Here is a 53,321-nt window from a genome sequence, read left to right as displayed (position 1 = left end):
AAAATTTAGCTGATGAAATCCCCCACACCAACACCAAACATCTGAATTTTTCCTAAATAATAATAAGATAGTGTTGTTTTTACTCACCTGCTAGGTACTGGGCAGAACATCATTTCCACCACCATCATCATCATCATCATGGTGGTGGAAAAGAAGACTGTGCTCATTTCAGAAATGATGAGAAAAAGTCCTGGAATGATATTCCATGTTCGACTTCTCTTAAGTGGATCTGCAAAAAAGCACCAAACAACTTTTTGGTTTTTTTTAACAATGTTATAATCACAAGTTTTACAGTTTTAGCCCTAACTGTAATTTGTCTGTTTTATTCTATAATGAGTGTGTCTTTTGCTGTTACAAATTTCTATTTCTGTCATTTCTTAGTTTCACTTCCCGCATCGGTTTTCTCCTGATTTGAAGATCGTTCTTATCTGTGTAATTTCTTTCACTCGTGTCTCAATTCCCTCCTGTTTGTCATTTCCCAATCAGCCACCATTGTATAAATAGTTTTGTCACGCTGACCTCAGTAGAAAACATAATGAAGGAGAGTTTATAAGGACTAAGCAGCATTAAAAGCTGGTTTTGAATTCACCTCTGCCTCTGTTCTCTGCATTTGGGTCCACAATCAGCTCACACAGTCACGTAGATGCAGAAACAGAAAACAGCACAGCTGTCCATTAAGGCATGAACTCTCACCGAGATTGTAACATGCAATACTGGCCACTAGAGGGCACTTTTATGTTAAATTATGATCTTCAGCATTTAAAGCAGCTGTGTATTGAGAGTGAAGTGCTATTAAACATTTTAAATGACATATTCCCAGGTCATGAAGCTGTGTGTTAGCTTATGTGACCAGAACTGATGAAAGGTTTGTTCACCATAGATCTCTGATCCGTGAAGGTGTGCTTCCTAGATGGAAAATATTATGTTATTTGTCATGGTCCTGTCACATCAACACCGTGGTGAAAAAGGCCCGACAGCGTCTCTACCACCTCAGACGCTTGAGAGACTTCCGACTGCCCTCCAAGGTGCTCAGGAACTTTTATTCATGCACCATAGAGAGCATCCTGACGGGAAACATCTCAACCTGGTTCGGGAACAGCACCATGCAGGACAGACGAGCTCTACAGAGGGTTGTGCGATCAGCTGAGCACACCATCCGCTCCGAGCTCCCTGACTTGCACTCAATCTACAGCAGGCGGTGCTGGACCAAGGCCAGGAAGATCGTGAAGGACCTCAGCCATCCCAACAATGGACTGTTCTCTCTGTTGAGGTCAGGAAAGCGATTCCGCTCCCTGAAGACCAACACAGAGAGACTGAGGAGGAGCTTCTTCCTGCAGGCGATACGGTCTCTTAATCACACCACCACATAGTACTGACCCACACATATGGTTTTTACACACACACTGGACATTCTGGACTTTGTTTACACTAATTCGATTAGATGCGTGGTCATCTAATCGAATCACTTCATCACTTAAATCACTTTAAGCATATTTGCACTGCACAAGACACTTACAAATGTGGATTGCACAACACTGGACATTATATTTCTTCATTTCCATTTAATACTTGTACAGCTGCTGTTATTGTTCTATATTTCTTCATACATTCTTATATATTTCTATACTGTGTATTTGTGTATTGTGTATTTTGTTGTAGTTATTTTATTTTCAACTTTAATTTATATATTTATCTTATTCTTCCCAGTTAAATTTACCCTTCATTCTAATTTGTTGTTGTACAGTTATTTCATTTTAACTTTAATTTTTATATTTTATTTTATTCCTTCCTAGTTAAATTTACCCTTTTTAATTTTCATATTTATTTCCTATCTTATACATTGCCTTTTTTTTTTCTTTAGGTCACGAGCAGTTGTGTAAGCATTTCACTGCATATCGTACTGTGTATGACTGTGTATGTGACAAATAAAATTTGGATTTGATTTGAATTTGATTTATTTGATTTTTTAGGCCTTAACCTCCTCAGTGCGATCATTGATAAGACTAGCTTCGGATACCAACTAGCAGTTGTCAGCCACCTCCTGTACATGGATGACATCAAGTTGTATGTCAAGAGTGAACGCGACATCAATTCACTGATCCACACCACCAGGATATACAGCAATGACATCAGAATGTCGTTCGGACTGGAGAAGTGTAGTCAGATGGTAACAAAGAGAGGGAAGGTAGTCAGAACGGAGGGGATCGAACTACCAGAAGGCAACATTGCAGACATAGAGGACAGTTACAAGTACCTGGGGATCCCGCAGGCAAATGGGAACCATGAAGAGGCCGCTAGGAAAGCTGCAACCACCAAGTACCTGCAGAGAATCAGGCAAGTCCTGAGGAGTCAGCTGAACGGTAAGAACAAGATCCGGGCCATCAACACCTACGCCCTGCCCGTGATCAGGTACCCTGCTGGGGTATTAGGCTGGCCAAAGGAGGAGATAGAAGCCACTGACATAAAGACAAGAAAGCTCCTTACCATGCATGGAGTCCAGCATCCTGAGGCTGTACGCTAAGCGGAAGGAAGGAGGCCGGGGACTGGTGAGTGTCAGCACCACAGTCCAGGATGAGACAAGGAACATCCACGAATACATCACGAAGATGGCCCAAACTGACAGCGTGCTCAGTGAATACCTCAGGCAGCAGAAACCCAAGAAAGAGGAGGAAGGCGAGGAACCATCATGGGAGGACAGGCCCTTGCACGGTATGTACCACCGGCAGATAGCGGAGGTGGCTGATACCCAGAAATCCTACCAGTGGCTGGACAAAGCTGGACTAAAAGACAGCACGGAGGCACTAATCATGGCAGCACAGGAACAAGCACTGAGCACAAGATCCATAGAGGCTGGGGTCTATCACACCAGGCAAGACCCCAGGTGCAGGCTGTGTAAAGATGCTCCAGAGACAATCCAGCACATAACAGCAGGGTGCAAGATGCTAGCAGGCAAGGCATACATGGAATGCCATAACCAAGTGGCCGGCATAGTGTACAGGAACATCTGTGCCGAGTATAACCTGGAAGTCCCGAGATCAAAATGGGAGATGCCCCCAAGGGTGATGGAGAATGACCGAGCTAAGATCCTGTGGGACTTCCAGATACAAACAGACAAAATGGTGGTGGCTAACCAACCGGACATAGTGGTGGTAGACAAACAGAAGAAGACGGCCGTAGTGATCGATGTAGCGGTTCCGAATGACAGCAACATCAGGAAGAAGGAACACGAGAAGCTCGAGAAATACCAAGGGCTCAGAGAAGAGCTCGAGAAGATGTGGAGGGTGAAGGTGACGGTGGTCCCAGTGGTAATCGGAGCACTAGGTGCAGTGACTCCCAAGCTAGGCGAGTGGCTCCAGCAGATCCCGGGAACAACATCGGAGATTTCTGTCCAGAAGAGCGCAGTCCTAGGAACAGCTAAGATACTGCGCAGGACCCTCAAGCTCCCAGGCCTCTGGTAGAGGACCCGAGCTTGAAGGATTGACCGCCCACAGGGGCGAGTGGGTTTTTTTTTTTGTATTTTATGTATTTTTCATCTATTGTATTTACCAACATTTACCACACCATGACACATGTTTAAACAAGGAAAGTTCATTGATGAGAATTATTTATTAAACAAATAAACATAACAATTTTTTCACTCAAGCAACACAACGGTGGCCCAATATCAGACAGAATTGTGAACTCCGCTCTGTAGAGTGGGCAGTCATAATGAAGCAGTTCATTTTATTTTGTAGATTCAAGCTGCTCTTTATATTTTTGGCCACCAGATGTCACAGAGAGGACTCTTGCGTTGAAAAAAGGTTCATTACTCGAAGCTTTTCAACACAAGCTGCAGTTCTTCAGAAAGCTAGAAAAACTAGAAACAAACAAAAGATAAACTAGAAACTAAGATGACAAACAAGGAACTGATGACTTGGCATAAATGAAAGAACATGGAACACACAAGATGGATGATGCAACAACAAGAAGACAGAGGACTTAAATGTACAGAGGTTAGTGAAGGAATGGGAAACTGGAGGGAAACACAGCTGGAACTAATCAAACATAACACAACTGGGGGAAAGCAAAACTGAACACACTAAAAACAGGACTAGGGACTATCAAAATAAAACAGGAAACCTGAGAAGCACACAAAGACGTGGACAGACTGAATAGAGGGAACAGAGCTATATCTGTTAGTTATTCCAATCACTCAGTCCAAACTTAGCAGCACGAGTTTCAAGTTTATTTTGCTTTTGCTGGTTCTAATTTAAGTGTCCTGAAGTAGGTAGCACACCTAACTGAACACTCATACAAATGTTTTCACTTATTACTAAATCAACCAGCACACCCACAAGACTATTAGACCTCTCTATAGCTATGTCCCAATTCAGGGGCTGCATCCTTCGGAAGACCTGGCCTTTGCGGTCTACGTGGGCCGGGTTCTCCGAAGACCGGGAAGGTCGGAAGTGCGAAGCTCTGAAATGGGACACTCTAGCTTTCAGATTTACGTCACCACTGTCTTGTTGCTATCTTAAATATAACAGGACATTGGAGTAAATTCTCTACCATGTCACACTTCTGCTTAATCAGTTTTCTGTTTGACGTTTATTCAGCTGTGCGAAAACTATCATTTTAATCTCAGCCAAACCGATTTACTCAGGAACAAATAAAACACTGAAAAAAGCCAAACAATAACATTTTATCAAGTTATCTAAGTGACTTATATATCATGTTTAACCTCAGAGCGAAAGACCGTGTGGGGTCTGAAAACGATGTGCCGGGAGTCCGGTGTTGTCGCCGGCTCTAGTGAGCCTTGACCACCCGGTCAGCTATTGAGCTGGTGAGTAACGGATATCTCAAAAAACTTCGGAGCACTTTTCCAGAAAGAGTAATATTAAAACTAAGTAGCTGCTGCCATTGTCGGAAACTGGAATTGGCTGGGCCGCGCTATGATTTCTGGGATAGGTTGGGCCACGAAGGATACACCCGACCCATCCCAGAAATCTGGGGAAAAGGAGGACACATTTGTCGGACGCATTTGGAGCAGCCTTCGTTGCCTGTCTGTGATCCAATCAGCCTTTAAATACGGCCTCCGGAGGATGCAGCCCCTGAATTGGGACATAGCATATGTATATATGCTGTATAATCCTAACTTAATCTACTACATTTTAACATACTGCTGTTACCCCTATTCAACCAAGAGACTGTAACTGTAGCGGTCATGTCATGAACACAAATGGGTTTTCACAATTATCAAGATAATCTTGTGTCTTACAGATCTGTCTGTCTAATGGATAGTGGGGAAGAAGTGAGTGAGGATGAAGAAGGTGAAGAAAAATAAACATTCCCCTGAGAGTGATGGGAAAGATGACAGGATTTCTCATATTGCAGCTATTTGCATTTTTTTGGCCTTTGTGCTTTTGAACTATTACAGTGTAGACGAGGAAAACATTCACTTCTTATAAAACACATCTCTGGTGATGTCTTGTTGCCCTGCTTCTTTTTTTTTTTTTTTTTTAATTATGCAGTGCAGTAAACATATCTCAATGTAATTGTTAGAAACTAAGATTTCATTTTTTACTTTTTTTTATTACAGGTGAATCATAACTTGTCAGCTCCACTTTTAAGTTTTTTATCCAGTTTTTTTACTTCACATTTGTAGCTTGGGTGACAACCAAAGAAAACCTCAATTTGTTTTAAAAATGAATGGATGGATGGAAGTCTTACCTTTGTAATGGAAAATTTGTGTTTCACCTCATCTAACCACTGTGTACTATTGATATGTATTCGTAACTTTCCTGTACAAAGAAAGAGTGTATGAAAACAGGAACACAACTGGTCGTAAGCCACGATACACTTCATTATCAAGCTGGTGCCTGATGGTAAGAATTTCACTCCCAACCACTGAATAGACAAAGATTGTGTCCACATGATGGCTGAGCTTTTGGTTTGGTTTCAATGCTCAAATTATTTTTCTACAACTAAAAACAACAAAAACAAAATAATAACTTAAACACAGCAAATACTAAAACAAAGATGAGGTTAAATGCTCATTGAGATGACACAGTATAGCTTGTAAGGCAACCACACAGCATGTCAAAAATAGTGTTCTACCAATACAAGTGAATACATAAAACCACACTTTGGCCTACATGCAAGGCATGCAAAGCACAAAAAACCCACAGAAGCCGCTTTTTGTTGGGCTTAACTGGCTTCTTCAATTGGGAGTATGCATTTCTAACAATGCATACTAAAAATTCAATCACAATTAAAGCTGCAAGCAGCGTTGGGAGGGCCCTCGGAGCCCAGTGTCTCGAGCCATGCTGAACACCTATTTCCACTTGGTGGCAATGGAGAATGCCATCTGAGCAAATGTCACACAGATGCGCGTTGTGTGTTGAATGGCCAGTTTAGATTTCATCTAGATCAATGTTGATTATAATCTAGTGTGCATTTCCTCTTCCCACTACTCAGCGCTCTAACTATTGGCAGGTATGACTATACTATTGGCATATCAATCTGTTCGGGGCTCGGCTCTAATCATGCCTGTGAAGTTTGGGAGAGATTGGATAAAGTGTCCTAGAGTTACAGCAGTTTTGTGCTAGTTGGCGAATGACTAAAACTCTACGTGTCGCTGTGACTATGTTGTTACACAAAACTCCAAAAGCTTTGCAATTTAACTACACCAAGGCCTTTAGTTTCCACTGACCGAAGATCATGTTGATCTGATTAAAACCTTAGGAGGAGTTTGTTAAAGTACGAGGCCTGAAAACAATGAAAAATGTCCCTAAAATTACATATTAACTTCAAAGTGACCAACTTCCTGGGTTTAGCATATGGCTCTATCAGACTTTTTGTACATCTTAATATCTTACATCAGGCTGCCAAATTTCAGACTCATAGATTAAACATAGTGCAGGGGCTGCTCTTTTGAAATTTTTAGGAGGTACTGTGGATCATTCCGTCCACGCTACTGAGCCATTTTGCTCTGTCCATGTCTGAAACCATTAAAATGAGTAATTTTTCTCCAGACCTGATGCGTGTGCAAAATTTCACGAGTTTTTGAGCATGTCTAAGCCCTCAAAAAGCAAATTCATTTCAGTTCAAAGGGACACAAGATCGACAACAGAAACAAATTAAAACAGAAAACAGCAAAGCAGCAGCGCCTTGCATCATTCTCTATGGGAATGTCCTGCAGTGTTCTTATTCTGGGGCAAGGTAATAAAGATGCTGTTGACCCACTACTACATCTTATACTTGACGACTCTAGGTTTTCAATGACAACAAAAGTGCGCAAAATATGGTTGGCAGGCATAACTGCGGCAAAAAAAACTAGTGGTTCAGAGGTGGCTCCCACCACATGAACTCTTGGTGAAACACTGGCTACACACTTTGTTAGATATCCTGTACCTAGAACTATCCTCAGCTAGAGATAATTATGCAAACCCCTTAACAGTCCAAAACTGGGAAGGGAATTAGACTAAAAGACTACTCAGAAGTGTGAGTTTATACGTGTATTTTCTTTCTTTTTGTTTTAAATTACTGATCTATTGTTCCTCTTTCCTTATCTGTTACACCAAACTGTGTTGTCATTGGTATGTTGTGGTCGTGCTGTAAAGGTTATATGAGTTGGGGTAATGTTCCCGGGGAAACTCAGTATGATGTATGTTTGTGATGTGCTGTATAAGATAGTTTCCCTTTGATCGAAAAACAGATAAAAAGAGAGACATTGCATTACAATAAAAAGTGATCATAATCAGTCTTTTATGAGTGCGGACCTGGGTTGGCTGAAAATTAAAATATACTGCATCAAACTATCATGAGCTCTGGTGTCTTTTTTCACATTTTTGATATTTTTTCTGGTGAATGTTGGTGGAAGAGTTAGGAGCCTTACTCTGCCCCATTAATAAATACATTTTCACAGCACTATACAGTATTTAAAGGTTTAAGATTTAAATGTCTTAGTCAGAAATCTACACTATTCATTACTGTGTCTTTTCATATGGATATATATATACACAGCTCAAGAACAGGTCTAGTTTCAGTGGTAGCATAGCTGCACAAACCACATATTGAATGGGCTACTTCCTCTGAACTTCAAACTTTAGAATCAACTGAAACCAGTGAGATTCTCACACTTCACATGTCCTGTGCCACAGAGCTGAGCTCAGAAATAATCCACATCCTTTCATGCAATGGAGGAAATTTATGTCAATGAACCCTATGTCAAACCTGCCAACAAGCCATCTATAAAACCCCCCACAGGTAAGAAAGAAATGACAAAGATTTAAAGTTTACATTGTTCAATCTGTTATTACTATTATCACCCCCCTTCACCACAACCACTTTTTTTTTACTTTTCAGGTCCAAGGAGCTACAAGAGAAGCTTTTATTTAGTTGTTATTCTCTCGTTGGGGCTGCTGGCTGGACTTCTCACTCTTGCTTTGTACTGTGAGTTGTGTTGTGTTGCTTTGTTGTTGTTGTTTTCTTCTGTTATATATATAACATGTTTCATTACATAATGGCAAAATTCAAAAATATTTTTGCTTAGCTCAAAAATAAATCAGCAACAGTGTTCTTTTGTGTCTCAAAAACATCTTTACTTATTTATCTGTATTTCAGAAAAAACTCCTTACAAGATTCAGCTGAATATCTCTCAATGAGTAACAAACTTTCCTCAATAACCGAGGAGAGAGACCTTCTAAATGCAACTGTCTTTGTAGTGAGTAACCAACTTTCTTCTATGACTGAGGAGAGAGACCTGCTGAAGGCCAACCTCACTGAAATGACCAAAGAGCTGGAGAGACTGCAGAGTTTGTTCAACCAGAGTGAGTCCTTGTCTGAGCTGTTGTGTGTCTTTGTAAAAGATTTTACATTGAAATTCAGTGATTCCGTTTTCCAGTAATAGATGGAAATATTTTCTCAATATATCTGAACTGACAGAAATTTAAGAAAGCAAACTTTAATCTTCATGGATATGTTTCACATGAATCATTGTCATCATTGTTGCATCTCCTCTGCATTGCAGTGTCAGGATCACAAGGCATTTTATATATAGATGTTATAAAATATAGATTCCAGTTAATTAACAGAGACCAAATAAATCACTGCTGAATGTTCCATGTTGGTCTTTAATATTTCATATTTGATGTTTCTTCCAGAGAAAACCTGTCCTACAGGATGGAGCGAGTTCAGCTGTAGCTGTTATCTCCTCTCTGAAAAATCTGGTTCCTGGCATTCAGCTAGAAAACACTGCACAGACCAAGGAGCAGATTTGGTGGTGATAGACAGCCCTGAAGAACAGGTACAAAGTTCATGCATGTTGTATTGTGTTTTTTAATGAATATTGACTTTCAAACCCCATGTTGTTATGAACATGACTTTCCCCAATTTGAATAAAAATGTTTCCATAAAAATTTCATCATTTTACTAGTTTAACAAGGAACTATCAAAATAAAACAGGAAACATGAGACTCAGACTGAGACGTGGACTTGACACTTGAAGAACAGACATGAAAGCATAACATGACTAGATGTGACAAAAGGAATACAGGGACAGAAACCAAGAGACTAGAAACTAGAAATAACAATGAAGTCAACGACTATTAATAATTCAAAAACACAAAACATGGTAATTCCCCCATTACACTGAAATAGCATTGGGTATAAAGCTGATGAGAATCTGTAGCCAAAGGGACAGAAATAAAAAGAGTCTAGTGATTCATAACACAAATGTTTGTGTGCTTGTTGGACAGAACTTCATCACTTCATTCACCCAGAAAGAGACTTGGATTGGTTTAAATGACATAGAACAAGAGGGCACGTGGAAATGGGTAGATGGAACGCCTCTAAAGCTGGAGTAAGTCTTCAAGTTCAGCCAATATATTAAATATATTTGTAATAAATAAATATTTTTATAAATAATATGTATTACTAAGTAAATATTATGTTATGTGTTATATTATGTTTTAAAAATTAAGAAGTAATGTTTTTTTAATTTATATATTTCCTTGGTGAAGTTATTTCATCAAGAAAATAACTTCATTGACAAACCTAGACACCAGGAACTGAAGATCTTAGAGACTGTTTTGGCCTTTGACATGACTTGTTATTAACTAAACATTTTCTGATGAATAATGGAAGGAAAAAAAAAACAGACCCAGGAGACAACAGCCAATGCTATCATCCGTCCATCCATTTTCTTAACAACTTAACAATTTATTATTAGAGACAGAGGGTTGTGCATGTATCCATAATTCACAATGGGTTAAACATGCTATCAGTAGTCCTTTTTCCCATGTTGTTTTATATGTAATTCAAAGATATTAATATTGTTTTTTATAGACTCACCAGATACTGGGCATCTCTTCAGCCTGACAACCTGTTGTTTAGAGAGAACTGTGCTCATATCAGATATCAAGGAACTTCCTGGAATGATGAAAGATGTGAAAATTCTCTCCAATGGGTCTGTGAAAAACTACTGTAACAGCTGAATTTGTTTGAAAATTAGATTTGTACATATTTTTCAAATTAGGCTATCATTGTTATTTCATTAGCATTTTTATATATCCTTTTCTGAATAAGTATTAAGCTTTAGTGAAAAACAACTCTTGAAATATACCTACGCCTATAATAACAGTAATAATAACGAGTAACTGACCCATTTTATTTGGATAGCACTTCTAAAAACATACAGTCGCAGCACAAAGTTTTACTTTAGAGACTCAAATGCAGCCCATTATTAGGAAGAAGATAAAGACTGTAGTACCTGTCATAAAAAAAAACAAAAAACAGAAAACGACTGTGGTCTGCTTTAGTGTGTGCTCAGTGTGGTTTCAGTCAATAATTACCGTCACTGGGGAAATGGTGTCACCATGTTTTGAATAATTTTGTGGTATTTTTATTGATAATGTAGTTTTATTGCATGAGTTCTGTTTAGATTCTTTCAGTGGTTGTAACAGCGTTTTGGCATCTCAAAGATTAGACCTAAGACCTTTATCTAGGGAGGACTGTTAAAATTTTTACATTTCAGTCTGCAGCATTTGGGCATTATCGAGTAATTTGCCATACAATATTAGAGTGTTTTTATTTTGAAACATAGCTAAAATGTGCAGACATGAAACAGCACACAGTGGCTTGTACTGGTTGAAATCTGCACTGCATTTGCATTTCATATTGCAAATGTGCTCACTTGCTATTGTGACTGCTGAAAGCATTTAAACTAATGTTATCTTCACTTTATTGTTATTATTCTAGTAGAAAAACTGAGATTATTTTCTGTTGCTGTGTGTGTGTGTGTGTGTATAGGGCATTTTACTGTTTTTATGTGTTTTTCTTACTTTTTTTAATCTACTGTACAGATTACAGAAAAAAATGCTTTTACATACATAAAGCAATTATTTTGCATTCTACTTGCTAAAAATCTGAAGCAGAAAATGATAAAGTCTTGCCATTGTTATTTCAGCTTTTTTAATCATTAAAAACATACATTTTCATGATGCATTCTTATTGAAATGCAGTTTCCTCAGCATGTGTTTGACAGATATAACCAGTGTTGGGGAGTAACGGAATACATGTACCGCCGTTACGTATTTAAAATACAAAATATGAGTAACTGTATTCCGTTACAGTTACCGTTTAAAAAGGTGGTATTCAGAATACAGTTACTTTGTTGAAATAAATGGATTACACTGCGGTACTTTCCTGTTTCATTTTGTCGCGGGTCAGAACTGTTTGGGTTTTGTTTGACAGCTACGTTCTGTTGTTCCAGGCGGCAGCGTTACGGTTGCCATGGTTACAGGGCGACGCTCTCTCTCTCTCTCTGCGACTGTGTGTTTCCTGGGTGAGAGAGCGCCTTTTCGTTGTTGTTGTTGTTGTGCTAAGCTAACAGGCAGAATGCTACAAGCATAGCTCTAAAGAATGTAGCATCATGGGCAGTGTAGTCCGTGTTGCAGGGAGAATGGACTGCCATACACGTTATGGGTCTGTGAGCGCGAGGAGGGAGAAAAAGGGGAGTGGAAAGGTACGAGTTGTCATCGAGCAAAAACGGGGGCTGGAAGCATGTAAATATAATAATAACCACTGTAGCCAAGAAGAGAGCCTGACGAGCCCAGTTGTAAGTAAGCTATTAAGACTCGACTGTACACTGTGTTCGTGTTTTCCTCCGAAAACAATAAGTTCCGTTGCAGCAGTCTTTCAACGCCTCTCTCTGTCTCTCGCAAGAAAAGTTGACCCACACAACAAAGTAAAGCTATTTTTCGGCTACGAGCCGACAGGGACCCCGCCGTATTAGTCAGAGGTCCCTTTACTACAGTTCGGAGTCGCGGACCTTCAGTAATAGTAATAAATCACACAGCAATAGTACATTCACGTTGTTGTAAAAAGCATGATAATATATTAAGTATTCCAAAGTATTCAGAATACGTTACTGTCATTGAGTAACGTAACGGAATACGTTACAGAATACATTTTGGGGCATGTATTCTGTATTCTGTAATGGAATACATTTTAAAAGTAACCTTCCCAACACTGGATATAACATTGTGATTCATCTTCAGAAAAGTGGACAGAAAAAGAGTTTGACTTCTGTGTCTTTTCACATGATTATGCAAACCCATAGAACAATGATATACCCTGCCTGTGATATGTACAAGAGCAGGAACGTTAACACCACCAAGCAGCTTTCATGAAAACCAGTGGGAATGTCTTCTGTAGCCACCAGGGGGCGAAATGGTAATGGACGTTCATTCACTTCCTACACATACACTCCCGATCAAAAGTGGCTGCAGAATCACAGAGGCTGGCTGTGTGAGCTGATCACACTTTATACATGTAGAGAAAACATGTTGAATGCAATTCTAATGAAAGTAACAGCATGTAGTGTTCACGCTGTCAGTGTTTCTGTTCAATGACAGTCACCCAGCAGCAGCAGAGCTACAGAAAACATGTTGGTACTAAAAGTAATCTACTTCTCTTCTTCTGCTGCAGTCAACTGCAATATATCAAGTCTTCATATTAGTCTGGGAGGAAGTTTAGTTTAATTACAGATGGACACTGACAGAATACACAGAAATATGGATTAATGAAAAAAAAAATCAAAACAAAATCCAGAGTGTTTTCTTTTATTCATTAAAAACTTTTACCCCAAATTGCTAAAGTCATTAGTTTTGCATTGACTCATTCTTTTCAGGAAAAAAAAGTTTCACAAAGCTGTTTTTTTCATAGTTAAATTCTCTTGAATTCATCAGTGGTACTAGGGCTCCTCCTCTGCTGTATGTTATAATTGTTTAGGCACCGAGGGGTTCCAATTCAGCTGTACCGATGGCTTATTAGGCCCTGTGACAGACTGGCGACCTGTCCAGGGTGTACCTAAGATAGCTGGCATAGGCTCCAGTGCCCGCCACGACCCTGAGAAGGATAAGCGGAAATGAACGGATAGATGGATGGATGATGGCTGATTACTGTGAGTCTCTGGTTCAGTAATACACAGTAGTGTCTTCAGGGTGCACAATTTATCCAGCTACAGTCACTGCTGTCGTTTCAGGAGATGATAAATCAGTACTGGACTGACTGAGGGTAAGAGGTGCTACTACTATTGAAGTAAATCCAAGCCATCCACTGCAATCCTATTCGAGCATCGTGGCTCAGCCAAGCAGCATACATATGAATACTAAACCCTAAATATATACAGACCAGTCCGTGGGATTCTCCAGACCTTTTAATCACTATTTCAGACAGAGTCAGTGTTTGAGTATTAGTACCTACAAATAAAGAAATAAATGGCATCTGTATTTCAAGCATGTCATTTGTTATGGGGTCATAATGTTTGCAAAATGACTGCATTGTCCTTACCACTCCAGTAAACTAAGAATAAGGAAAACAACCATTAAGTCAGAATGATTTTTCATGGAGGGCATTGGTCTCCGCTATAGTCTTTTATGTATTTTTCATTCCTTGAACATGTACATATACACCAATAAAAAATTTAAAGTTAAAAAAAAAAAGAGGAACGTCTAAGCATCACTAAAATATTTTCCTGTTAAGCAGCTTTATTGTATTTTTTTAACTGTGTTGCTGAGTCACGGTTAATTCCTGTACCTATGGGGTTAAAAAAAAAACCCAGCTGAAAAGAGTGTTAATGTATTTTGATGTGCTGACATTTTGTACAACAAATCTCACTCTTGTGTGTTAAACTTATACCTGGTTGGATTCTGATCAGTGTTAAGCCATTAAACATAATTACCTTGCTGCAAAATCACATATGAATTATGATTCTGTGTTTAACCCTTAGTACACTTAACAGCATTTCTCTTATTGAGGATGTGTTGGCGACTGCCTGAGAGCAGTAGCTGCCACTACTCTCACCCCAGATAAAGGCAATCCCATCCTGTCCATCCTCCATCCTTTTCCTGTCTAATCCAAGTGTTTCGATAATATTTTTCACTAAACCTTGAGTATTTACAGGTCAGTCTGTGGGATTCTCCAGGCCTATAGACCTTACACTATATTTTGTATTTTTGTAAGTTTGTTCATTGCAGACATAAACACTTTTCTTAACTCATTCTGTCTTTTACTAGAATTTAAAACCTTCTGCTCTCAAAATCAACTTGTGAATATTAACATGGAGACAACAACATGCATGACAATAAATATCCATAGAAAAATAAATCTGGTTCTGCAGTTATTTAGTGACATGTGAAGGGGATTTATGACATTATTAATTCAATTAAATTCAATTCAATTTTACTTATACAGCGCCAAATTACAACAGTCGCCTCAAGGCACTTTATATTGTACACTAGATCGTACAATAATAGATGCAGAGAAAAACCCAACAATCATATGACCCCCTATGAGCAAGCACTTTGGCGACAGTGGGAAGGAAAAATTCCCTTTTAACAGGAAGAAACCTCCGGCAGAACCAGGCTCAGGGAGGGGCGGCCATCTGCTGCGACTGGTTGGGGTGAGAGAAGGAAAACAGGATGAAGACATGCCGGCAGCCTATGTCTATTGCAGCATAACTAAGGGAGGATTCAGGGTCACCTGGTCCAGCCCTAACTATATGCTTTAGCAAAAAGGAAAGTTTGAAGCCTAATCTTAAAAGTAGAGATAGTGTCTGTCTCTCGAATCCAAACTGGAAGCTGGTTCCACAGAAGAGGGGCCTGAAAACTGAAGGCTCTGCCTCCCATTCTACTTTTAAATACTCTGGGAACAACAAGTAAGCCTGCAGTGCGAATATCACCCTATTAGAGTGAAGTGCTCTAATAGGGTGATATGGTACTACAAGGTCATTAAGATAAGATGGGGCCTGATTATTTATGACCTTGTATGTGAGGAGAAAGATTTTGAATTTTTCTGGATTTAACAGGAAGCCAATGAAGGGAAGCCAAAACAGGAGAAATATGCTCTCTCTTTCTAGTCCCTGTTATTACTGTTGTTGCAGCATTTTGGATTAGCTGAAGGCTTTTCAGGGAGTTTTTTGGACATCCTGATAATAATGAATTACAGTAGTCTAGCCTTGAAGTAATAAATGCATGAACTTGTTTTTCAGCGTCACTCTGAGACAGGATATTTCTAATTTTAGAGATGCTGTGCAAATGGAAGAAAGCAGTCTTACATATTTGTTTAATATGTGCATTGAAGGGCATGTCTTAGTCAAAAATGACTCCAAGGTTCCTCACAGTCAATGTTCCCTCTAAGCTGCGCGTGTTGCGCAATTGCGCACTGCTGGCACAGTCTCTGCGCACAGAAAAAAAAAATCTAACCTGAATTGAAATTAAAATTAATACGTTAACAATTCTGTTTTGCAGTGTTAGTCAGTAAGTGACTGGCTGCTCCCATATGGGATTAGAACGATGCCACCTTATCCCACAGTCCAGCCAATGATGCGTTTCACATTCGTATATACGCAGCTAATCAACATCGTTGACAGGCTATGACAGCGTCCTTATGTGCCGACACCGGTGTTTTAGCTAGCAAAGCAACATGGCTGAGGTTAAGTGAAGCCACGTTAATGACAACGTGTACAACCATTGGAGATGTGAGCAGGACAGACGGAACAATTGATGGAAAAAGTGTGGACTTTATACCAGTTTTTAAATTGTGTTGATAGGCCACGTAAAACCAGAGTTATGATAAAAATATATGCAATGTTTGGTTTCCTTGCTGAATACTATCGTTGTTTATATTTACTGCGGGAAGAAACGGTAAAAACGGCGTTTTATAAGGAAAACGCTCGAAAGCACTCTCCGCCTGTGAGCAAAGATGAAACCAAAACACCCCCCACCCTTTCCCATTGGTGGAAAAATATACCATGCCGACCAATCAAAAAATGATATGGCAACATGGCATTTAGTTTTTTAGGAAGGGGGGAAGGTTTAGAAGTGACGGCGGTGTTTTGAGATGTGAGAGATTTGCAACGTTTAGCGCAAATCTTGTGTAGTTAGTGTGTAGTGTAGTCAATAGTTTTCTTGTGTGCGTCAGAACAACGAGGCGACTACTGAACGTTACAGGTGTTACAGCAGTGATACATCTCCTGTTGTCAGGCCTGCAGGTATCAGGCTGTTGTTCTCCTTTATCTCATAGTGGACAGAAATTATTTTTGGGGGTGGCATAAATAATTTATAATATATATAATATATATAATATACTGTATTTTGCAGACAGAGAGTTACAGGACTCTCTCCCAGACCACAGACTCATACTTATAATACAAGTCAGAAAAAAAAAAGAAAGTTGTGTTTTCAAAATTGGAGTTCAAGTTATTTTTACTTCCAATAGTGTTAACATACTACACAGGTCATGAACAAGATTTTTTTTTCCATCTTCATTGTAAGTGGGCTAAAGCAGTTAATTAAAAGTAGTCTAACATAAATGTAAATGCTGCAATTTGATTATTTTAATAAACCATGTAACCTGGATGGATTCGATGCTGGCGTGACCACAGTGCACACGTCTAATATTGCTCACAGTGGTCCAAGGGATCGCTCAGGGAGTTTATGTGTTCACTCAGACACATGAAAAATTAGAGGGAACACTGCTCACAGTGTTACTGGAGTCCAAGGCAATGCCATCCAGAGTACGTATCTGGTTAGATACCATATTTCTAAGATTTTCAGGGCCGAGTAAAATAACCTCATTTTATCTGAATTAAGAAGCAGAAAGTTAGCGGCCATCCAGGTCTTTATGTCTTTAAGACATTCCTGCAGTTTAACTAATTGGTGTGTGTTATCTGGCTTCATGGAGCTGGGTGTCATCTGCATAGCAGTGAAAATGTATACTATGTCTACTAATGATACTGCCTAAGGGAAGCATGTATAATGTAAACAGAATTGGTCCTAGCACTGAACCCTGTGGAACACCATAATTAACCTTAGTGTGTGAAGAGGACTCTCCATTTACATGCACAAATTGCAGTCTGCTAGATAGATATGATACAAACCACTGCAGCGCAGTACCTGTAATATCAACAGCATGTTCTAATCGCTCTAATAGGATATTATGGTCAACAGTATCGAACGCTGCACTGAGGTCTAGCAGGACAAGCACAGAGATGAGTCCACTGTCAGAGGCCATAAGAAGATCATTTGTAACCTTCACTAAAGCTGTTTCTGTGCTGTGATGGGCTCTGAAACCTGACTCTTCAAATAAGCCATTCCTCTGCAGATGATCTGTTAGCTGTTTGACAACTGCTCTTTCAAGGATTTTTGATATGAAAGGAAGGTTGGAGATTGGCCTATAATTAGCTAAGACCCCTGGGTCAAGTGATGGCTTTTTAGGCCACAGCTTGAAGGCCTGTGGTACATAGCCAGTTATTAGAGATAGGTTGATCATATTTAAGATTGAAGCATTAATTAATGGTAGAACCTTTTTGAGCTGTCTTGTAGGAATGGGGTCTAAAAGACACGTTGATGGTTTGGAGGAAGTAATTACTGAAGTTAACTCAGAAAGATCAATTGGAGAAAAAGACTCTAAATGAATATCAATGGTACTAAAAGTAGCTGTAGATAATATTACATCTGTGGGATGATTATTGGTAATTTTTCTGTAATGGTTAAAATTTTATTTGTGAAGAAGTTCATGAATTCATTACTAGTTAACATTTAAGGAATGGTTGGCTCAACAGAGCTCTGACTTGTTGTGAGCCTGGATACACTGCTGAAGAGAAACCTGGGGTTGTTCTTATTTTGTTCAATCAATGATGAATAGTAAGATGTTCTCAATTTACAGAGTGCTTTCTTACAAAGCAGCAAACTATTTCTCCAGGATAAATGATGTTCCTCTAAATTTGTGTTACACCATTTCCTCTCCAGCTTATGAGTTATCTGCTTTAAGGTGCACGTTTGAGAGTTATACCAGGGAGTTAAGTACTCTTGATTTGATTTAATGTTAATGTGGCAGTCAAAGGAGCTTGCAAAGAAAAGTGTCTGGACTTCTTTAAGTTGCTTGAAGACGTTTCACCTCTCATCCGAGAAGCTTCTTCAGTTCTAAGGTTAAATGGTGGAGAGTCCCAGATTTAAACCTAGTGGGAGTATCCCCCCACAGAGGGACAAAGGGACCCCCTGACGATCCTCTAATCGCCTGAGCCAAGGTGTGAAACTGGGTGTGGATCCCAATCAGCCAGAGTTTTGGGTGAGCTCATTGTGAAACCTGGCCCCACCTTATCATGCGAATTCCTGAGGTCAGATGGCCCAGGATGTGAGTGGGCGTTAAGGCGTCTGGGGAGGGAACTCAAAACTGGATTATAGATATAAGCCTGAAGGAAAAAAGAAGGAACACATGCATGTAAAGGAAGCACTCAAAATGTGCGGCTATCCTAAATGGGCGTTCTTAAAGTCAGCAAAGAGGCACAGAAAAGAAGATCAGACACCAGCCAGGGAGGATAAGAAGGACAGACGCAACAACATTGTCATCCCCTATGTAGCCGGTGTATCAGAAAAACTCAGGAGAGTTTTCTGCAAGCATGACATCCCGGTGCATTTCAGACCCAGCAACACGCTCAGACAAAAACTGGTTCACCCGAAAGACAAAACTCCAAAACACAGACTTAACAATGTGGTGTATCCTGCACAGTGCAGCGAGGAATGCCCAGACCTCTACATTGGAGAGACCAAACAGCCACTTCACAAGCGCATGGCACAACATAGAAGAGCCACCTCCACAGGACAAGACTCAGCAGTCCATCTGCATCTTAAGGATAAAGGACACTCTTTCGAGGATGCCAATGTTCACATTTTGGAAAGAGAGGACAGATGGTTTGAAAGAGGAGTGAAAGAAGCCATCTATGTCTACTGTGAGCGACCATCTTTGAACAGAGGCGGTGGTTTACGACACCAACTGTCTGCCATCTATAATCCAGTTTTGAGATCCCTCCCCAGACGCCTTAACGCCCATTCACATCCTGGGCCATCTGACCTCAGGAATTCACATGATAAGGTGGGGCCAGGTTTCACAATGAGCTCACCCGAAACCCTGGCTGATTGGGACCCACACCCAGTTTCACACCTTGGCTCAGGCAATTAAAGGATCATCAGGGGGTCCTTTTGTCCCTCTGTGGGGGGATACTCCCACTAGGTTTAAATCTGGGACTCTCCACCATTTGACCTTAGAACTGAAGAAGCTTCTCGGATGAGAGGTGAAACGTCTTCAAGCAACTTAAAGAAGTCCAGACGCTTTTCTTTGCAAGCTCTTTTGACTACGATGACCTGGATGACTGAGAACCTTCACAGACATGTTAATGTGGCAGCACTAGTTGGACCAGTTGGAATTACCTTTAGTGATAGATAAATAAATAAAGTGAATAAAATCTTTTAATATTATTTAATGTGCCCTCCTCTGTTATTTTGACTGCTGACAGCATTGAAAGTACAGAGGATGACGACGGGCTTAAGTGAAACATCAAGCTGATAAAACGCTGAACATGATATGATAATAATCACATGTACCAATATTTAACAGATAGCAACATAGCACATAGTTTCCTGGCAATAGCCAACCATACTTTGATAACAAGCATGCACACAGTATAAACAAAATACACAGTAAAATCACATTATGCAACAACAGCTCTGCACTACTTGAGTTACAACATACAGTCGTTACAAAAAAATTCACAGGGGTGATATGAAGTCCTGTAAAAAATTAAGTAGACACTAAAATTCATTAACTTGTTGAACCACCTTTAGAAGGAATGGTTTGAAGCAATTATTTTCTGTATGTGTATCAGTCTGTCAGAGTGTTTGATTTTGGTTTTCAAAGCACTTTCTGCCAGTTTCTCTATAAATCATTAAGATGTTCACCAGCAAATTTAAGATGGGCTTATACATGGAGAGTGACCTAGCAGGCACTGCAAGATTTCAGTCCATTACTGTGTAGCGTGTTACTAATGGTGTGCTTGCTGACTGTGGTCCCAGCTGCCTTCAGATGATTAACATTTTAATTTTGGGATTATCCACCACCTTTCGCATGATCATCATCCCCATCAGGGGTGAAGATCTTGCTCCAGACGGGGGTGATAGATCGTCATTTTATATTTGTTCTATTTCTGATTTGAACGCCAACAGTTGTCACCTTCTCACCAAGCTAGTTGCTGGTGGTCTTGTAGTCCATTTCAGCCCTGTGTACGTCGACAATCTTGTCCCCAATGCCCTTTGACAGCTCTTTGGTCTCGCCCAAAGGCTGGAGAGGTTGGAATGGAGAAAAATGAAATTGATTCTGTGTTCATTTGAGATCAGGATTGTCTACAATTGACTAAATGATTGCAATTGCAATGTGTGGCATAATACCTAGAATGTTGGCTGGGTGGTATGGGATCAAATACTGATTTCATTCAATGACACGCAAGTCAATTTATACCTTTTATGTAATGTGCTTTTTCTAGAATTTTGGTTAATATGTTATCTCTCTACTGAGCCTGAAGCTCAGTCATCTACTCAACCACTAGCTCCATTCTCACCTCAGCCATCACTTTGGTTATTAGCTCAGCTCAGTCTCCTGTTCAGTTGCTCGCAGCTCTGCCCGCAGCTCCTGCTCAGCCTTCAGTGCAGTCTTTAGCTCTGTCTCCAGTTCATTCTGCCACTCAGACTGAACTGCCACTATTCAACTGCCTATACAGCCAGGGGTCCCCACATCTTCTGGCCCTGCATCTGCTCCTGCTGGAGGCTCAGGTGAGCCAACCCAGCACTCCGCGGCTCCCACGCCGCTGTCTGCCTCATTAGCTGGGGGTTCTGGAGAGCTCGACCAGCATTTCCTCGTGTCCGCTGGGGATTCTGGAGAGGCTGGCCAGCACTTCCTCGTGTCCACTGAGTGTTCTGGAGAACCGTGCCAGCTGTCCTCTGCCTCCGCTGGAGGGTCCGAGGGGGACATTCACCTGTCTTCAGTCTCCGCTGGAGGGTGTCAGGGATCGCTTCAACTGTCTTCAGTCCCCGCTGGAGGGTCAGTGGGATCCATCCAGCCTTCAGCGCACCCACCCGCTCCATCATCTGTGGCTGCCACTCTACTGTCTGGTCCTGCCTCATCTGGTCCTGCAGCCGCCATGCCACCTCCTCGTCCATGTCTGGTTTGGCGTCAGTGGTCACCTTCCAGGCCGCTGATTGGACTTCTTCGTCAGCGCGGACAGCCTCTGGACCAGCTCAGGCTTTGTCTCAACTCTTGAAGCTATTAAAAAAATCATCTGGTTTCCATGGACTCATTTCACTTAAGCCACTCAATATAAAGTCAGTTACATTTTGGATTTCAAAATAATAACCCATTGAAATCTGTTACAGGCACTCTGACATGTCATCAGTTTCATCTTTTGTTGTTGTTTTTCCTTAATTTAGCGTGGCATTATATTGAAACTTCCTGGTTCCACAGATTGGAAAATGTTATATGATTACAGTAACACATTACTTTGTAATGCGCTAACACGGTTAACAACAGTGATGTGTTCTTTCAGTTAACATCAGTGTTGGGGAGTAACGGTATACATGTACCACCGTTAAGTATTTAAAATACAAAATATGAGTAACTGTATTCCATTACAGTTGCCATTTAAAAAGGTGGTAATTAGAATACAGTTACTTTGTTGAAATAAATGGATTACACGGCGGTATTTTCCTGTTTCATATTGTCGCTGGTCAGGACTGTTTGGGGTTTTGTTTGTTCTGTTGTTCCAGGCGGCAGCGTTACGGTTGCCATGGTTACAGGATGAGGCGCTCTCTCTGCGACTGTGTGTTTCCTGGGTGAGAGAGCATGTCACTACCCGATCCATACCGGAAACCCAATCGGTACCCCGCATGCGCGAAAGGTGTCTACTTCCGGTCGAAGCGTTTTACGATAGTTACGGGTCAGAGTATCTGTTAAGATGTTAAGAATAATAAGTATCTCTTAAAATGTTTCCAATAATGAAACATTTAATATAATGTAGACAAAAACAAAAAAATAAAAAGATAGTGACGGATCAGTATTCCCCGATCCTTACTGCACATGTGCAACGTCGGACCGTACAAATCGGGTCTACCTCATCTGTACCGCGCATGTGCAGGGGTTTTCTGCCACCTGCTGACCGAGCGAATGAACCCTATTGTAAACTGAATTAGCGTCATTACAAACGTGTGTTAAATTTGATTTAGTGATAGTCGAGTGTCTTTATGCTTGTCTGTGTGGAGAGGATTGATTGGAATAGTGATGATGATGTCCGCTATCATTGTCAATTGTCAGTAAAGACTTCATCTGGCTGCTGAATCTTCACGTGACATATTACAAAGTCTGTATTATTAACTCTGTAATTAGGCGCCATTCTTCTTATTTTACAGCGCTGTTGTTCGGGGAACGCTCTCTGTTGAGGAGAAAAGCGTGAATTTGTTTGTATGCGGATTATCCATAGTTTAAATGTCGCGGTAGTCGAAAAAGGAGGCAGAGCTGTTGAGAAATGCTAGGAGCTAACTGGGCGCTAACCGTATCATTCAAACATATTGAATGTCGCAATGCTGGCAAAGAGAGGAAGTGACGTAAGATTTCCACATGCGGGGTACCGATCGGGTTTCCGGTACAGATCAGGTAGCGACAGAGCGCCTTTTTGTTGTTGTTGTTGTGCTAAGCTAATAGGCAGAATGCTACAGTCATAGGTCGTGTCCAAATTCATGGGCTGCATCCTCCTGAGGACGCATTTGTAGACCGATTACGTCACAGCGACGCGCCGAAGGCTGTCCAAATTCGTAGACTCCTCTGAATGCAGCCGACAAATGCGTCCTCCTTTTCCCCGAATTTGAAGGATGGGTCGGGTGTGTCCTTCGTGGCCTACCATATCCCAGAATTCATAGCGCGGCCCAGCCAAACTCCAGTTTCCAACAATGGCGGCCGCTACTAAGTTTTAAAATTACTCATACTAATCTTTCTGGGTCATAAAATAAACTTTTAACATATTTTCAGGAAAGAAAGTAGCTGTGTAAACATCAAATATCTGCTCGATTTATCAAGATATCGCATATTTGCAAAAGTGCTTTGACGTTTTCGGAGACATCTGCTACCCACCAGCTCGATAGCTAGTTGGGAGCTCGAGGGTCACTGAAGCCACCGAGAATGGCACAACTCCCGGCACATCATTTTCAGATCACCGCGGAGTTTCGCTACTCAGGTTAAACGTAATATATAAGTCACTTAGACAACCTAAAAATTTTATTGTTGGGCTTTTTTCAGTGTTTTATTTGTTCGTGAGTAAATCGGTTTGGCTGAGATTAAAGGAGAGTGGAAAAGTATGAGTTGTCATCGAGCAGAAACGGGAGCTGGAAGCATGTAAATATAATAATAACCACTGCAGCCAAGAAGAGTGCCCGACGAGCCCAGTTGTAAGTAAGCTATTAAGACTCGACTGTACACCGTGTTCATGTTTTCCTCCGAAACAATAAGTTCCGTTGGAGCAGCCTTTCAATGCCTCTCTGTATCTCGCAAGCAAAGTTGACCCAGACAACAAAGTAAAGCTAGTTTTTGGCTACGAGCCCGACACAAACCCGACGTATTAGCCAGAGGTCCCTTTACTACGGTTCGGAGCCGCGGACCTTCAGTAATAGTAAGGAATCACACAGCAATTGTACATTCATGTAGTTGTAAAAAGCAAGATAATATAAGTAATCCAAAGTATTCAGAATACGTTACTCTCATTGAGTAACGTAACGGAATACGTTACAAAATACATTTTGGGGCATGTATTCTGTAATCTGTAGTGGAATATGTCAGGTTTATATTATTGGATTGTCATTTATGCTTAGAAGTATTTACTCATATATGCTTAGAGTTTTATAATCAATTGCATGTTGATAGAGGTCTGATCCTTAGCAGTCTGTAAAGACTCTGTGTGCCTTCCAGAGTGTTCTGGCATACACACTCACATCTTGGGGTCACGAGAAGAGGTCGTACCTTCTTTTATTGTTTTATGGTATAGCAAACACAAGTATATCTGTTTTAGTCTAAGTGCCTTTTGTTTAGATGAACTGCTGGACTTCCAGACCAGCAGGTTTAGGGAAGTCGTTTATGGCGTCACATCTTGACCACACACACACACACGGTACTCTTTGTTCACATGTGTACCTATGTTAATGAACCTATGCATATTCATGTAACCTCAATAAAAGAGCGGTGTTACGAGGGAGTAGACGAGAGCGACTAGGGTCAAGCGAAGGAACGGCGCCCGTCCAGTCCTCTCCCTCATGCATGAGTAACACAAAGAACTTTGGTAACTTGTGTCTTGCTTTTGCTGTGTAGTAGAATTGTCTTGAATGTTCCAGCGAATAGGTTTATGCTACGAACCTATCAGAATACATTTTAAAAGTAACCTTCCCAACACTGGTTAACATACACAGTATTACTCCTATACAACTGGACTTAACTCTGCACTGAGATAAGTCATCCTCTCAGGGTCATTAGAAATACATTAAAAGCACTTTTTGATACACTTTGCTTTTCAGCCCCAGTGATGTACATCATTGTATACTGTCTATATAATACCATACACAGAAATTGTATGAAATGCACATTGGGTGTGATGGTTTGCTTACATTAAAGTGTCCTTAAATATCTTAAATGCTTTCATAAAATATTATGTTTCTCCATGAATTTAAGAAGATCAGAACAAAATAAACACTGCTCACAGATACGGAGGATGAACATGGACTTACAGGAAACAGCAAGATGTTAGTGATAAAAGATGGTTTCCTGGCAAAAGCCAGTCATAATTTGATAACAAGGACACCCACAGTACAGGCACATTATGCAACAGCAGCTCTGTACTGGATGAGTTACAACATATAGTCATGCGAAAAAAATAATCATCCATTATTGCTATGAAGTCTGGTAAAAAAACTAAGTGGACAACATAACCCCGAACAAGTAGACACCATAATCCACAACATTCACAAACACTAATTATCATCCATCCATATTCTTCAACATATCCGGGACTGGGTCAAGAGGGCAGCAGCCTAAGCAGAGAAGCCCAGACCTCCCTCTCCCCAGCCACCTCCTCCAGCTTGTCCAGGGGGGACACCAAGGTGTTCCCACCAATCTGTCTGTCGATCTCCGGCTCCCTTCTCCCATCACTCATGAACAAGACCCCGAGATACTTAAACTCTGCCACTTGGGGCAGGAACTCATCCCTGACCCAGAGTGGGCACTTCACCCTTTTCTGGCTGAGGACCATGGCCTCAGATTTGGAGGTGCTGATTCTTATTCCCACTGCTTCACTTACGAGCTGCGGTCTAGAGCATCCTAGTGCCACGTGCACTTACACTTACACTGAATATCAGATGAATGAATATTTCATCATTGCCTTCACACTGTTGGCCTCAATAGGTTATACTTGACTAACTTTAGTTCTCGCTATGGTCCCCCCTGTCCCTTTTGTTGCCTTTTTTCCTTGTTTTTTTTTCTACCTATTTGTTCCTTTTCCCTCTCCATGTTTATGTATTTGTGCTTATGGAGGGTGTTGCCATCTACTAGCATGGTAGTGGCACTCTTGGTAGTTAAAAAAGTAGGATTCTCACAACCTGTTTATCAATAAAAGGCAAAATCAGATAAAGATCTCCTAATTGCCACTTTCAACTTGTGCTAATCTAACATTTTTAGGAGCTGACCTGTTGTTTTTGTGCTGTTTCCAAGAAATTATAATGTTTATACAAGCTTCTGGATGTTTTAAAAAGCAAGAGAGAGAGGGAGAGAAATTCTCCCCTTTTAGCACTTTCATGTGTAACATTATTATCTCATTCTTGTGTTGAGGTTATTTTTAATCACATATCACACAAATGTCTCTGCAGCAATGACAGTAAATAATCCATCTTTAAAAAGTGATTAAAAATACTATCTAGCATGTTTCTATATAGTTTCTAAATAGGAACTTAAAGGTCCTAGGCAGGAGGACTTTCTGATCATTTTCTTTATATGAATCTGAAATCTGAAACTTTAAAGTTCTTAAAAAAAACTGCGTAAAGAAATTTAACTTTTATTAGTTTTCATATGACTATCACATACAAAATTATCTTTAGAAAGGATCAGATCAACTTTTACTGGTAAATTAGTGCTGTGAAAATCATATCAACAACATCTGAAATGTGTGACATCCTCGGAAGTTCAAAAAAAGAAGAACTTGAAACTACTGATAATTTGAGGTTACAAGCGCTGAGCTACAGATCTCACCATTTAGGAAATAGTTTGCCTGCTTGTGAGCAATGGAGGAAATTTCTGCCAATGCTGAATCTGCTGAACAAGACAATCCAAAACTGTCAACACATCACACAGGTAGGAAGTGATAGATTTATTTTAACAGCTGTTGTTACTGTTGTATAATTCAGTCTTTTTTTCTTCTCTTTTCAGGTCCAAAGAGCCGTAAGGAGAATGGTTATTTAGGTGTTATTGTGTTGTGGAGTCTGCTGGGTGTTTTACTTCTAACTGGATTTGTCACTCATGGTGTCCACTGTGAGTCTGATTCTTCATAAATAATTGTTCAAACTGCCACTGAGTGCTGAATTAATATTTGACAAGCTAAGCAATGTTCAAAGTTTTTATGGTTTAAATTAAATCAGAAGCAGTCTAAGTATGAATGCACAAGATGTTTTGTGTCTCAAAAGCCTGTCCTAATTTATTTATTTCAGACTTTATTATGATTGAGGAAAGAGACAGCCTGAATGCAAATCTCTCCACTGTGAGTAAAAAACTTGCCGTCATGACTGAGGAAAGAGACCTGCTGCGTGCCAACCTCTCTGAAAATCTCAAAGAGATTGAAGTGCTTCTGAGTTCTCTGAGTGAGTCCTTTTATTTACCGTTGTCTTTACAGTGATTCAGTTCTCTAGCAAATACTGTTCTCCTTTTCTCTCACTGAGAAGAAATTTAATTAACTTAAATTAATTAGACTTAAATGCTTAAGAGACCAAATATGCATTGTCATTTGGGATTGTGGCTCTTCAAGACTTTGCACTCAATGAAATTATTCGAAATTCATAAAGTCAACCCAAGAAAGTTGCTGGATGATATTTCTTTTAATTTATTTCCATTCACCCATTCTCTTGCGCTTATCCAATTCAGGGTCACTGGAGCCTATCCCAGCTACCATAGTGCAAGAGGCAAGGTACAACCTGGACAGGTGGCCAGTCTATTGCTGGGCCAACACATAGAAACACACAAACACACAACCATTCACACTCACATTCTCACCTATGAACAATTTAGATTCACCAATTAACCTAACCCCAGTAGTAGCAACATTGCCGATGCCAACTGCATCACAAAATCTAACCAGTACAAAAATGCTGAAATTGATTCCTTTATAGAAATTGTAGTTACATTTATAAATTAATGAGTCTACAACAAATAGACCTTAATATAGGTAGTTACAGTCATTCCATCTAAAGTCAGACATTTTTTTTCTTTAGAACATTCTGCTTGACCATCACACATTTACATACAAATTTTATGGTTCAGAGTTTGAACACATCTAATGGGTTTTGTGATAATTTAGCTTCATATATTTCAAGATATATATCTATATATAGCACTTTTCTACTCTGCTTGAGCAGTCAAAGCACTTTTTTCAACATGCCTCATTCACCTAGTCCAGGGGTCGGCAACCTGCGGGGTCGGCAACCTGCGGGGTCGGCAACCTGTGGCTCTTTTGTCCTTGTACTGCGGCTCCAGGTGGTTTGGGAAAATAAATTAGAAGTATTTAGCTGAAGTGTATTTTATTTGTGTTTAGTTCTTTTTTTTAACTTGTAGTTCTAAATTGGAAGATTATTGTGATATTGAAATATAAAAATAAAATTATATTTTATTATTTTTCATCGCTCAAAATAAGCGTCACACGAAACGGCGTGCATTTATCGAGACTTTCAACCCCAGATATGGCAATTATGGATCTTTGGATCCACATTATGTCGGCAGCTGTTCTCCACCGTGAACTATGTTAAAAACAAAAACCGCTCACGCCTCACAGATGACAGCTTACAGTCCTGTGTAAAGATGAAAGTGACTTCGTACAGCCCCGATTTGCAGACGCTGTGCGCAGAGGTTCAGGAGCAGAAGTTCCATTGTAAACATACCACGGCAGACCCGACGACGTTTCCATGAACATGCTTTTCAGCATCTCTTTATTGACCACTTTTCACACACGGTTGCTGTACGTATACAGCCGGCTGTAGCTTTTCAGCTCACAGCCCGAAAACACAACAGCAGAGAGAGCACAGACTTTAAGGCGGCGAGGCGTGATTGCGGGTGCCGCTCAGGTGCGTCCGCCTCCCCTGCAGCGGCGCTGCAGACCACGCCCCGCCACACACATTAACCAGGTAAAATACATATTTAGGCAGAATTTTGCAAATATCTATTTTTTTTAGCAGCACAGTGCTTTTTTTTCCAATTACTTTTTAAAAGTCAGGTCAAGGCTCCAAAAGCCCAAAGGCGATATAAGGGTGGCGGCTCACAACAGTTTTTGTTTGCTACATGGATCATTTTAGTTCAGCTGGGTGTCTTTCCTTTTGTTATATTTCTTTAAGAGTTCAAAATGTAATTTTCTCTGTAAAACTTCATGGATTTCACACACCTTAGTTGCTCTGTGGATTCTTTTAAAAAGCAGTTAAAAACTTTTCTGTTCAAACAAGCCTTTTGTTGATCTACGTATTTTATATTCTTTACATACATTTACATTTGATCTTTTACATTGTGTATAATGTCTATTGATTGTATTGTTTATTTTAATATTTGTGTACAGCGCTTTGTGACTGCCTGTCTGTTAAAAGCGCTTAATAAATAAACTTTACTTACTTACTTACTTTAGTTGTTCACACAAAGCATAAAGGTAAAAAAAACAATATATACAGTGTTATCTTCATTTTAGATGTCAAAAAGTATTTGCGGCTCCCAGTGTTTTCTTTTGCGTGGAAACCGGGTCCAAGTGGCTCTTTGGGTGTTAAAGGTTGCTGACCCCTGACTAGGGATGGGTATTGATAAGATTTTCACGATTCCGATTCCATTTTCGATTCTGTTTAACGATTCGATTCTTTATCGATTCTTATTTTTAAAAAAGGAGAACACTAAGGTCGATTAGCTTAGAACTTTGTTTTATATCTTCTCTTTGAACAAGATAGAAATTTAGGAGTAACATGGCCTTACAGACCCAACAGTGAGATCTTAAGAGATCCACAGCCTACGGCTCTTTAATGGGGTGTCACAGAGTCCCCAGGAAAAAATTTTTTTAAATGTAAAACAATAAAATAAATATTCTTCTGTAGCAATAACAAAGTATAACATAAATTATTCTGTAGCAATTACACAAGAATATCCAGTAATGTCCCTGCCTACAATTAAACACATTCACTTACCGAAAATCGGGGGCATCTGCTGTGGCAAATGGGTGCAAGCCTTTGACCACAAACTTAGTCACTGCTCGGTGACATTCGTCTATCCTGGCCTGAAAGGAGACGATACGGGTAGACTGCAGCCAGCGAGCGCCAGCCAGAGTGTCTTTCTCTCTCATCATGGTCACCTAAATGCACAGTAATGGCAGGTTTTGTAATAAGGCAGATCGCGCTAACACAATATGCACTGTTAGTTGATTATTTACCTGCCGCATTAACGGGAGAGGATGTGTAAACGTTACCGCTGCTGCTGGGTTGAGATTCACGAGTCCGGAGCGGAATTAAAAACACGACATTCATTTAAGGTCATCGCGTGTTTTGTGAGCAAATGCTTTTGCATATTCGTAGTGTTTCCTCTGTAAATGAAATATCTACTTTTCAAGTATTGCAAGTTGCCCTGTTGTCATCCGTTCTCGTAAAGTATGACCAAACTTTTGAGCGTTTGAGCCGCTTAGGCGCCGTGTTTCCTGCCAGGTAAATGACGCTCCGCAACGTGGTGACGTCATTCGGGGCAACTGGAATCGATAAGGGAATAGTTTGCAAAAATGGCAAACAATTCCAAGGAATTGAAACAGTGGGAACCGGTTCTCAACAAGAACCGGTTTTTGATACCCATCCCTACCCCTGACCTAGTCGAACATTCATACAAGCACTTTTCTTTGCAGGACTGCTGGACTTTTTTCATATTTTAACTAGTCAAGACTTTTTTGATGTATTACAGATTCTGATTTATTTTGATGGTAATAAAGGTCTTTTATCTCTAAAATGTTTTTAGATGTTCAAACATTGCCTTAGATATCAATGTGTGAACAAAAGGCCTGAAAGTGGGTTAACAGACACATCTACCCATTGTCTTCCACTTATCCAGTTCAGGGTCTTGGAAGGTTTTGTGCCTATCCCAGCTGCTGTGGAGTGAGAGTCAGCGTACAGCCTGGTCAGGTCACCAGTCTGTCACGGTGCTAATACAACAGTTCTGAACACGATGCAGTCATAATATTTGTGGGCAGTCTCATCAGCAACATGGTCATTCCAGCCAAGACAATAATAGTTTAGTATCAGAAATGAAACTGATCACAACAAATAAAAAAGCACATCATTGATAAACTGGATCTGGGTCCAACTTCCACCAACAAAGTGGTTACACAAATTTGTCTAGAGTGTTTTCATTGTCTTATTTTTTCACACAGTCCACTCTGTTTTAATTTCCCCGCAGGAAATGTGTCCCTCTGGCTTTACTGTTCTTGTTGGTGTGATTGATAAAAGCAAAACTATTGAAGTACTAAAATTCCAATTAATTGAACAGATCAAATGAGCATTGTTATAGAGCATTGCTGAACTGGTATTTGTTGGTAATGTCTTCCAGAAAACACATGTCCTATAGGATGGAGTAAGTTCAACCATAACTGCTATCTCCTCTCTGAAAGATCTGATTCCTGGAATGCAGCCAGAATGGACTGCAGAGCCAGAGGAGGAGATCTGGTGGTTATTGACAGCCCTGAAGAACAGGTACAGTGTTTATGTATATGAAAGGCCAGGAGTGACAAAATGAATTAATTAAACACACCATTAAATAATTAATTAAATGTTTCGTTAATTAATTAAAATTGGAATTAATAAATAAATAAATATTTAAGTAATTAATTACATGCCCATTCATCTTTTTAAAACAGCGGTCCCCAACCCCCGGGCCTCGGACCGGTACCGGTCCGTGAGTCGTTTGGTACCGGGCCGCGAGAGTTGAGGCTCAGGTGTGAAATGTATGGTTTTCAGGGTTTTTATCGGTTTTAGCGTTATTTTGTTATCGTTTTTATCGTTAACTCTGTTTTCCTGGGTCTTTTCACGTGTGTTACGAATAAATCTTCTTTTTTTCGGTACCGGTACTAGTTTTATATTGTTGTGTTTATCCGTGACACCTTAAAGGCCGGTCCGTGAAAATATTGTCGGGCATAAACCGGTCCGTGGCGCAAAAAAGGTTGGGGACCGCTGATTTAAAACATTTAATAAATTATTTAATGATGTATTTTTTTAATTCATTTTGGGATTCCTGACCCTCACCCGTAATTATATATATATATATATAAGGATTTCGATTACAACTGGGACCACTGTTACCTTCACCCTCCACCATCTTCCTGAGCTATTTCTTGAGCTTCTCGTGTTCCTTCTTTCTGATGTTGCTATCATTTGGAACCGCTACATCGATCGCTACGGCTGTCTTCTTCCGTTTGTCTACCACCACTTGGTTAGCCACCACCATTTTGTCCGTCTGTATCTGGAAGTCCCACAGGATCTCAGCTCGGTCATTCTCCACCACCCTTGGGGGCGTCTCACATTTTGACCTCGGGACTTCCAGGTTGTACTCGGCACAGATGTTCCTGTACACTATGCCGGCCACTTGGTTATGGTGTTCCATGTATGCCTTGCCTGCTAGCATCTTGCACCCTGCTGTTATGTGCTGGATTGTCTCAGGGGCATCTTTACATAGCCGGCACCTGAGGCCTTGCCTGGTGTGATAGACCCCAGCCTCTGTGGATCTTGTGCTCAGAGCTTGTTCCTGTGCTGCCATGTTTAGAGCCTCCGTGCTGTCTTTCAGTCCAGCTTTGTCCAGCCAATGGCAGCATTTCTGGATATCAGCCACCTCCGCTATCTGCCAGTGGTACATGCCATGGAGGGGCCTGTCCTTCCATAATGGTTCCTCGCCTTCCTCCTCTTCCTTGGGTTTCTGTTGCCTGAGGTATTCACTGAGCACGCTGTCAGTTGGGGCCATCTTATCCTATTACTAAAAGACATTTTCTGTTTTTCTTTTCTTATTTGGTGAATAGTTTTACTATTAAAAAAAATGAACATTTTTCTTAATGTTAACACAATCAGAATAAAGTTAAAAAACCATGATGAATATGGTTATTTTACATTACATTTGCTGAATTAAAGTGTATCAGCAAAATCTCTTTAAATTTTTTATGAACTTTTTTTTATGAAGGATAAAGGTTTTTATTTAAAAAAAAAAAAAAAACAGCCTGTTGATAGTGGGGCCAATTAGGAGCTGCCAGGTCAAAGCCAACCCAAAACAGCTCACCCAAGGAGGGGCCTGCCGAGACTCTTAAAGGCACAGTACACACATATAAAAAACAATACAGACATACTGACACGCCCTGATTCTGTATATGGCCAGGGCTGTAACACCACTGAGAGAATATATTAACATATTGATCACCTTGTTTAGACAGCATCAACAAGTTTTTGGTGACAATGATTTATTGATTGTTGAAAAAGATTTACAGCATGCTGCAGGTTAACGAGAGTGATTTACTATATTTGTTGTTGTGAAATTTATCTTCAGTAAAACAGTGCTGCTTTTTCACGCCCTTGTGTTTAGCTCTTTGTGCTTGGAGAGAAATCCTGCTTGTGCAAATCAACTCATTTTTGACTGATGGGGTGCAGTAGTGCAAAGGAGAAGGGTGGTCCTAATGTGATTGGTCACCTTGATGGACACTTCAGGTTACTGCGTTAAATTCAGTTACACAGTGAAAGTGACATAGGCGCTGCTTGTGTCCGTATTTGTTTACATTTTGAAAGACAAAGCTTACCAAATTATCAACAGTTAATGTTTGATGCGTAGCAGTGGAAATGCAAACAACCATCACTGTATTTACTTTACTGCTGAACAAATCCTACAAACCAGAGTAATCTAAGTTCTGAAGTTGTGAAGCCAAGTCACAGCTGTCCCATTAATCTATTGTACAGTATTACAAAGCTTTTATGACTGAAAAAACACATAACGAGGATCAGGAAAAGAAGTGTGCATCAGAACCTCTAAGGGCCAAATTTTTACTTTGGCCAAAATACAGACATTTAAACCTTTGAACAAAAAGTTGCTCAGTCTGCATCAAACACATGTAACTGCACATACCATAACTGGACAGGAGTGCTTCAAAACGTGTCCTAGAATTATATGTTTTTCAGTATTAAAGTGAAGCCAGTGATAAATCAGTACATTCACTGGTGCACAGAACATCCCATGTAGCACAATTAGATTCATATGAATACAATACAATACAATACAATACAGTTTTATTTATATAGCACATTTAAAAACCCGAAGGCACACCAAAGTGCTTCACAGTAATATGGAGAGTCAACATAAGTCAATAACAGGGTACAAATCGGGCACTAGCACAGACAGGATAGAGGCACTAACAGACCAGGAGAATTAGATAAATACAAAATCTGCTAAGAAGACAAAAACAGCAGTAAAATTAATAATAAAATAATAAATTTAATAAAATCTAATAAAAGATTTAAAAGTTTAAAATTTAAAAGATTTAAAAGGGTATTAACTGGTCAGGAAAGCCAAGTCAAATAGATATGCTTTTAATCTTGATTTAAAGGATTGGCTAGAGTCCAAGGCTCGAATAGAAGCAGGGAGGCTATTCCAAAGGTTGGGTGCAGCTGAAGCAAAGGCACGATCGCCTCTGGTCTTCAGTCTAAACTTAGGTTGGGCCAGGAGTAATTGACCTGATGATCTTAATGCGCAACAAGGAGTGTACAGATTGAGGAGGTCAGTGAGGTAGCTGGGCGCAATGTTATTCAGGATTTTAAAAGTGAGTAGCAAGATTTTAAACTCAATGCGATATTTGATTGGTAACCAGTGTAGATCAACAAGAGCCGGAGTAATAGGGTCAAATTTTCTAGTTCCAGTAAGAAGGCTGCAGCATTCTGAACGAGTTGCAGCCTTCGAAGAGAGAAGGCTTGGAGACCACAGTAGAGAGAATTACAATAGTCTAACCTGGAGGTCACAAAAGCGTGGATAAGTTTTTCCAGGTCCTTGTGTGGTATATAATGCTTAGCTTTAGAAATCTGGCGCAGTAGAAAAAAAAAAACAGATTTAACTACAGATGATACTTGCTTATCGAGCTTAAAGGAGCTATCCAAATAGACACCCAGGTTACGCATAGAATCACAGAGAGAGTTAGCTAGGGGCCCCAGCAGGGCAACAAGCTGGTCTCGAGGAATATGGCTGTCGAACACCATAACTTCAGTTTTTTTCTCATTTAAAACGAGAGAATTTTCTGACAGCCAATCTTTAACCTCTCTCAGGCAATCGTACAGGGAGTTCAGTGATGCTGACAAATCATCAGTCAGTTGACAATAGATTTGAATGTCATCAGCGTAAAAGTGATAAGAAATATTGTATTTTTGAAATATGGAGCCCAAGGGTAGCATATACAAAGAAAATAATAAGGGGCCCAATACAGACCCCTGGGGCACACCACAGCAGAGAGGGGCAACAGAGGAATGAATCAACTAACAAATTGTGGTATGATTTAGCTACAGTGAATTAGCTTCAGTTGTGGTGTACAATTTAAAGACTAAACAATTATATAGAGTTTGAAGACTGTTTTAATGCAGAATATTTATACATTTTACTGTAATAAAAATGTATTTTTTTACTGAATAAAAAGATTGATCAAACTAAAATTTAAATAATTTAAAGAAAATTGTACAACAAATATTTGAGCAGTGACAACAGACAGCAGATAGATGTGTGCTGGTCCAAGACCCAAGACCACAGTGATGAATCTACAGTAGACATGACTAAAGTAAATCTGCTGGTTAGCTGCACAGATACAGTAAAACCACAAAGCATAAAAACTAGTGCTGTCAAAATTAACACGTTAATTGTTGAGATCAACGTGAAACATTTAACGCGTTAAAAATTTTAACGCAATTAGCGCAGTAGGGATGGATATTGGTAAGATTTTCACGATTCCGATTCCATTTTCGATTCTGTTTAACGATTCGATTCTTTATCGATTCTCTTATCGATTCTTTTTTTAAAAAGGAGAACACTAAGGTCGATTAGCTTAGAACTTTGTTTTATATCTTCTCTTTGAACAAGATAGAAATTTAGGAGTAACATGGCCTTACAGACCCAACAGTGAGATCTTAAGAGATCCACAGCCTACGGCTCTTCAATGGGGTGTCACAGGGTCCCCAGGAAAAAAAATTGTAAATGTAAAACAATAAAATAAATATTCTTCTGTAGCGATAACAAAGTATAACATAAATTATTCTGTAGCAATTACACAAGAATATCCAGTAATGTCCCTGCCTACAATTAAACACATTCACTTACCGAAAATCGGGGGCATCTGCTGTGGCAAATGGGTGCAAGCCTTTTACCTCAAACTTAGTCACTGCTCGGTGACATTTGTCTATCCTGGCCTGAAAGGAGACGATACCGGTAGACTGCAGCCAGCGAGCGCCAGCCAGAGTGTCTTTCTCTCTCATCATGGTCACCTAAATGCACAGTAATGGCAGGTTTTGTAATAAGGCAGATCGCGCTAACATAATATGCACTGTTAGTTGATTATTTACCTGTCGCATTAACGGGAGAGGACGTGCAAACGTTACCGCTGCTGCTGGGTTGAGATTCACGAGTCCGGAGCAGAATTAAAAACACGACATTCATTTAAGGTCATCGCATGTTTTGTGAGCAAATGCTTTTGCATATTCGTAGTGTTTCCTCTCTAAATGAAATATCTACTTTTCAAGTATTGCAAGTTGCCCTGTTGTCATCCGTTCTCGTAAAATATAACCAAACTTTTGAGCGTTTGAGCCGCCATGTTTCCTGCCAGGTAAATGAGGCCCCGCAACGTGGTGATGTCATTCGGGGCGACTGGAATCAATAGGGGAATCCTTTGCAAAAATGGCAAACAATTCCAAGGAATTGAAACAGTGGGAACCGGTTCTCAACAAGAACCGGGTTTCGATACCCATCCCTATAGCGCAGTTTTGGGTTTTTTTTTTTTATTTCCTGTAATCTAAGATCTTTAAACTCATGAGCAGCTCTGGAGGAGGGGGCAGCATTGTGCTATGCTGGCATTTGGCCTGACAGAAATGATTAGAAGAAAAAGAAGTGATACCATGCTACTATAGCTAACACATGCGAGCATGGACGAAGACGGACTTTTGGGTGGAAAGTTTCTCTTTAAGAAGTTTCCTGATGGCTTGTTGGACAAAATGAGAGTAAGGTGCACAGTTTGCAAAGCTAAATTCAAGTACCACAGAAGCAGTTCATCACTGGTGTATCACCTGAGAGCAAAACACCCAACTGAATCCGCCTCTACGGGACCTCGCCAATCTACGCTTCAGGAGTATGGTGCTCGTGGACGAAAAACAAAAAATGTTAGAGAAAAATTAACCAATTCCTTGGAAATTTGGATAGCTAAAAACTCCCGACCAGTTAGCATAGTAGAAGATGACGGACTGAGAGAAGTCATTCGCGCTGCATCAGGAGATGTATGTTACAATCCGCCCTTGAGAGGAACCACTGTGTCGAGACTGCATGCTTTGTATGAGGACCAGAGGGCTCAGCAGTCCAGTAAGCTTGTGCAAGTAAGGAATGTCGCTCTCACTGGAGACCACTGGACTTCGGTGGACCACAATAATTACTTGGGGCTCACAGCACATTTTATTGATTACGATTGGACTTTACAATCGTTTGCACTAACAGTGAGTAAAACTGAAGAGAGGCATTATGCTGAGGTGTGTGCTGACCATTTTCTGAGTGTTGGAAAATCAGGGACAATCAGGACTAACCACGCTTGGCACCGACAGTGCTCGTAACATGGTTGCAGCCGCCAGACTACTTCCATTTGAACACAGCCCTGCATCGCCCACATTCTGCAAAAGAATGGTCACAGTTTCTCTTAATGACAGCACATTTGAAAGGGCTCTGGCTCTCAGATTGTTGGACATTTTAAGCATAGTCCAGCAAACGCTCAGGAATCAAAGGCACAGCAAGCTGCACATGGACATCAAACAGAACCGCTTGTTCAGGACATTCCAACAAGATGGAACTTCACCCTAGAGATGATCAAGCGGATCCAGAGAAACAAATCTGTGCTGACCACCGTCCTGGCTCAGCAAAACAGCAAGGTGACCATGTTGACTGACCAGGAGCTTCACAGACTGCAAAAGCTGGAAGAACTACTTGAACCTTGCCAGCATGTGTGCTGGGTTCTTCTGATTCAGATACAGAAGAAGACGCTAATGACCGCTGTCTGAATCCGTACAAAGCAGAGCCCAAAATTGACGTAGGAGAGTGTCCACTACAGTGGTGGTTAAAGAGAGAAGGAGCACATTCCAGGCTGGCACCTATTGCACACAAGTACCTGTCAACCCCTGCAACCACAGTGCCTTGTGAGAGCTTATTCTCACTCTCAGGTCACATCATTCAAAAGAAGTGTGCTTCTTTGTCATCAGATAATGTAAACAGAATAGTCTGCCTCAGTAACTGGCTTAGTGCAAAGAAGGACTAAGCCAAATCGCTCCTTTTTAAGTGAAAATGTTCAACATTCTGGGTTTTCAGCTGTGTCTTTTTCTGTTTTAAATACTGAATTTTGTGCACCCTTTATTGTTATGGTATTCTGTTATGGTATTCACTTTAACCTTTAGGCCTGGGTTCAGTAACTGTTGATGACCTTGAAGGTTTTTTAAGTTTTCACTGTGTTAAAGATTGATGAAAACTATTAAAATTCACTTTGAATTTCAGCATATATTCTTTGTGTTTATTCTGCATTTACTTCATTGTATTGCATAAATGTCTGTTACAACCTTAAAATATAAAGCTGAAAAAATGTAATTGGAGCCAGGCTATTGATCAAGAAATTGCGATTAATCACAATTAATATTGATTAATAACAGAAAATTGTGAGATTAGTTAGTAGCTATAAGACCCTTTAGATTTACACAAAATTATAGCAACAGTGATAACAGTTTTATTAGACACTAGTTCAGATCAGACAAATGAGCTACTTACTAAAGACAGCCTGTAACATCCTCCTCTCCTGTCCACAGATTGACTGTTCAGAGAATCTTTAATATTATTTAGATGAATTACAGTGGCACCTGAACCCACAGTCAGTGAAGCTCTGCAGCCAGATGTGTACAGCTGTGTTTGACTGATCAAAGTGCACTCAAAGGCAGCATCATAGGCACAGTTTACATTCATTTACATTTTATAATAATAAGTTTATGCACTTTTTCCTTTTTTTAATGTTGTTCTTTTTTTTCCTTTTAGGAATGATGCATTCTTCTTATTACAGTGATTTTTCTAAATCACAAGAGCTATGTTGTACACCAGATTAAGGGGACAGTTTAAAAGATTTGTTCAGCAGTAAAGTAATCCAGTGATAGTTATGTGTATTTCCACTGCTACAAAGGAAATGAATAACTGTTGATAACTATTTGGCAAACAATTTTTCAAATTACAAACAAATAGCAGTGTATGCAAAGCAGACAATCTTGGTGTGCGATGGCTTCTTTATGCACATTCTAAGCGCATGGGTATCTTTAAATTTAGAAGCGATGAATTTAACTGCGCCTGTGAAATGACATCATTTGCTCGCATTATGTTTTTTCTCGCATGCGAACTATGAAATAGTTAATAATAATAATAATAAATAATAATAATAATAATAAATAATAAAAATTATTTCATAGTTTATATGTAAAATATGCAAATAAAAACTTGTGGTTTAAAACTGAAATGTTTTCTCTTCATATTAAACAGACCTTCCTCTCTATGATCACCACAAAATAAACGTTTGTGTGAACGTGTGTGTGTGTGTGTGTGTGTGTGTAAAACAGAGGTGAGCATTCTTGCTAATTATCTAATCATCTTGCACAATGACAACCATATTGATCCACAATTCTCTAACACTGCATAGACTAAAATTGTGGTTTTAAAGTAAAATAAAAAAGATTTTTCTTCATATTAAACAGAACTTCCTCTCTACGATCACCACAGAAGTTTGGATTGGTTTAAATGACAAAGAACAGGAGGGAACATGGAAATGGGTAGATGGGACTCCACTGACTCTGATGTGAGCCTTCACTTGGTTCAGTTTATTACTTTTATTAAATTTCCAAAATATTTCCAAAATTTGTTAAACCCACAGATGAATGCAGATTGTTCAGCTTGAATATTGGTTGAGCCAAACGGCTTCCCAAAGCTTAAAGATGCATGCAAATGACTTGTTTTTTGCCACACTGAGCCAAGGCAGTAGTTATTATATCAGTCAAGATGTCTGTGTTGTCTGGGCTTATGTGTTTGTCTTTATACTTTGTATAGTCCTGTCTAACAAACACCATGTACTGAAAAAAGTAAAATAAAATATATATTATTTCCATTGTTATCTGTAATTTGGTGATCTTAATGTGCAGTGTGTTTATAAAAACTCAAAGCTGCTGATAGAAAATTTGTTTGACAAAACTTCTCACACAAACACCAAAGACTCATTTTTTCCTCAATAATAATAAAATAATGTTGTTGTCACTGACCTGCTAGGTACTGGGCAACAACACAACCTGATGATGGTGGAGAAGAAGACTGTGCTTATATCAATAAATGGGGAAGGTTTTGGAATGATTATTCTTGTTCATATTCTCATCAATGGATCTGCGAAAATACACCAAACCACAGTACAGTTTCTTTAAGATCATTTATTCATAAATGTTTTGCAGTTTTATCTATGATTATAATTCTAGATTTTAATCTGTTTTATTTCATAATTATGTGTTTTGTTGTGGCTAAAAATTTGCATTTGCTTTTTCCTTTTACCTTAGTGGAGACTTCAGAAAGTGGTTAAGTTTGGGGTTTCTGACAGTTTTTTATTGTGGTGTTTATTGTTTAAATTGTTGTATTTATTAAAAGTTTTCTATTATTTTTACTATATTATAAATAATGACACGCAAGTAAATAGAGTGTTTAGATCTTTGTGGTCAAGTCTTTGGAGGATTTTAATTAATTAAACAGCATTCATTGTTATACAGTTCATAAAAGATCATTCATAAACTGAAATGTTATTTGTTTGTAATTTCTTCCAGATAAAACATGTCCTGTAGGATGGAGCTTCAACCATAGCTGCTATCTCATCTCTAAAAGCTCTGCTTCCTGGGATGCAGCCAGAATGGACTGCAGAGACAGAGGAGCAGATCTGGTGGTTATTAACAGCCCTGAAGAACAGGTATAGTGTTTATGTATGTATGTGTTATTGAGCTGTAAATAAATTCAAACTACCATTTTTAATGTAAATAGCCTTTTATTTCAGCCTTTTTTAAGTGTTAACACATTCAAAATAAAGTAAAAAAAATCATTATGTATGATGTGTATAAGCATTTTAAAACATGTTTAATGTTCTAGAGTGTATCAAAGAAATCTGTTTAGACAGAAATTGTATAGGGGGAAACAACCTGTCAATAGAAGAAGCGGAAGAAGAATAAGGAAATGTGGCAGTGTAGCAAGGATAAGGAAAACAGGATATGGTAAAGATGTCTGCAGTCCTGTTTCACTGCAGGTAACGTGTATGTGTAACATTGTAGTGACAAATAAAGGCTCATCATCATGATGCAAACAAATGCAGTGGATACAGCATACATTGCAGGAGAGAGCATTTGCAAGGCAAGGGGCAGGAGTGACAGGCAGTCCAGTAACTTACAGAATACTATTGTACTATGTTTGGTTTCCACAGTTCCAGTTCTGATATTCTATGTGTTTTAGTAAAAATTATGTTTAAGTAAAAATATGAGTCCACTGACAAAATATATTAACATTTTGACTACATTTGTTTAGACAGTATGAATAGATTTTGGTGGCAATGACATACTGATTGTTGAAAAAACATATGACAAATCAATTACAGATTTGAATGACTGCTATTGAGATTTGAGTGAGTGTTTTGCTGTGTGAGCTGTCAGGAAATGCATCTTCAGTGTTGCACAAAAATGTGTCAAAGCATTAAAGAAAATTCAAAGTTTTAATTATTGCTGGCTTTGGATTTTTAAAAGAAACTTAGATAAAATAAACTGCATGTTGGGTCTAACAATTAAACCCCGCTGACTCACAGACCAGTCACTTGTGTACAAAAGCAAGACCACAGTGCTTTCTGTCTTTAACTTGCTACAAGGGGAGAACCTCCTTATCTGATCTAAGCCAACTCCAAACTCCGGCCTTCCCTCACAGCCCTTCAGTGGCTACACAAACATCTCATTAATCATGCGACAGATAAGACACTCACATGTGAACATGTGTCGTGTGTGTCTGCAACAGTGAACATGTGATGTGTGTGTGTGTGTGTGTGTGTGTGTGGTCAAGATGTGACCCCATAAACGACTTCCCTAAACCTGCTGGTCTGGAAGTCCAGCAGTTCATCTAAACAAAAGGCATTTAGACTAAAACAGATATACTTGTGTTTGCTATACCATAAAACAATAAAAGAAGGTACGACCTCTTCTCGTGACCCCAGGATGTGAGTGTGTATGCCAGAACACTCTGGAAGGCACACAGAGTCTTTACAGACTGCTAAGGATCAGACCTCTATCAACATGCAATTGATTATAAAACTCTAAGCATATATGAGTAAATACTTCTAAGCATAAATAACAATCCAATAATATAAACCTGACATATTCCACTACAGATTACAGAATACATGCCCCAAAATGTATTTTGTAACGTATTCCGTTACGTTACTCAATGAGAGTAACGTATTCTGAATACTTTGGATTACTTATATTATCATGCTTTTTACAATTACATGAATGTACAATTGCTGTGTGATTCCTTACTATTACTGAAGGTCCGCGGCTCCGAACCGTAGTAAAGGGACCTCTGGCTAATACGTGGGGTTCGTGTCGGGCTCGTAGCCGAAAACTAGCTTTACTTTGTTGTCTGGGTCAACTTTGCTTGCGAGAGACAGAGAGAGGCGTTGAAAGGCTGCTGCAACGGAACTTATTGTTTCGGAGGAAAACACGAACAAAGCGTACAGTCGAGTCTTAATAGCTTACTTACAACTGGGCTCGTCGGGCACTCTTCTTGGCTGCAGTGGTTATTATTATATTTACATGCTTCCAGCTCCCGTTTCTGCTCGATGACAACTCGTACTTTTCCACTCTCCTTTTTCTCCCTCCTTGTGCTCACAGACACATAACGGGTATGGCAGTCCATTCTCCCTGCAGCACGGACTACACTGCCAATGAGGCTACATTCTTTAGAGCTATGACTGCAGCATTCTGCCTATTAGCTTAGCACAACAACAACAACAAAAAGGCGCTCTGTCGCTACCCGATCCGTACCGGAAACCCGATCGGTACCCCGCATGCGCAAATCTTACGTCACTTCCTCTCTTTGCCAGCATTGTGACATTCAATATATTTGAATGATACGGTTAGCGCCCAGTTAGCTCCTAGCATTTCTCAACAGCACTGCCTCCTTTTCGACTACCGGGACATTTAAACTATGGATAATCCGCATACAAACAAATTCATGCTTTTCTCCTCAACAGAGAGCGTTCCCCGATTGAACAAGAGCGCCGTAAAATAAGAAGAATGGCGCTTAATTGCAGAGTTAATAATACAGACTTTGTTATATGTCACGTGAAGATTCATCAGCCAGATGAAGTGTTTACTGACAATTGACAGTGATAGCGCACATCATCATCACTATTCCAATCAATCCTCTCCAAACAGACAAGCATAAAGACACTCGACTATCACTAAATCAAAATTAACACATGTTTGTAATGACGCTAATTCAGTTTACAATAGGGTTCATTCGCTCGGTCAGCAGGTGGCAGTATCCTCGAACACTGGGGAGTAAACTGCCTTAAACGAACAGAAGAAGAAGAAAACCCCTGCACATGCGCAGTACAGATCGGGTAGTGTGTGTGTAAAACAGAGGTGAGCATTCTTGCCAATTATCTAATCATCTTGCACAATGACAACCATATTGATCCACAATTCTCTAACACTGCATAGACCAGGGGTCAGCAACCTTTAACACCCAAAGGGCCATTTGGAGCCAGTTTCCACGCAAAAGAAAACACTGGGAGCCGCAAATACTTTTTGACATCTAAAATGAAGATAACACTGTATATATAGTTTTTTACCTTTATGCTTTGTGTGAACAACTAAGGTGTGTTGCTTATGAAATCCATGAAGTGCTACAGAGAAAATTACATTTTATTTATGTAATTAACACATTTTGAACTCTTAAAGAAATATAACAAAAGGAAAGACACCCAGCTGAACTAAAATGATCCAGCAAACAAAAACTGTTGTGAGCCGCCACCCTTATATCGCCTTTGGGATTTTGGAGCCTTGACCTGACTTTTAAAAAATAACTGGAAAAAAGCACTATGCTGCTAAAAGATGAAAAAAGTTATTTGCAAAATTCTGCCTAAATATGTATTTTAGCTGGTTAATATGTGTGGTGGAGCGTGGTCTGCAGGGGAGGCGAACAGACATGAGCGGGACCCGCAATCACGCCTCGCCGCCTTTACGTCTGTCACAGGCGGAGCCAGACATTTGAAACACCCGGGGCTTAGCCCTAAAGGGTAGTATGCATGTGGGATTTTTTTTTTTTTTTTTTTGGGGGGGGGGGGTTAGAAATGACTGAAAGATTAATTGGCTCTGTTTTGAGTTTTGTTCAAAAAAGAATGACTTCATATAGGGAAAAATATATATCACATATGCAGGACACCTTAAACTAGTTTTTTAATTAAGCAGCAAGGCAGAACAAAGTCAGGGCTGTATCAAGACACGAGGACTAAACCCCAATTCAACCAGACCCAGAACTGATCCGGAATTAAAACAGAACTACAGTTCAAAATCAGGACTACTGAGGACTTAACCAAGACAGAACCAGAATCAGAACTAGATGATAGTAGCACTAAAAATCATCATAGACCTGCACTACACTTATTTTTTTAATTCTACCAAAGTCCACTATTTATATTGAGAAAAGTTTATATAATTATTTAGCCTTGTTGTGCAAACAAGCCTGCATAACTTAATAAATGTAGAATTTGAAAAATAGTAAACCTAAAAAGAAACACTAGGTACGAGATACATGAGTACCTATGATACTTTTGGTAAACAACCATTTGACTAACATGTGTGTCTCACCTGCTCTTGTTCCATCTCTGTTCTGTCCTCATTCTCCCTCTCCCTCTCTGTTCCTCTCTCTCCCTCTCTGTTCCTCTCTCTCCCTCTTTGTGCTGACAATCATCAAATATACAGTTGAAACCAGATATTTACACACTCTTCAGATAAAAACACAAACACTTTTTTAATTGTAACATCAAATTAGACTAAATGTTTATTTTTTTAGATTGATAAATATAAAAAACACATTTGTTAACTTTAAGAGTAAAGAGAGAAACTGTCTGTATTTCTTAATTGTAAATGGCACCAAATTGTATTCAAAATTGAGCCACACTTATGGAGCTCCACAATTCTTTTTCTGGTGTTTTGGTTGATATCTCTTGATTTTCCCATTTCAAAGAAACAGGCTCTGTGTTTTGCCTTATATGCATCCACAGGTGTGCCACCAATTTACTCACATGGACTCTACTAACTTCTTCTTCTTCAGCTCAGAATGGAATCGTCTGGAGTTTTCTTATTAATTAAGAATAAACTTAGTGTACATGTACTCCTACATTTGATGAAAGTGATACAAAATAGACAGCTCTGTCTCTCTTTATTCTGACATTTAACTAATTCAAAAGATATTTCAATATTTATTTATCCAAAACAAAACAAGTTTACTCTAAATTGATGTTGTACAGTAAAAAAATGTTCTTGTGTTTTCCATAAAGTGTATGTAAATATCTGGTTTCAACTGTGAATATACTGCTGTGTATTGAAGTTCCTCTTGTTTTGCATAGAAATATACTGAACAACATACAAAGCATAATATATAAAATACTACCAGAGTTTTTTCTTTGAAAGAAGCCCCTTATGTCCATTCTTGTATATCAGTGCATTACTGAAACCGATTTATTTAGCCGTGGAGGGTAACAACTGAAAATATGAAATAAACACACATGTAAGCTAAGACTCTCTAAAGAAACAGCATTGTTGTTGTTCGGCTTTTCATTTCGCCATTTGTTGATTCACTTGAAGAGCAAGTAACGTAATATGGGTCAAGTGATCAGTTTGATATCAATCTTTAGTGATGCACCGTCATATTTACATTATTTGTACAGTACGAATGATTTGCTTTGGTACCTGGTCAAACTTCAGTTGTCCTCTGTCTGCCTAGCTCCGTTTCTCCAACAGCGCACTGGTAGGCAGCAGCTGCCCCGCCCCGCTTAGTGTCTGAGCTCGGATCATACCAATATTAGGGGGGATTTACGCACAGTCGTAAATTCCCACAGAATTGTGCTTCGAATATTGTGTGTAGTTTTTGTTTCATACAGTTGTCAGCCAGGCATCTAACTATGAAAAAATTACACTCCAAAAGACCCCGGGCTTCTGAAAAAACAACCCGGGCTTAAGCCCAGTAAGCCACCCCCCGCTCCGCCACTGACGTCTGCTATGCTTATGTCTACAGCAACCTTGTGTAAAAAGTGGTCAATAAAGAGATGCTGAAAAGCGTGTTCATACAAACATCGTCGGGTCTGCCGTGGTATGTTTACAATGGGACTTCTGCTCCCGAACCTCTGCGCACAGCGTCTGCAGATCAGGGCTGTACGAAGTCACTTTCATCTTTAAGCAGGTCTGTAAACTGTCATCTGTGAGGCGTGAGCGGTGTTTGTTTATACATAGTTCACGGTGGAGAATAGCTGCTGACATAATGTGGATCCGAAGATCCATAATTGGCCTACCTGGGGTTGAAAGTCTCGATAAATGCACAGCGTTTCGGCGGGTATACCGGCTTCCGCCAGTGTGACGCTTATTTTGAGCGATGAAAAAATAATAGAATATAATTTTATAGTTATATTTCAATATCACAGTAATTTCCAATTTAGAACTACAAGTTAAAAAAGAACTAACATAAATAAAATACACTTCAGCTAAATACTTCTAATTTATTTTTCCAAACCACGCGGAGCCGCACTATAAGGACTAAAGAGCCGCATGCAGGTTGCCGACCCCTGGGATAGGCTAAAAATGTGGTTTTAAAGTAAAATAAAAAGATTTTTCTTCATATTAAACAGAACTTCCTCTCTACGGTCACCACAGCAGAAGTTTGGATTGGTTTAAATGACAAAGAGCAGGAGGGATCATGGAAATGGGTAGATGGGACTCCACAGATTCTGACGTAAGTCTTCACTTTGGTTCAGTTTATTTCTTTACATAGGAAATTTGCTAAACCCACAGATGTATGCAGATATAAACACAAAGGCTTACATGTCGGTGGTTGCCTGCGTAAAGATGTGTGCTAATGACTTGTTTTGGCCAAGTGGGAGCAAAAGAAGTTATTATATCAGTCAAAACAACAACAATTCTTGTGTTCAGAGCTGGTGTGTTTTGCCATCTGCACACTTTATGCAAGCCTGTTTAAAAACCACCTGAAAAGAAAAATGTTATTGTTATTTGAAATTTGGTGATCTTAATGTACAGTGTATAATATATATACACTGTATAATTCTTAATAATAATAAGATGCTGTTGCTGACCTGGTAGGTACTGGGCAAGAGATGAGCCTAATAATGGTGGACATGAGGACTGTGTTTCTGTCGAAATTGAAAAAAACACTTGGTTTGATCGTCCATGTTCATCTTCTCATCTATGGATCTGTGAAAAAGTTCCGGAAAACAACTGATTCAGAAAGATGATCTATTCATCAATGTTTTGCAGTTTTTTCTTTGATTACAATAATTGTACTTCTGTATTTCAGTTTTATCCTAAAAGGCCTATATACAATTTTTTGATTTTTTGTCCATATATAAGTGGTTAAGTTTTGGGTTTCTGTTTGATTTTTATTCTACTGTTTGAATTTTTGTTTTTGTTCTTTTTTCTTGTGATATTGTTTTTATTATCATTATTATTATTTTTATTGAGTGTTTCTGTTTTGACTTTATGGTTGTTCTGGTGGTAACTGTCAGTTTGTGATCCTTATATTTGTTTCAAGACTCAAGTCTAGTTTTACTTCCTGCAGGGTTTCTCAGTTCCTCCCTGATTCATATTTCTTTGTAGTTGAGTGTTTATAGTCATGTCTGTGTTCATTATTTTCCTTATTTACTGTTTTACTTTGAAACAAATGTCTGTTTCTGACCTGCATGAGTTTTAATTCCTGCATCTGTTTTCCCCTGATTTGAACATTGTTTTCATCTGTGTTGTTACTGCAGGTGTCTCGTTTCTCCCCTGTTTGTCACTCCCTGTTTGTCACTAAAGAGGCCCTCCAATGAGATGACAGTGGCTGTGTCCCAATTAAGAGACCGCACGCTTGAAGTATGCATTTTGAGTGCGATTACGTCACCGCCACGCGACGACGGCTGTCCCAATTCGAAGTGTACTTCAAATGCGTACTCCTAGGGGGGCCGAGCAAGATGGCGGCGTGAAGAGGAGTATTTTTTCGAGCTCTCAGCACTAGAAAGATATAAAGCAGTTTTATAGCACCTATTTGACGTCTTTCTAGCTTCCAAGACTTTTTTGAAGATCAGCACACTAAACCTGCTAAATCTGAATCCAAATTTAATAACAACAACATGTCGAAATCTGCTCAGAAAAGGCTGAGTAACTCGGGCAAACCACATGCAACTAGCATGCTAGCTAGCAACCACAGCTACATGAAAGAAATGGAGTGTGAGCAGATGGTTGAAGAAGAATTTCCACCACTACCAGTTACGCCTTCCAAACCTCCAGTGGCTAAAAAACCAACATTGTCTACAAGTCACTCTGATGGCGACTCCCTGAAAGCTGATGCGGTCAACACTTTGATCAATCTGATCAACACCAGAAGTGATGCCATTGAAGAAATGGTAGGAACAGTTCGTACGGAATTAAAGGACATAAGTGATAAGATTATGGTCATTGAGAAGAGGGTTGAGAAAAACGAAAGGCTTACACAGAAATGTGATGAACGCATCTCTGAAGTTGAACGCTATAACCGCCGTTGGAACCTGAGACTGTATGGGGTACCGGAGTTGGAGAAAGAAGATTGAGATATGCCAAACGGTTCTGCCAGCAGAAAAGGAAAAGCTTCCAGAGGTCTTAGACATCGCTCATCGAGTGGGGAAACCAAAACAAAATGACCCGAGACCCAGAGGGATCATCATCCGGTTTATCTCAAGGAGAATTCGTGATGCGGTGTGGAAAGCTGCCAAGAAAAATACTTTCCTTCAAAATAATCATCTGCTGTTCACTGAAGACCTGACGAGAGATGACAAAGAAAATAAACTGAAGCTGTGGCCCATTATAAAGAAAGCACGTGAAGAAGGGAAATCTGCTTACTTTGTTGGAGGTCGAGGCTTCGTAAATGGTGCTGAAATTCACACATAAACTCTTTGATATTCCCTGACCCTCAGTTCTCAGGTTTGTTTACAAGGTGTTCTTTATATTGATGTGCCTGATATCTGTAGATGTCACGTTTGGCTGTCTAAATTGCTCTTTGATGTTAGCAAAAAACAAACTTATGGTTAAATAGATAAAACACATTTTTTTGTTACGGTTTTATTAGGCGTCTAAAGTTTATTTATATATATACACTGTATACTGTGAATATTTTCATATTCTAGTGCTGATCTCAGTGTTAGGTTAAAAAGTTTAACTTCGATTTACATTTCAATACATATATTATCTTTTCTTTGTCATTTTGTGTTCTTTGTTTCTATTAATGGTAGGGGTCTTCGTAACAACTTAAAACCCACTTTAAAAGCCACTTTTCTTTATGCAAAGCAACTTAAATCTGACTTAAATCTATTTTTACAAGAATCTCACTCTACTATCAATGATGTTAGTTTTTGGCAATCTCAATGGGGAAATTCTATATGGTTATCTCATGGAACTGAACAATCAGCAGGGGTATCAATCCTAAAAAACAGATATAATGGGGATGGTTTACATACAGAATGTGATTCTGCAGGTCATTACATATGTCAAGTCACAAAATATAATGATTTAGTTTTAATTGTAACTAATATATATGGGTTTAACACGAAACTAGAAAATGATCATTTATTTTTGACGATTGAAAAAAAAAAAATCTAGCTGGTTAAATAAATTTCCAAATGCAAAATTATTACTAGGTGGAGACTTTAACTGTATTATGGATGCTGAATTAGATAAATTTCCTCCAGGACATTCGAACAGAATTAATACTACATTGAAAGCTGTTATGGTACGCCTTAAACTCACAGACATTTGGAGATTCAAACATCCTCAGTCCAAAATGTTTACTTGGTGCAACAATTCTAACTCGAGACATTAAAGGATAGACTTTTGGTTAGTTTCGGAGAGTTTTGACAGCAATAGCATAGATATAGGTGCTTGGCCTTCTCCAGCAACAGATCATGAAGCCATATATATTAAAATAAATCTTCTGTTGTTAAATTTACATATTGGAAACTCAACAGCTCATTATTACAGAAAGACGATGTGAAAAAGGATCTTAAAGAACTGATCTCAAACCTTTGGTCTATAGCTCAAGAAGATTTAAAGTATGGAAATAACTAGGAACTAGAAAAATTTGCATTTCCTGCGAAAATGCAGTGTGGATGCTTTAAAGCTGAAGCTGTCTGCAAAAACTAGCTGAAAAAGCTGAAAAGTTGCAGAAATTGTAAAAACTTTGCAGAAGCAAAGGAACTTTGCGAAAATGGAATAACTTAGCAGAACTGCAATATCTTAGAGGAAATATAATACTTGGCAGAAATACAGTAGCATAGCAGAACTTTGCAGAAATATTGTAACTTACCAGAAACATGATAACTTCTCAAAAATACAAGAATTTAGGAGAAATAGTATAAGATAACAGAAAGAATATATTTAGCCAAAAATACTTAAACATTACGGAAACACTATGATTTAGAAAAATAGTACAACATAGCAGAAATACTGTGTTTTACCAGAGACACTGTGATGAACTATGAATATTGTCATTTTAAATTAATACTATGTTTTAGCACAAATACTATAATTTGACAGAAATACTATCATTTGGCAGAAATACTATGTTTCAGCACAAATACTCTGTTTTAGCACAAATATTATAACATAGCAGAAATACAATTATATAGCAGAAATGCTTTATTTAGAAAGAAAAATATAATATAGTAGAAATACTATGATTTAGCAGAAATACTACAATATAGCATAATAACAATGATTTAGAACAAATACTATGATTGAGCAGAATAGTAATAACTTAAGTGAAAATACTGGAAAAGTAAGATGACAAGCTGAAAAAAAAAACGGAACATGGTTAAGTTCCCTCAAAACTAATTGTTGTTCACCTGTGAAAAAAAAATAAAGAAATAAAAATAAATTTAAAAAACAAGAAGGAACAGCCAACAGATACACACAAAATCAAATATGTATACACAAATGCACAGAGAGAGAGACACACGGAGGGTCTATGCCAGTCAACCAGTCTGAATATATTATATTTTTTTTCCAACAATGAGATGCTGCCCTAGAGAGGGTCTCTCTCTCTCTCTGTCACACAAACACACACACACACACACACACACAAGATCCAATTCAGTCAACCAGTCTAAATATATTGAATTTGAATCTTACAATGAGATCATCCAATAAAAAGGCTCTCTCTCTCTCTCTCTCTCTCTCTCTCTCTCTCTCTCTCTCTCTCTCTCTGTCACACACACACACACACACACACACAAGATCCAATTCAGTCAACCAGTCTAAATATATTGAATTTGAATCTTACAATGACATCATCCCATAAAAAGGCTTTCTCTCTCTCTCTCTCTCTCTCTCTCTCTCTCTCTCTGTCACACACACACACACTCACTCACTCACTCACACACACAGAGGGAGAGAGAAGCAAGTTTCTAACTCAGTCAGGCAGCCTAGGAGCTGCTAAATTTGAATCCACCAATCAGAGAGGCTGTGCACTTTTTCCCGCCAAAACAGGTGCACGCAGCACAGAGAGACCCACAGGATTTTTGCAGTCTATTTCTCATAGTGAAGACTCCCCTCAAACAAATGACCATAATTTCCTAACCGTAGGGGCTAGAACGGTCATTCTTACACCGTTTTGTTCAGAAGAGATTGGGGAATCTTCAAGTGTTGACAATTTATCATTAAAATATGAATTTTTAGAGATATATGACATGGTTGACTTCTTGACTTAGAAGCCACGAATTCCTCAATATGCAAATTTGAATGCCTCAGCCCACATATATGATTGGCTGGCTGGGAAGCCGTGCAGGCCCTGATTTGTGGATTTGAATTCCTCAGCCCTCAGATATGATTGGCTGGCTTAGAAGCCATGAAGGCCCCAATATGCAAATTTGAATGCCTCAGCCCACATATATGATTGGCTGGGAAGCCTGATTTGAAAATTTGAATGTCTCAGTCCTCACAGAGGATTGGCTGCCTGGGGACCTGGCAGAAATATATAGAAATAGTATGATTAAGCATAAATACTACATTTAGTAGAAATACTATGTTTTAGCACAAATACTATAAAAAGAAGAAATACTATAATTTAGCAGAAATACTATATTAAGCACAAATCCTATAAAAAGCAGAAATACTATATTAAGCAATATAAATATCATATAAAAATCCTATAAAAAGCAAAAATACTGTACTATGATTTGGTAGAAAAATTATAATTAATCAGAAATACTATATTTGGCACAAATCTTATAAAATAGCAGAAATAGTATGATTTAGCACAATAGTAATAACTTAAACAGAAAAATTGGAAAAGCAAAATGGACAGCTGAAAAAATGCTGAACATGCTGAGGGTCCCTCAAATATACTTGCTAAATGAAAAAAATCAGCAAAAAAAATATAACAGCCACACAATCACAAAAAATTGTCACATAAGGAAACACACATGCACAGAGAGACACACACACAAGATCCAATTCAGTCAACCAGTCTAAATATATTGAATTTGAATCTTACAATGAGATCATCCCATAAAAAGGCTTTCTCTCTCTCTCTCTCTCTCTCTCTCTCTCTCTCTCTCTCTCTCTCTCTGTAGCACACACACACACACACACACACACACACAGGGAGAGAGAAGCAAGTTTTCAGTCAAGCAGCCTGGGAGCTGCTGAATTTGAATCCACCAATCAGAGAGGCTGTGCACTTTTTCCCGCCAAAACAGGTGCATGCAGCACAGAGAGACACAGGATTTTTGCAGTCTATTTCTCATAATGACGACTCCCCTCAAACAAATGACCATAATTTCCTAACCGTAGGGGCTAGAATGGTCATTCTTACACCGTTTTGTTCAGAAGAGATGGGAGAATCTTCAAGTGTTGACAATTTATCATTAAAATATGAATTATTAAAGATATTTGACTTGTAATGCACCATAACTGAGTAGAGCCGAAGCAAAAACTGCCTTGACCTGCCCTCAAACAACGCTTTGTAACTCGAAATCTATTTGGAGTATCGATATCATTCTTTCACCGTAAGAGACAGCAGGCTTTGGTGAACAGTCATGGAAATTTTCAGGTCTCTGTGGTAATCCAAAA

The 53,321-nt window shown here is 39.3% G+C and overlaps 3 protein-coding genes and 1 pseudogene across 3 annotated transcripts; all 4 read left to right on the top strand.

Annotated features, from left to right (window-relative positions):
• The first annotated feature begins 8,725 nt into the window (after positions 1–8,725).
• LOC146370965 (CD209 antigen-like protein A) lies at positions 8,726–10,544 on the top strand. Its single transcript, XM_084955033.1, has 4 exons — positions 8,726–8,810; positions 9,144–9,286; positions 9,738–9,841; positions 10,336–10,544. The coding sequence occupies exons 1-4, from the start codon at positions 8,726–8,728 to the stop codon at positions 10,466–10,468; spliced, it is 465 nt and encodes a 154-aa protein (XP_084811159.1). The 3' UTR covers positions 10,469–10,544.
• A 16,085-nt stretch (positions 10,545–26,629) lies between these two features.
• On the top strand, positions 26,630–27,736 carry LOC146370964 (uncharacterized). The gene is made up of 3 exons (XM_084955034.1): positions 26,630–26,748; positions 26,824–26,925; positions 27,102–27,736. Exons 1-3 carry the CDS (start codon positions 26,679–26,681, stop codon positions 27,284–27,286), a joined length of 357 nt encoding a protein of 118 aa, XP_084811160.1. The 5' UTR covers positions 26,630–26,678; the 3' UTR covers positions 27,287–27,736.
• Positions 27,737–29,232: 1,496 nt separating this feature from the next.
• Positions 29,233–47,656, top strand: LOC146370962 (C-type lectin domain family 17, member A-like). Its single transcript, XM_084955030.1, has 6 exons — positions 29,233–31,358; positions 39,642–39,742; positions 40,207–40,340; positions 40,746–40,885; positions 46,859–46,962; positions 47,328–47,656. The coding sequence occupies exons 1-6, from the start codon at positions 31,302–31,304 to the stop codon at positions 47,464–47,466; spliced, it is 675 nt and encodes a 224-aa protein (XP_084811156.1). The 5' UTR covers positions 29,233–31,301; the 3' UTR covers positions 47,467–47,656.
• LOC146370963 (uncharacterized) lies at positions 36,647–38,776 on the top strand (annotated as a pseudogene).
• Positions 47,657–53,321: the final 5,665 nt, after the last annotated feature.

This window comes from Perissodus microlepis, chromosome 16 (genome assembly GCF_051167445.1).
Source record: "Perissodus microlepis isolate ML-2025 ecotype Zambia chromosome 16, ASM5116744v1, whole genome shotgun sequence".
Classification (NCBI taxonomy): domain Eukaryota; kingdom Metazoa; phylum Chordata; class Actinopteri; order Cichliformes; family Cichlidae; genus Perissodus; species Perissodus microlepis.
The sequence above is the reverse complement of the archived record's forward strand: the minus strand, read 5'-3'. Positions and strand labels throughout refer to the sequence as shown.

What these genes read in the sequence shown, in the direction of transcription:
- LOC146370965 (XM_084955033.1), top strand. Translation starts at nt 8,726, where the DNA reads ATGACTGAGGAGAGAGACCTGCTGAAGGCCAACCTCACTGAAATGACC. An exon ending in GCAGAGTTTGTTCAACCAGA is followed by an intron (nt 8,811 to 9,143) that starts GTGAGTCCTTGT and finishes TGTTTCTTCCAG; the next exon opens with AGAAAACCTGTCCTACAGGA. An exon ending in TAGACAGCCCTGAAGAACAG is followed by an intron (nt 9,287 to 9,737) that starts GTACAAAGTTCA and finishes CTTGTTGGACAG; the next exon opens with AACTTCATCACTTCATTCAC.
- LOC146370964 (XM_084955034.1), top strand. Translation starts at nt 26,679, where the DNA reads ATGGAGGAAATTTCTGCCAATGCTGAATCTGCTGAACAAGACAATCCA. An exon ending in ACTGTCAACACATCACACAG is followed by an intron (nt 26,749 to 26,823) that starts GTAGGAAGTGAT and finishes TTCTCTTTTCAG; the next exon opens with GTCCAAAGAGCCGTAAGGAG. An exon ending in TGTCACTCATGGTGTCCACT is followed by an intron (nt 26,926 to 27,101) that starts GTGAGTCTGATT and finishes TATTTATTTCAG; the next exon opens with ACTTTATTATGATTGAGGAA.
- LOC146370962 (XM_084955030.1), top strand. Translation starts at nt 31,302, where the DNA reads ATGGACTGCAGAGCCAGAGGAGGAGATCTGGTGGTTATTGACAGCCCT. An exon ending in CGAAAATACACCAAACCACA is followed by an intron (nt 40,341 to 40,745) that starts GTACAGTTTCTT and finishes AATTTCTTCCAG; the next exon opens with ATAAAACATGTCCTGTAGGA. An exon ending in TTAACAGCCCTGAAGAACAG is followed by an intron (nt 40,886 to 46,858) that starts GTATAGTGTTTA and finishes CATATTAAACAG; the next exon opens with AACTTCCTCTCTACGGTCAC.